Source organism: Perissodus microlepis, chromosome 5, assembly GCF_051167445.1.
Source record: "Perissodus microlepis isolate ML-2025 ecotype Zambia chromosome 5, ASM5116744v1, whole genome shotgun sequence".
NCBI lineage: Eukaryota > Metazoa > Chordata > Actinopteri > Cichliformes > Cichlidae > Perissodus > Perissodus microlepis.
This window is the reverse complement of record NC_140465.1, coordinates 5,029,290-5,101,378: the sequence shown is the minus strand read 5'-3', so window position 1 is coordinate 5,101,378 and position 72,089 is coordinate 5,029,290. Positions and strand designations below refer to the sequence as shown.

The 72,089-nt window shown below is 42.4% G+C and overlaps 1 protein-coding gene, 1 long non-coding RNA gene and 1 other non-coding gene across 5 annotated transcripts; 2 read left to right on the top strand and 1 right to left on the bottom strand.

The window, feature by feature from the left end:
• Nucleotides 1–20,079: 20,079 nt before the first annotated feature.
• blacat1 (BLACAT1 overlapping LEMD1 locus) lies at nucleotides 20,080–49,915 on the bottom strand. 3 transcript variants are annotated; one of them, XM_084927471.1, is made up of 3 exons: nucleotides 49,360–49,856; nucleotides 47,474–47,619; nucleotides 20,080–29,409 (listed from the first exon to the last, which is right to left on the bottom strand). In XM_084927471.1, the coding sequence occupies exon 3, from the start codon at nucleotides 29,376–29,378 to the stop codon at nucleotides 29,244–29,246; it is 135 nt and encodes a 44-aa protein (XP_084783597.1). In that variant the 5' UTR covers nucleotides 29,379–29,409; nucleotides 47,474–47,619; nucleotides 49,360–49,856; the 3' UTR covers nucleotides 20,080–29,243. The 3 variants fall into 3 exon arrangements, 2 of the variants coding, with proteins under 2 accessions (XP_084783597.1, XP_084783598.1); XM_084927472.1 differs by lacking the exons at nucleotides 47,474–47,619; nucleotides 49,360–49,856 and adding an exon at nucleotides 45,602–45,707; XR_014800215.1 differs by lacking the exons at nucleotides 20,080–29,409; nucleotides 47,474–47,619 and adding an exon at nucleotides 48,523–49,174 and having other exon boundaries at nucleotides 49,360–49,915.
• On the top strand, nucleotides 45,837–59,554 carry LOC146386428 (uncharacterized). The gene is made up of 3 exons (XR_014800216.1): nucleotides 45,837–46,203; nucleotides 46,506–46,596; nucleotides 59,008–59,554. It is a non-coding gene; the product is annotated as an uncharacterized LOC146386428 (long non-coding RNA).
• Nucleotides 59,555–71,132: 11,578 nt separating this feature from the next.
• Nucleotides 71,133–71,204, top strand: trnaq-cug (transfer RNA glutamine (anticodon CUG)). The gene has a single exon. It is a non-coding gene; the product is annotated as a tRNA-Gln (tRNA).
• The last annotated feature ends 885 nt before the right edge of the window (nucleotides 71,205–72,089 follow it).

Genomic DNA, 72,089 nt, shown 5'->3' with positions numbered 1-72,089 from the left:
TTGGATTTTACTACACAAGCTGTGAGAATCCAAATTACATTAAAAATGGCAGTTTTTCGCAAAACAGATGTTAAACATCTAGAGTGAGGTTTTAACTAGCAGATTTCTTTAGTTGGATATAAAAGTGCTTCAATATTGGCTTCTTGATGGAAGAAATCATTTTGAGATTTTTAGGTTTTACAATAAGAATGAGGGCATCCATGTTCACAACTCTCAATTTAAAACCAACCAATGCCTCAACATATCTCGACAGAAAAACTCAAATGTTCAATTTTTGGAGGGAATTCTACTTGACCGATGTGAGGACAGGTCACTTTACTGACTGCTCGGCTTCATATAACTGAGGGAGCAAAATTAATATTAATTATATATGAAATACGCACTGACTGTTTAATGTCTTTTTGTCAAAATCGCTAAATCGTGCTCACCCTTGTCTTGAAAAAGCTGCAAATATGACTGATCAGAGTATTTGTCATGTCTCTAAATCATGAAAAGGCAAGACACAGTGACTATCACAACAGACAAAAGTAATGGGATGTCTAAACCCAGCATAAAATATCCAATAATTATGCTGTTTTCTATCATTTTGGTACCATTTTTCACTCTTATATCTTTTTTTCATTTGATCTCTGTTGTGAAATAAATCCAACATAACCTTTGTTTACTTTCGTGCCATAATCATCTTATAAAAAGAACTTCTGTTTTCTTTCCACTGCTGGATATTTCATTTTGAAATATCCGGTGTGTAGATCAGGAATGCTGCCTTACCCTGCACTGGTGGATGCTGCTGTAATCCTCAGGATGCTGAGCAGAGCCCATCATGGGATTTCACGCCTCCTTCCCTCAGCTCCTCATTTCCTCACCTTCTCCTTCACTCACCCCCTCTCTCTATTCACGACTCCCCCGACCTTCCTACCCAGAGTGCTTCTTCCTCCCCATTTCCATTGGAAAGTAGCTGTGATGAGCTTTAGCTTGTTGAGGGTCAGGCTAATCACTAAAACAAGTAAACAAGTGGAAAGGTGAACAGAGAGCAGTGCAATCAATAGTGGGTCCTTGGTTGATTGGTGTGGTCATAATGAGTGCACACACGCACAAACACACGTACACAAGGAGGTGATAGAGGTCAATGTGAACCAGACAATGAGGAGGTGGGATCAGCGTTAAATGGCGGTTGCTTGACACTAACAAACAAACCGGAATCTCTCAAAGTAGGTCTGCACCTCCTGTGACCTCAATTTTTCATTTCCCCAGCCGGCACACACATGCATGAGCACCGACCTGACTGCACACATTTGTTACTCTTGCTGTTTTCCAGACACCCAACTTGAGCACACCTACACGCACGCACAGTTATTAGCAGTTTCTCTCCATTAGGGAATACAGATGCTACTGCAGTGCATTTTGGCTACTTTACTTGATCAGTTAATGGCACTAATTTCCTAGAAAGAGTCACCACCTGGCTTCCATGCCACTCCATCAGCGTCTGATTAAAAGCTGAGCGTCAACACCAGCGCTTTGGTGATCTGCAGCTCTCATGTGTAAAACTCTGAATATTTGAAGAAGCATCTGAAACAGAAGGTTTGCCTCATTGCAGCAGCTTTTTAACACCAGACTCCTGGCAACCATCTACAGTTATGATTGGGGTACAAGTAATGCAGCCCTACATCCAAATGGATGGATGGTTCGATGAAAACAAGTGAGCAAGAAACTCTGAATCATTGTTCTTGGCCATTGATCAGCAACCTGTCATGGGCTAGGTTTAGGATTTGGCCACATGCTAAGTAAATATTGAAGATATTACTTTCAAAATAAAGTGATGCTGCCACCTGCTGCCCTCCATTCAAATGGATGGATGGATGGATGGATGGATGGATCACGTGTTCATTCAAAAGGAAGCATTGGGGTACAAGTGATGCTGCCACCTGCTGCCCTCCATCCAAACCGATGGGTGGATTGATGGATAGATGGCTCACCCGTTCATTCAACAGAAACCTGTCAAGTGTTAGGGATGGGTTTTGGTTTACAGTTTGTTAAATTAAAAACCATACCCCTAACCCTAGATGGGCCATTGAGAGATTCAACAAGTTCAGAGATGTAAAACGGCTGAAAGGACGACTGTGAGAGATTCTTGTCACAGAGCGTTGCAGAGATGGGTGGGGGTGGCTCAGAGCCATAACTTCACCCTTTTTTAAATAAAGCCTCTGGTGTGTCTCACCTGCAGACGAGGCTGCTTTTTCAAGGTCACCTCGCAACAAATCGGAGCATCATCATTACTTTTGTCGGCCCTCTGTCGTTCCCATAGCAACCCTGCTGAGCTGACAGATGAGAGGCGCGGGAGTGGGCCTCCCACATAGTTGGAAAAAGACACACAAACATGCACATGAAGGCATTAAGACAAATGCACATACGCAAGCCCACATGCCTGCATAATTACGTCTGGGGAAACATACGCTGCATTGTTTAAAATAAACCAGGCATCAGAGGCGAGGTGTTGGAGTGAGATTGCCGTACACAAATAGGCCATTACGGCAAAAGTGGAACACAAGGAGTCTCCTATGAAAAACAGAGCGTTCTCTCTCAGCTCCACTCTCTCCACCGCTCTCTCTGTGGGCAGGCCGTGTGCGCCTCGATGCTCGTTATCAGAACAAACAGAGATGAGGGTGGAAGAATGGGGGAAAGAGTGAAAAACGAGCCAAAGTCAACACCAGGCATGAGGGAAACGCCGGGGAGTAGTTTCTATCGGCACCCACCTACTTCCAGAGGGAGCTTTACCATTTTAACGCATGAAAGGCATCGCCACAACACGCCAAACAGTCGGCCTATGAGAAAAAATAATAATTTAACTTGATATCAGATGTACATTACCCTGAGGGGACTAAGAAATACAAAGGAATGAGAGACCATCTGACAGCTGCAATAGGCTTGTAATGAATAAGGCATTGCATCAGAACTGGAAAGAGGGTGAAATCTCCTTCTTGTCAGCTTGCTGCAATACAAGGGATGTATCATTACCAACTCTGTCTTTTTATGTCCTTGGAAGTGTGAATCCACAGTGTAACGAGTGGTGAAACATCCCAATAAATCTAGCAGGCACAGAGCTGAGAGAATCAGCACAATAAAATCCAAATATCAGCTTTGTCCCCAGGCTGAGGGCTTAGGGAGGTTTTGGTGTTTAGAAAAGGCAATCACGATCGGATTTCTGCACACATGTACGTGTATTCAAAAAAGAATGTGTCTTTAAAGAATCAGAGTTTGGGCTTGCAACAAAGCAGAACAATGAATGCCATTTTTAATGCAAAACTGATATTATTTTCAGTTCTGAATGTGACACCATTGCAGAAGCTTCTTAAAGCTGTGTGCAGATTTAAATAGAGCTCTAAAATGCTAGTGTTTAGTAGGTTAGTTTCCTACTTCACCATTTTAGCTTAGTGTTCAATGCCCTGTTAAACAGCACTAGTATAATGAAGCTTCTGACTAAGTTCAATAAGGAAGATCTATAATAACTCCTCAGCCCCCTCAGCTGCTAGTCTGTTCCTTGCAATCACTTCCACTTTCCCACGCTGTCGACCTCAGTGCTGACATCATTGCTCTACTCCAATCATCATCTTGCTTATCTTCTTTGAGCCAATCAGCCTCAATCCTGTGTACTTTAAATCTCACTGGTCTTCTCTCATTCTGCCTTTCAGACTCGCATTCATGCAACCCCCCTCCTCAACATCTCTGCTACACCCTGGTCACTTGGAGCTCCATCCAAGCCTCCATCTTCATCAGCACCAGCACCAGCCTCTAGACTCCCAGGGGTTCCATCCCAAATCCCGTCACTGTTGAGATTCTGTTCTGCCATGATTGGTCATCGGAGTCTAATCACCAAACAGTTCAGCTCTATTCTGTGTGTTAATAAGTTATGTTCAGTTCTTCCAAGAAGTGTCCTGCATCATTATTTATGTCGACTGTATTTGGTTATAGAGGCTTATAAATTTCAAGTTTGGTAATTGTGCTAGATATAAAGTGTTCACCAATTTTATGTATTCTGAAAGCAACATGAGAACAGGAGACAGGAGATCCTGACTCTGATGACACCCTGACTTTGTCTAAGCACCAGGAGTGTCGGCTAAATCGTGTTCAGTTGCTGCTAAAGTATTTTAGTCTGGATCACCAGCTGGCAATGCTGGAATTAAGTGCAACGTTTTCCAATTAATTCTCTGCTTTATGAAGCTCATATTACTCCTCACATTCAAAACTTTGCATCATGCAAATGAGAAAAGCAATCACCAAGTCATTTTATGCTGTGCTAAATCAATTCAATTCAGTTCAATTTTCTTTATATAGCGCCAAATCACAACAGTCGCCTCAATGAGGTGGTATTCTAATAAATATCTATGTAAATATATACAGTATGTGCTATATATGTTAAGATATAACATGAACACAAATACAATCAGTGTGTCTTTGTTTTGTCAAAGAAGAGGGTGTGGAGCAGTGCGCACCAACAGCCTTCAATTTGTGCATTTCAGTCACGTTTTGATTAAATCTCCCTCCATGACTCCAGACAACTTTAGTTTTTGACCTTCAGCTTCACAGATGAAGAACGATTTGCAGCCCAATGTCTTATCCTCGGCTGGAAACGGGCCCCTGCCATGCTGTGATACGGTCACCCATCAAGCTCCCTTATCTCCCAGGGGAAACACCCTCTGTCCTGATGTCTGGATATCTACGTAGCAACACTGTCTGCTCCAAATCCCAAGTGGCTGACAAAGCCTGCGGAGAACTGAGACGGCGGGACTGGAATCAAAATTCTGATAACGGTCAAAGAGCCTCGGGATTTGATAGACACACACAAACACGTACAGTTGATCAGAGGCTGGATAAAAGCAAGTTAATTACGTCAATACAGAAGAGACATGGTTATTTTCGTATTTGTTTACCTGAGTCACCACAACTTCAACTTCAACCCAGCGGATCTATGTCAAAGTGACGATCTGATGTCTGAGGCAGTCACAGTACTGCAAGCTGCCATTGGGTGTCTCTGCTCCACCAGTAACACCATCAGAATGTCAGTGCTGCTGAGGTTTTCTACTCCCCGGTCCTAATACGCCTGAGGAACAGGTGAATGGACTGCAAGTCCAATTTACAACGAGCAGCTCTTGCTTTGATTTATTCTTCTTTTCTCTGTTTGTGTCTAGTCAGGTGCAGAAGTGTAAAAAGCAAAAGATCCCCAGTTTGATCATAGGAGGAGACGTAAATCCCTTGGTGGTCGTGTCAGGAAGGGTATCTGCTGCAAAAAATTTGCCAAATCAAATGGAGCTTCCTGCTGTGGTGACCCCTTGTGACAAAGTAGCATGCTTTCCTATCTTCAAGGCTCCTGATTGGTCCTTAATTCATTTCTCTATAAGCCCCAAACACTTTTGCAACCTACTGTATGTGTTTTTGTACTTCTGCGTTCATCTTACTTGGCTTATCTATTGCTAGGATGATGATATATGTTAGTAGATGTGGTTACTTTAAGTGAAAGATGTTGCATGTCATAGCAAAAGCTACATAGAACTGTTACATGATTGTACGGCAGTTCTTTAAGCATCTTACAGCTAACTGCTCCACTTTCTTTGCCCTACATCAGCGTCTTGGTTCACGCACAGTGCTCTCACGAAAGATGCTCCAGGTTTTATAGAAAAACATCATGCCCTTTGCCAACCAACGACCGCCAACCAAGGTATAGGCAGCTACCGGCTGGGCTGGTACTGGAGGATGTAGCAGCTAAAGTGCCGAATATTTTCTTTAAGGTTAGTGGTGACTGAAACACATCTATGGAGTTCATTGACTACCACACTGCAGGGCTACAAGATGAAGAAAACACAGAAATGTTAATGATCTGCAGTTCCTCTAATGGCCACTTGAGACTGGCCATACATGTGAGTCAGTTCTCTCAGATGCTCATGTCAAAATACCCGAATAAACAGCAGTTATAATCCACTGGATTTAAAAAAAAACGTTTCCGGGCATAAATTTAGCTGACCTGGTTGAGGAGGCAATCATATGCTGCAAGGCTTAATATAGCAACCTGCGTTTGATTCAAACCCAGGGGCCTTTGCTGTGTGTCTTCCATCACTTTCCTGTCTGAAAAATCGTTACTGTCCATCAAATAAAAGTAAAAACTCATTCATGTGCATGCTGGTTTCACAGCCTAGGGGAAACTAAAGCGCGACACAAAAGTGACTCCCCTGCTCCAAGCTTCAGGTTTTCAGTTCCATACAGAATAGTTTATTTCTCTTTAGAGGTAGAAAACATCAGAGTGGGCACAGCCAAACAACAAACAAAAGACTGTAGAAGGGAAACACAACTTACCTTAACTACCCTACCTTACCAAACTTATCCAAGGTTAGAAGTTGGGAATATGGATGTGTAAAATGACAACTGTGCCAACACGGCAGCGACAGCCTCCCCTTTGCTAATTCACCAAACTGAACATCAACGTGTCTAGAGTCCAGAAGACAACGACCCATCTTTCAGTTACTTTTCAGTTCCCAGTGACTTTTTCTTTTGTACTTTTTGACCACCGACCTGTGTGGTCAAAATAAATAACCAGAGTGAGGAAAACTTTTTCCTCACTCTTTGCTTCTGCCCCATTAAAACTGTAAACCATAGGTGTCAAACTCTGGCCCGTGGGCCAAATTTGGCCCGCAGCCTAATTACATTTGGCCCGCGAAGCCATACCAAATTACTATTAGAGCTGGCCTACTGGTATTATACAGCTAATATATATATTGTTTAGTATTAAGCTTTGCTTGTTCCATATTCAGTTTTCCAGCAAAACTTATTTGAGTCCATAAGAAAAGATTCATTCTTATATCTGGAGGAAGATTTTTTTTTTCAATAAATATTAACGTTAGCCCGCAACTTTGTTCCAGTTTTGAATTTTGGCCCACTGTGTATTTGAATTTGACACCCCTGCTGTAAACAGTAAAAAAAAAAAAAAAAAAAACCCCAAAGCCTCTCACTGCACCGTACTTCATGTTTTCACCAGTGTCAGTTATTCAACCACCTGCTACTGTAAATTCCTTCACTATATGGCAGATTCTTTCACATTTGTAAAAGTTCCCAAACCTGCTGTTTTTCTTGTGAGGACAGTCATAAAAAAAGAACAAAGATATCATCTATAAGTGAGCACTGTCAGTTCCACATTTTGTTAAGCAGCAGACATCATCAGGTTTTTTATGGAGGTCCATTAAAGGCAGTTGGTGAATAAAATACCCAAATACTTTGAAGCCAAACACTCCACACGCCAAATGACTGCGCTGTGGGTCCATAACTCCAATGTTTACTTCATTATCCTCTATGCAGTCCTCATTTGTGATTCTCATGTTGCCTTAACGTGATTTAGAGGAAGAATTTTGTAGCACCCCAGTGTGTAAGTTCTGTGTGCAACTTGTGGCAGATTCACGTATATTTGGGTTAAAAATATCTCTGCAGTTCATGAACTCTATTTGTTAGTTATTTCGAAAGTGAGAGAAGACAAATGGAAAAGAGAACAGATTTGGTCATAAGCAGCTCCAGAGATCTCCTAAAGCTTCATAGTTGTCTCTAGTAGCTTGTGTAAAGTTTAGTTTTACTAAAACACGATCCAGTCCTTGATCTTTACTCAGAAATGGACCTGTTGGCTACAGCATTTACTATCAGGATGCGATTTTAAATTTAAGTTTGTGTGTGTGTGTGTGTGTGTGTGTGTGTGTGTTGGGGGGGGGGCGTTGCTGCACCTAGGTCAAATATACCTATTTGGCCTAGCTTACGGTGTCTGACTACTTATACGTGGACTAGCTCTGTGTTCTGTTTAACTGACAAATCACTCAGATTTGTAGGAGGTGATGATACCTGAAGAGCTAACAACATCACTATTCTGTACGATATTTTTTCTGTGGTACATGTTGCATTATGTTATCATGTCATAGTGTTCCATGATTATTAGGAGGTGGTGGCATTAAGACAAATATCTAATAGTGCTCCTACTAATGAATCAGTCACATTAGGACATCAACCTCCTTGTAATTAACAGAAATACGTGGTTGCCCGGTGATAGCACTGAACTTTTTTAGCTGGTAGTGACTGACTGCAAGTAGTTGCAGTGAGCAGCTGATTAGCCAGAGGTTGAGCGTGCAATGCCCTCCACGTCCACCAGTGTTGCAAAAGCACACTGCAATCAGATCAATCTGTGCTGATCAACGCATCTTTTCTTAGACACATCTCTTTATCGCAGGGAATCAACTCATCTTGATGCACAAAAGTCACTTTGACAACAACTGACTGCGAGTGGTTGCAGACCTGGTCCACATCTTTAGAGCAACTATTTTAACCACTGTAAGGTTGCAAGGTTACTGCACACAGACACAAAATCCTTGATCATGCCAGGAACTATCACTGATTTCCCCAGTGTGATGGTAATATAAGGTGTCAGTAAATTACTGGAGAAGGTGAGAAGACTGAAAGTAAAAGAGCAGTTGTCTGAAACAAAGGAACCCCAGTGGGAAAGGCTGATTGATCTACAACATATCTATCTGGTTCATGCATTGATTGGAGGAAGTTACTGCATACACATCTGTGGCCATTATTCTCTTTGGTGACTAATGCCATTTAAGTCATGTAACTTGTAGAGCATCATTTATTTGGTCATTTTGTTTTATTATACCCGAGTGGTCCGAGAGTGCTAAGTGTCACAACATCAGCACTGAAACAGCTGGGCCTGCAAAGTAATAATAATAATAATGGATTGCATTTATATAGCACTTTTCGAGGCCCTCAAAGCGCTTTACAATTCCACTATTCATTCACTCTCACATTCACACACTGGTGGAGGCAGCTACAGTTGTAGCCACAGCTGCCCTGGGGCAGACTGACAGAAGCGAGGCTGCCATATCGCGCCATCGGCCCCTCTGGCCATCACCAGTAGGCGGCAGGTGAAGTGTCTTGCCCAAGGACACAACGACCAGGACAGACAGAGCAGGGGATCGAACCGGCAACCTTCCGGTTACAAGATGAGCTTCCCAATAGGGGTGGGTTTTGATTATCGATTTATCAATTAAAATCGATTCTAGCTTGGATAACGTAAAATCGATTCATTAAAATCCTGAATCGATTAACCCAGAATCTCAAATTAAACCTCACAAAATTTCAACAACCAGCTAAAACAGTAAATAAGAGCAGGTACACGGATTCTGCACAAAGACGTAAACACAAAGCGCGGACCCGCGGATCAGAATCAGTGAGATGTGGCTTTCTCACCCGACAGCACGGACACGGTCGGGGCTTAAAGCCGACAGCTCACTGATTCTGATCCGTCGGCGGGTCCGCGCTTTGTGTTTACGCCCTTTTTGCGCTGATTCTGAAGCTGCAGGTTTTATCTCTCTCCAAACATTATTGACTGAACCAGCAGGAAAAGAAGATCCAAACTACGCTTCACATTTCGCTGCACGTAAACATCGTCATGAGTTCACTCTTAGTTTTGCTGTTTTGCTTCCACCACAATAAAATCACACTTCATGCACAGCTCTCTCTCTCTCTGTCTCTCTCTCTCAGTGTACTTCAAGAACAGTTTCCTTGTTTACAGCGCTGTTGGCCGCCGTGTTTTTCTTTTACTTACTTCCGAAAAGAAAGCCTCATTTCTGTTGTTCAATAGGCTTCTGAACAAATGTAAACTTTTTAAAATTATGCAAAATTGCAAAACGCTTAGTTGTGTCTATAATAAAACCCCTGTAACTTTGCTCTGCTTCGCTTCAGCAGCATCAGGTAATATTCATATGTTGATTAATGACTTCTTTTGTTTTTGATCTACTGCAGAATATTTTTAAGGTTATCTGCTATAAAATCCCAGGCCAGGAAAATCCCCTTCATGTTTTTCTGTGTTTTATCCTCAGCTACTTTGACACAAAGGCATCTGCTGTGGTGCTTACACCTTTGATAAAGTCTCGCAAGTGTCAGCTTTCTTTTTATAGATATAAAAATATGGAAATGTACTGATACGTGATCAGAATTATAATATTTCTGACTGAGGCAAAATTTCCCCGATTCAAATCTAATCAAATCGATTCGATTCGGGACCTTGTGAATCGGAATTGAATCTATTCTAGAAATCAGTGACGATACCCAGCCCCACTTCCCAACCCCCTGAACCATGGTCACCCTATATAAGTATAGAGCATCTATACCAAAGAAGAACACGGGGGAGAATAATTAACCATTTCTTATTGATCATTTTCTCCTCTGTAGTGAGTCATAGTTTCTGACTGACTTGATATGTTTTAAAAGCAATTCTGTAAAATATAAAAGGGATATACTGAGGTTTATACAGGACTTCATACAAAAGTAGAGCAAAATCACAATAAATGATCAAAAAGTAAACTTAATTTAAAAAGCCATTCAATACATTCCAAAAGAGTAATACAACAAAAAGGTACAGAGAGGTAGGCATTCGAGAAAAAGGTCAGAAACACAATGCAGGAAATCCAACTAAGACAGAGATGAGACAGGACTCGATGTACACTGAGATGGAAACAGTGAGGACGAGATAGGCAAGTCATCTCAGAAGGTAACCACAAGAGAGTTAACTAATACTGGAAACTGGAAAACAAACAATGATCCATTACCCTGCTGAACGCAGCCATCAGAAGGTGTGTGTACCAAATGGACCTGGTCAGCAACAATACTCAGGTCGGCCGTGGCATTTAAATGATGCTTAGCTGGAACTAACAAGTGTACCAGCAACAAAAAACCCCACATTATTACACCGACACCACCAGTCTAAAGAGTTGATACAAGTCAGGATGGATCAACACTTTCATGCAACACGTTCTCATCCCAGAACGTAACGTACCGACGCTATGTGACAAATCATTGGTATGTTATGCTTTTGGCTACCCAACCCGTCTGTATGTTACGCCTTTGGAAACATTGGAACCATTTGGAATGGTTAGGGCTGGAATAAACGGCTGGAGTGTGTGTTACCGCCTGGAGCGTCATTCTTTTTTTTCTTTTTTTTGCCTGTCCCATTTGGTTCTTTAGCCGTCAGAATTGTTGTCTGAGGACCAACAAGGGTACCCAATGGATTTACTTTGCCAAATGGATCATCACGGCCTTGCCGTATTGGTCCATTTGATCGACCTTTGTTGTTATTATTTATTTTATTTTATTTTCAGTTGTTACAGATGGGACAGACATGACTGAGAGATAGGAAAGGGAGAAAGAAAGATGAAGGAAAAGAAAAACAGAAGGGAAGAAGGACAGTGAGAAAGGGCACTTAAAAAGAGAAAGAAGAAAAAAAATCTCCTGGATCACCTGTTGAGAGAAAAAGAAGAGAAAACAGGCAAAAAAAACAGAGCAACATACCGAACACAACACCATCACGTTAATCTAGCTAAGTGTAAACAGCAGTAAATACTAAATATTGAATGTTGTTGTGTAGCAATGCAGGACCGACTGCGCACAATGTGCTTGGAAATATCAGCCAATAGAGGTGTAGTTTATGAAGCAGGCATGGAGGAGATCCAGGACCCAGACATCCAGAGGCCCCAGAGTGCGAGACCCCAAGGAGGACCACCGGAGGGGCATCCGTGCCACCCTCCTGGGAAGAGCTGAGGAGAGCCCCAGATGAGGGGTCACCCAGAAGCCACGGAGCAGAAGCCAGAGGGGGCTGCAGTGGCGTGCCCGCCGGCTCTGCCGGCAGCCAGCTGTGCCAGAGTGAACCGAGCCGCAGGCCCAGAGGCTGGAGGCCCGAGGGCCCCCTATGCCTCAGAAGAGGCCTGACCGAGCAACAGGCGCTAGGCCCCGCCAAGTAGTCACCGTGGGTGAGCTGGTACATACCCGAGCGCCCAGCCCCGGACACCAAGAGCCACCAACGCACCCCTGAGGGCATCAGTTACCAGCAGGGAGTGTGGTGAGGGGAGATAGGCCTTTGGAGGGCCTGGGAGTTCCCAGAGAGGTGGAGTCTAAGACCCGACCTGACATATAGACACAGACAAACAGGCACACACAGACACAAACATGCTTTCCCACCCTCATGCACACATATACAAATACTCAGCACTCACCCAACGTAGGGATAGACATACATGGACACTGTACACACAATCACACTCCCCAAACATACTCTATACCCCGGGTCCAGGTACCCTCGCCCACAGAGGGAGAAACGGCACCTAGACCCAGGAGATGTTACCCTTTCCCCCGGGGTGGAGGCAAGCAGACCGCCCCAGGCTCCGCAGCAGCAGGGAGGCCCCGCATCCCAGATCCCAATCGGACGGCCAACACCTCCTTCCAGCCCCGATGGCCAGCAGAGAACAGGGGTGTGTGAAGACCCCAAACCTCCCTCCTCTCGCTCATGTGTAGTGTTGCTGCGTGTTGTTCTAAGGTGCATTTAAAACACGGGAGAGCATGGTGCTGCTGCCAGAGAGCAGCAGGTGTTAGCACGGCCCCTCCCGAGAACCCTTAATGTCTACATGGATTTAAAATTGAGAGGTGGGCACCGGCGCCAGAGGTGGGGTTGAATACACAGACCGTCCACTGGACGCCGTTAACGTGCCCACCCTCAAGGCCCTATATGTATGTGTTATGGAGCGTTATTCTATTGGATTCCTTTCACAATCCGAAGCGTATCATAGGGACACGGAAGGTTATCTTTCGCGTTACTATGAGATGCCTCGGGACATGGCAAATTGTTGCCATGTTACGTGTTGGGAATGAGAATGCTCTGTTTCAGGTTGTTTACAGCAAATTCTGACCGTACCATCTGAATAATGGGTAACACTTTATAATATGACCCATGACTAAGGGCATAATACCCTCTAATTAAATGGAATTTCAATGTTTTTTATTTGAAATTATAATGTAATTATACTTACAAGTACTTAAAGGTAGGTACACCAGAATTACAGGGTAACAAGTCAGGTTTTTACAGGAAACAAAGGAATAATTAAACTCTAAGTACAGTTAAGTATTGTGTAATATTACAGTAATTTTTACAGGAAAACAAAGAATATTTCCATATTTTACATCCTAAAAGTTCTGTACTTTTCAGGGCCTTATTATCAAGTAGCTTAAACTTGACTTTTAACATCTTTATTTAATATTAAATATATTAAATTTAACTTAAGTTAATGCTGTGTTCATGGCTCATGGTGTTGGGCATAATATGTACACCTCTCATGTAAAAAAAAAAAACCCAACCCAAACTGAAATACATAAACATAACGTTAAGCTTTTACCTTCACATACAATAAAAATGATTGTCATAGATGCATTATTCAAATGTGTTTACCTGAATATGTGTGAATTATTTAACATGGTTAAACCTTAGGCAATAAATATAAATATGGGGAGTTACTGCATGCATACAACAGCAAAGCATACAAATAGAGATAATATGTGTGCGACAGACATGTAGACCTACAGACAGAGACGCAGACTGACAGACAAAGAGGGAATAAATTCCCCACCGCTCTTGTAACTCTGACGTTTGCTCTGTTGACAAAGAAAGCTACTTTTTTTGTTGCTCCATTTTCGGGCTTCTGAAATGTCAAAGCATTTGCTGTGGCTGGTGCAGAGCTGCACAGTGTCTTTACTACTGGAGAAAGAGGGGGAGTGTCACTGTAATTGTTCTATGAAGACAACCGTTTCTCTCTCACTTTTCATCCCTGACTTTGCAGAGACTTCGGGTTGCCGAGGAGAGAATTTTCCTCCTCATTAAAAACTCTGTAAGAAGTGTGGAGTGTGGCAGGTGCACGTAAACACACAGATATGGACTCACATGAACACACAAACATAAACCAGGAGCTACACTGAAGGTTCAATCACGCTAACAGAACCTGACAGAGCCATCACAGTCACATACAAGCTCTCTCTCGCTCTCTCTCTCATCGCTGCTTCATCTTCTTCACACCTACGTCCTCACATTTCTTCTACTCCACTCTCTCTTCTTGCTTCTTTCCTGCACTTTTCCTGTTTAGTTTAATTTACTTATTCAGTTTTCTCCATGTTTTTTTTCTTTGAGTAAACTGGACAAAAAAAAAAGAAATTATTGAAAAGTTTTCAGTTTTCATTCAGAAACAAAGAAACTACAGTCATGTTGTTTTGGCTAAATCTCTACAAAGAAACTCATTAGAATAATGTTACTTTATTGTTGTAACATGTAATGCAAATACTTATACAATGCAAGCAGTTATTTTGTTACTTATTTCATGCTTTTCCTTATTTTTTTCTGTCACATACATTCTGTTACAGTAGTGGACACCCACCCATCCACCCATCCATCCATCCATTTTCTGCTGTTTGTCCACTCTGGGTTTAAGGGGCAGCAGTGTAAGGAGAGATGCCCAGGACTCTGCTTCCCTCTTGTAGCTCCTTCTGGACACCAGGACATCCCCAAGTAATCCAGTTGAACATGCCTGAAACACCTCACCTGGTACATGTCCAAGAGGCATCTAGGACAAATGCCTGAGTAACTTCAACGGGCTTCTTCTGATGTGGAAGAACAGCAGCTACTCTGATAGAGTAGAGTTCTTTACCCTAAGGGTGAACCCCAACTCCTTTTCTGGGGAAGCTAATTTCTGCCACTTGTATCTGCAGTGTAATTTTTTTGGTCACTACCCACAGCTTGTGGCGAGGGTAGGAACCCTTTATATTCCTCACTGTAGCCAACGCCTCCCTTCGTTTTTCCTCACAAGAGCCCAAGATTCTTGAACTCCTCCACTTGAGCCAACAACCCATTCCCAACCCGGAGTGGGCATAGCAGCCTTTTGTGCCCAAGAACTCGGGCCTCGTATTTGGAGGTTCTTATTCTCGTCATCTGCAGCTTCACACTCAACTGTAAAATGATGAAGTTGATTGAAGAATGAAATAAAGTAGAGCACATAGATCAAAGGTGGATGTGCAGAATGATACCTGTCCCCTGGACAATATAACAAACATGCACAAGCTAATTGAAAAGAGTTGTTGTAGTAATTTTAGTAATCACCAGCATCATTGAGTCTTATTTCTACTTGTTTTTTTTCTATTAGTGGTGCTGATTGAGTCTGGTGACTCACATGACTGACAAAGAACCAAATCTAAATCTCGTGATGAGATAGTTGCACATGACATGTAAAGAAAACCTTATTCATCCACACACATTAGGCATATGCTGTTTTGCGTGCCTCCCAGAATCTCTGGAAGGTGGTGGAGATAGTGGATAACTTCTTCATTGCGCGTTATCTGGTTGTTTTTCTGAACACAGCAAAATAACACAGAATAATGGAGTTACCCTGCAAGTTCAGGCTTAAATAGAGGGCAGTAATAGAGGCCAGTGCAACAACATTATGGTTATTGCTAAAGTATGTCTGTCATATGGCCATCGTCGTCATCGTCTCTAAGAGCCAACATGCAATTCCTGTGGAAAGCTGTGGACCTGCATGCTGCCGGTGTGGGTAAGGAGAAACATTCCACACTGGAAGAAAGAGGGCTGTTTTTGGCCGGTACAAAGATGTGGCACAAAATACAAACATCACATAAACACAATAAAAATAAGCACTGCAGTTGAACATGCATGTTTGTTTTTTTCTGTGTAGATAATGTGAAAAATTACTTTCTATGGCTTTTCCAACATTGTCAGTTAACCAGCTCTGTAGCATTTTAGGGTTGTGCATATGCTCTGTAACATCAGCGCTACAGAGCATATGCACTCAATATCTAATAAAACATTATCTACAAGTGTTCCTTGTCCTATCTTGTCACTAGTTTTACTAGCAGAGTTACCAGTGCAAACAAGCATGTAATCTTCAGATGTTTTCTGCAGCCAAGCAAGCTGTCTGGCTGGCTGAGAGGAATTGATTTTGTGAGGAAATGTCACTGCAGAGCGTCACTTGAAAGAACTCGGGTCGCATACAAAGTGGAACCGGATGTTCCGCTGACATAGCATATTATTATCACTTACATAGTGTTTGTTAAAGTGCAGCCCCACACCCAGGAGACACAGGAATGGATGTTAACAACAGAGCCACCTCCCCCAAACTGCACAGTATTGACTGTTCTCCCTCGAGTCAACAAAGAACTCATATCCCAGCAATTTAAGTTGCTCTCACAGGCTGTCTTTGATGTTTTTTTCTTCTTGTTTTTGTTTGTAATGTTTTTCTTTCCCTCCCGTTCTCTCTGTGCTGCTGGGTGGGTGGAGGTGGAGAAGTAATGTGATGCAGAGAAGCGACCGGAGCGAGACGGCGCTCCGAGAGAAAGCCCAGGTTCACACCAGGGTGGCTTACACTGCTGCTTTGCTCACACACATGAACACACAAACACCTGCACATGTGCACACACACACACACATGCATATTCACTGATGCACATGCAATACGAGGAGCACACACACACACATTCAGAGCAGTTTACGAGTTGTGCACCTCAATACCAGCTGCGGTACAGCCCATCTGTGAAAAGGTAAATTGAATTTTACAGGCACAAAGCTGACTCCCCTGCGGTCTTTAGAAAAAAAGCCCCACTTTGTGAGTCTAAAGCTTTTCTAAAGCTTTCGTCTCTTCATCGCTTTCTCCTCCCCCCTTCCCCCCTCCCCTTGTATCCTTTTCTCCTCCTTCCTTTCTCTGTGGGGAAAATGAAGGTGTGAGAAACACTGATCAATATGCTCATTAAAGAGTTGTGTCTTTGGGAGGCCTGCGAAGGGTCTGCACACAAAGAGCAAGGAGGCAAATGTGGTGCTGAAAAGTCTTGTATACCACCACAGCGGCATCCAGAAACTGAACAGCATTGCTTTTTCATGATCACAAAGAACGAACAGAGAGTGGAAAACAAACCCTTTTTCTCCCTCGTCTTCGTTTTTCTCAACTTTTCTCTCCTCCTCCTCCTGCTCTCCTCCCGCTGCCTCTTTGCTTACTCTGAGATGTAGTTAAAACACTTTTCTTCTTCCTGGGCAGAGGATTTTCCAATCTGTCCATGTCTCTATTATTAGATACTCCCATACATAGCCTGTGTTTCTGTGTTGAATTAACACAAACAGCTATGCAGCTAGTCACTCTGCCCACACAATTAACCCCCCCACACACACGGAGGTACTGAGAAAATGCAGTTTGATACGTTACATTCTAATTAACTACAGCACTACCACCTCCGCTGTTCTCCCACATGTGTGTGCGTGACTGTGCGCCTGTACATGTCAGGCACAAGGGATAGACACTGACAGGTGGAATGAAATTGCCAGCGTGAGGTATCCATCTGTGCAGGTTCCACCATATGCATTTAAAAAAAACTCTGCAAGGTTTTCATGCCAAATGATAGTGAGAGATTGACACAGTTCCACCTGGCAGCACGGTCTACAATTGAGGTGGGAAAGGTACGAACAGGGGTGGAGAGCTTGTTACAATGTCTCACTCAATGTGAAGAGCTGTTTGGCTGAAATGTCTTCTGAGAACAGAGTAAAAATAGCACGTTTGTTAGAGAGAAGTAGCTCATCCCAAATAGAAACATTTTTTTTTTTTTAAAAAGCCACTTTAAAACAAAAATCGTGCATTGCCGAGGACTTTGAATGAATAGTTGGCTCATTCATATTTGTGCAAGGAGTAAAACCAGACTGCCTTTCTATTTTCTGTCAGTGTGTTTATGTTCGGTGCTACTGCCAGAAAGAAACCAGTTTAGCTTAGCCTAGCATAAACAATGCTAGCCGAGCCTAGTCGCCAAAAAACACCACAAAACTACCACAAAACTGCTTAATAAAAATACATTATTACTGTGCTTTAAGGAGATTTTTCAGGTGTCAATACTTCATTTGAGTATTTATTTTTCTGACAACTTTTTACTATATTTTAACATGAATATATATGTATGTTCTAATCCTTATATTTTTAAAGCACACCTGTCCTATACACAGGGGTTAAAGTAGGCTGGAGTGAACCGGAATGGCATTTTTGTCCCTAAGTTGTGGTTGTGATACTTTAGCATTTAGCTAGTGTCTGAGAAGAGGAGCTAACCTAAAGGGAGTAACGTTTTTTATGTGTCAAGTAATTTAAATGCAACATTTCTAACTGTAAGAAAGACAGATACAATAAGCAAATCCTGATAAAGCAGCGACAGAGTGTGGCAGGAACTAGACCTGAAATTACAAACGAGTTAGCATTTTGCTCTTTGGTTTCTCTCTTCTAAAAATCTCAAAATTGGTGGGTTGAATTGGGTTTTGGTTTTTGGGTTGTTGTTTTTTTTAAGATACCAGGATATCTTTTGGGTTGACTTGCAAAAAATCATCATCCCAAACCATTAAGCCTGGACACCATCCATTAAGTTGTTTTGAATGATTGTTTTTAATGTGTTTCAATGTGATTTTATTGTTTTAGCTTCTAACAAGGGTTTTAGCCTTTAAAACATGAAAGCGTTATTTCTAGCCTGATGTCACTGGTATCTTTCAGAAGAACTGTTGCTTACAAGCCACCATGTGCTCTCATCCAAGTTAAACACATGGAAGGTTTTTGGAATGATGTGTTTGACGGTGCTCTATACAACTGCCATCATCAAAACAAGAAAAAATATATATCTTCAAGATATATTCTTCTGTAGTGTTGCAGAGACTTGGAGAATTAATGTCATGGGTGACTGAAGATGCCCTGGCTGCATGTGATGGTTAAAATCTTTATTACTTACCTTGTGAGCATGCGGTGTCCCTCACTTTCTCAGTCAGATCTGCCACCCTCTGGGACACCACAGTCTAACAGGTGATGTCACAGCGCTCTGTCTTTTACATACAGTTCATGCCAGCATGTACCTTGGTAGACACTGTAGGTGTCGGGGTGCTGAAGAAGTATCATTCACTCCATGCCACAATTAAAAATTGTGTTTTATTAACCATAACCGCAGTCTTCATGTGTTCTTAGTCACTTGGGGCTCAGCAAGCTTAAGAGAAAACAGGAACTCAAAAAACGATTGGCACGGGTCGTGAGAAAGGAGGCTGATGGAAATTCAGGGTTTTGCAGAATTGTGCAATATGGTGATAAGGTTGCATTAGCATAAGACATTTTTGTGGCGTTTAAGGACAAAGGGTTATGTGCAAACTTTCGATGGCTGGCAGTTGATGTCGGATACATTTTGGCTGGCATTAAAAGCGCTACTGAGTTTCATTACTGAAAAAAAGTGAAGAGCATCTACACAGCGCTGTGTTTTTTCACCTTTTCCTCTTTAATCACATGCAAATTTATAACTTTCTGTTTCCTTGAGAAGAGGCTGCAGATACTTAACGTTATTCAAAATTCACCAAAGTCACCCATGTGATTCAGGAAACAAAAAACGACTACGAGTACACGTTAATGTATTTCTCACTTATGGTAAAAACTGCAAACCATTGCTACACCCTTGGGGCGCAAATTTGTTTGCTCAGAGCCGTGAGTACTGAAGCATTACTGCGAGGACTGGGAGGAGAGCTCTGTTCGTGCCTCTGGTTCCCATAGTTGGACCGGCCAGCTCTGGTTGCCTGGGTTACTGTATCCCTTGCGGATGGTCATCTTGCTGTTGCTATGCTAATGAGAGAATATCAAAGCTACAAGCAGCAGCGGCTGCCTGTCGAGTTTACGTGAGAGAGTTTGTGCGTGTGTGTGGTTTATTTACAGTCTGACACCTTAGAGGTCGCTGAGAGGCCAGAGCCTTTAACTTAAAATGTCATACCAATTAAGAATTTGTGAAATTAAGCAGGCAATATCAAACTTTGCATTTTATTCATTAGACATGGAGCTACTCCTATTGGGGTTGCTCTCTCTGGCTCGTCTCTGCTCTCACCTCCCCTACTGACTCTTCCTTTTACTCGCTGCTGTTTCATTATTTACATCCCCATCTCTGGCTCTTTTTTGGCACAGTTTATCAGTTTAATCAGCTTGCGTGGGGATAGCAGGAGGAGGAGGTGGGGGAGGATGTGAAGATGGGAGGTGGGTAATGCATCTTTATTAGGCTCCCAACATCAGCCCAGGAGACGAGTCTCTGCTATCACTGTCAATTAGCAGGGGGAGACGCTCAGAGGGGTGGGGGTGGGGTGGACTGCAAATGGCAGGCTTCTCTTTATTAATATCTGGAAACAAGCACACAGCATTCAGTACAGAAAGAAGCTTCGTCTTTATTAAAACACACTTAGTGCAGCAGTGCAAACCATACAGCAGAATGTCATCAGGCAGTGTAAGGTGCAGTTGCAGAGCTTCAGGTTTCATTTACTGAGAGAATTAAGAAAAAAAAGAGGGGGTGCAGGGATGGCTTGACTTTATTCGGCACAGGGACAGATATTACATTATCATTTCATCATGGCTTCCTGGCAATATGGCTTTTTCAATCAGCGAATACAGACATTATTTATTCATCGATGCATTTTTAAAAAGGCACACAAGATACAGCGTAGCCAATCTCCACAGAGTTGACACAATCAAATATACATGAATATAATATTAGTGTGAGATTGTTGGGTGGGTGGGGGGTGTTAAATGAAACTTTATTCAAATGGAGAACAAGGAGAGGAAATGGGGAAAGGGATTAAAGCGCCGCATTTACCCGTCTACATTTATCTCTGCACTCGGGTTCGATTTGGTCCGGAGCTGCTCCTGCGTGTGTGTCCCTTTCCGTTAGCCTGAGTGAGTCTGCCTGCGTGTGTGTGTGTGTGTGTGTGTGTGTGTGGTCTGGCAGTATATCCTTGCTTTAAGGCAAGTGTCTCTTTAATGAGGCTTTGCTGCAAAAGGAGCTCCCTAGGACTCTTGACGTGTTCTGCATTTCAAACCAGTAGCACACTCTCTCCTCCATCACACACACACACACACCCTTCATCACAGGTTAATGTGTGTGTTGTGCCAAAGCATTGATTGGTGGATTTCCTGAGCAGGGTGAGAGCTCGTCAATGACGGACAACCTTTCTGAAGCTGTGTGCTGCCTCTCAGCTGCTTTTCCCTTGTACTCGTTCGTTCTCTCGGCTTTTTTCCTCCCTCCTCCGTCTCTCGCCGCAGCACTCTCTGACCTCATGTTTATGTATCTCACTATGTCGCGCTCTTCATCAGAGCTGCTCTGTCAAAGGTCCCTTCCCCATCTTTTCTCTCCTCTCTCTGCCTTGCTTGTTTTTTCCGCTGCAAAGGCACTGGGATATGAATAATATAAGAAAGAAGTAGATAGCATTGCTCACCCTCAGACAAACAGGCTGCTCCGCGTGTTGTTAGGAGACAGAGGGCAAAGAAATCTGATGGGGATGAAAGAATTTGTAAGGTGCTACAAACGAATTCCTGTCAAAGAGAACTGAGGCTCCCGCGGGCAAAGAAGCGGCTGACGGACGGATTCTGCGATTGCTCTGGCCGCGTACTGGACTGAAGGCACAGGCTTTGTGTCAGTTTAGACAAACTGTATCGCCAGATTAGTAAACGAATAGGCTCCAACGGGTGGATTTGCAGTCAGGAGCTCAAAGCTAGAGCTTCCCAAGCAAAGAATCAACCGGCTATTCGTCACCGATTTGGAGCTGTGATGAACTCTGGTTTTCCAGTCAGGGCAAGTTTCTCTCGCGCTTGATTGTTTTTCAAGGAGGATGAAGTGTTCAAGAGCAGATCAGCTCATTAGCGGCCATGCTGAATTGCTCTTAATGAATGCTATCAGCCGCTAATGAAAAGTATTGTTCTCGAGCGCAGCTAAATCAAAAGGTGTTTAAAGCGCACGCTCGCTGCTCTCACACGCACTTCATCAACGAGCGTTTGGCGAAGAGGTCCCCGATGGGGACTCAACACCATGGTTACAAGGGCTAACACCCCCCACGAGAAATCAAACTCTCATTTGGACCACAGCCACTGCTCAATACCCGCTCCGGTATCGATCGGCCTCGGTGGGAGTGCTTATGTGCGCGAAGGAGAGAGGGAGTTTGAGAGAGAATGGGAGGCGGGGCGGGATGAAGAGGAAAAAGCAGCGAGGGATTGATTTATCTCCCATTGATGATGGTGATTTGGCATCAGATATGTGGGATGCCTGACCTTATTTACAGCCCCCCCACTTCCTCCGCCTGCCAATTAGAAAAGTTTTCCTCTGTACGCTTGAAAACACAGCTCAATAACACAAAAGTATAAAACAGGGGATGTGTGGAAAATGGCGCGTGTAAGCGAGCAGACAGCCTGAAGCGACTGAATCAGTTGTGGAGACTTATGGAAGAGTCCTTTAAAGGTGATGGTGGGAAAAAGCGACCATCTCGCTGTGCATCTCCTTTAACCTTCAGCCCACTAAAACTGAAGGCCCTGGGGTATTTCCAGCGTCTCAAATAGACATCAATTTGATATTTTGTTGGCAGGGCTGCTGCTGAGGCTGCTCTTTAAAGAAAATTTCTCATTACCCTTACTAAATTCTGACACTTAAAGACCATTAAGCTAAACTGCTCCGAAGCCTAAATTGTGCCAGTGAACCAGGTTATATTCTGCAAAGTGAGCTCCCCAGTGAAGCTCCTGGTGCAGTGAAGTATACAAAATAATCTCACATCTCCAGCGTTAGCAGCAAATGTTCCAATAAACGGAGCCTCCCGTCTCCCGCCACCCTCACCCCCACCCGGTCGAAAAATAAGGCAACTGAAGTGGCAGAGTATCTCGCTAATTTGTGAGGAAGAGTAAATACACCGAAAGCCTCCGCTTGAAGATATTTTTTCATTTCTCCAGTTAGCGGTGAAGGCTGAGGAGATACACAAGGGAGAAGAGTCCAAAGAGTTCATTTTCCTGACGCTTTGATGCTGTATTTGTACTTGCAAAATATAGCAAGCGGACCTTGAGGATTTTACTCCAGCTTACAATCAACAAACTAAAAAAGTTAGTACAAAAAAATTGGGCTGTTGGTTTATGTTTAAGGCAAATCATGCAGCACAAAGGGATAATTATGGGGTTTGTGTAGATGAGCACCAGGGCCGTAGCCAGAAACTCTAATGTCAGGAGTCAAAGCCCTCCCATTTTACCCACCCCGCATTTCTTAAATTATACATCTTTTCTTTTTCGTAATTACTTATCACATCTCTCAATGTATGAACTCAGCTATATTTACTGGGGCTCTTTAGGGACTTTTATCTGCTATTTCTCTTGAGTTGCATGATGGGAATTGTAGGCCTTAACATTTTCTGCTTCTTTTCTTTACTCTGCCTTTTGTCAATTACCCTTGAGCTCAAATTCACATCTATTATCTGTAAATAGTATTCACAAATGTTAACATCTCTGTGTGGTGAAAGCCATATTTCTGTTTTCATGATTTAAAAAAAAAATTTTTTTTTCATTGTTGTGATTTTTGAACGATTCTTTGTGGTGCTAATTTACCCAACACAACATTTTCTCCAAACCATCACTGAATATTTATGGAAATTTTTCAGCAACTGTGAGCAAACTATAACACTGCTGGGAAATGAATGAATTTCTAATTTGAGGATTTGAAAAAACAAGTACATTTGCAAATAGTACATTTTAAAAACAGTGCAGCACATCTATTAATAAGCCACTCAGGAGTTACAGGAACCTGGTGGAAAGTTACATTCTGTCTAATAACAAACAGGTTGTCACCTCAGACTCTTACAGAAGACTACGTTTCACTTATTTTCTGTTCTTAGACGTTTTAAATGCAGACAGCCAAAGGTCAAGATTCACACTTCTCTGAGCACTAGGTTTGAGACAGTTTTTTTTGCTCTTGGCTCTGTATGATGTCACTGAGAGCCGATATATCTGACTGAGGCACCAGGCATAGTCTCCACCTTTCACTTCAAATGTGGCATGCAGCGTCAAAATGTTTGCTAGTACAAAAAATGTTGAAAAAAAAATTGAAAAAGCAAATCCATAAACAGCAGCAGCGAGGACTTTATCCCCAGGATGATGGATCTCGTCCTCTACAGCACCTCCACTACCCTGGCCCATGAGTCAGGCAGTCACTGGCGCCACCCTAACAGAATTTTTCTGTAAAGTCTTACATTTTCAGTTATGCAGTGCAGCCATTTGGGTCTGGCAGCATGCTAAATTGCCAGGTGCAGCTTTAGTAGTGATTTATAAATGCATTTTTACTCAACTTAATTTCATAACTCCTCAGGCATCGACCTCAGCTCTCGAGGGTGTCAGAATTGCTCTTCTATCACGAGGAGCACATGTGTGGTTGGCAACTCAAGGACTGGTTGGGCCTGGTGGAGTTGGGGGGGCTGGTAATGACCAAGGCGCAGACCTGAGGTTGGCACAGCAGGCTGCAATCTAATCAGCACCGCGCCTTATTTTCATGGAGACGTGGGGGAGAATTAGATATTTAATGGCGACAGTTTTATCTTTCAATCACACGCCTGGGTCTGCACCGTGGACACCTTGTTAAGAGGCTAGATGTGCCCAATCAACAGGCGTAGGTGGGCTGTCAGTGTGAGTTTGCGCGCGTGTGTGTGATTGAGTGTGCATGGGTGCTTTTAGCTGGTTACCACTCTCCAATCAGAGGTGTTTGTGTGTCTCACTGTGGCTCATATTGTGTTTGATGCCTGAAGACTGGCACAAATTGGCAATCAGGTGAGGTTGGCATGGACGAGGGCCTCTCCTCACCAGGATCCTGACTCCAATTGGCCCCTTCTCCGCTCTCCCATCCTCTCATCCCTCTCTTCCTCTCTCACCGAAGCCATTTTAACTTGACCCTGACAGGTGCTCCTGACAAAACCCATTACAGTCTCAATTACGCTATATATCTCTCCCTCCTTCTCCTTCCACTGCTTGTTTTTATCCCCCATTTTTCCCGCTCCACTCCTCTGATACTCCAGGGCCGGTGGGAGCTCTAAGCGGCCGGCGTTAGCACTTCCCTCTTGACTATCACCAGTCTATCATCACTGCGCATCTCATTTCTCCTAATTAGCCTTAGTGGGACCATCACTTTTCTCTTCATTAGGAACAACACAACAGATGTGGGTGAGAGAAGCAGAAGCAATGGTGGGACAACAGTGTGATGAATGGTAGGGTGTATGTGCGTGTGTGATGTGTGTGTCTATCTGCATGTGAGGATGTTTGCACAGAGAGATCGGGTCTGCCACCTAAGTGCATGTGCACGCTTACTGCCTATTTTTTATTGAGATTATTCTTTTGGAATTTTGCCTTTTATTTGACAGTGACACATAGGCTGGTGGCCAGAATCAAATTGTGGCATATTGCAGGTATAATGCATTCATCTACAATACCAGGCTACTAGAACACCCATCTGACTGAACAGCTTGCAACTGTGGTGCAACCATGCGAGCTAGCTTCACTGGTTTTCCCTGAATACCACACAACTTTATGTTAGTGCCAGCAATACTGTCATTTTTCTGGGGTCTACAAAGGTCTTCTTTGATTTATACATCACTTGCAAATAGATTTGAGCCATCAGCTCGTGTTGATCCTGACTTGTCTGAACCAGAATAAGAACTTCTACCCTTTTCGAAAAAGTAAAGCACAACGGTCAACCTGTGGTGCAGAAATTGCAGTTCCTATATTGGCCACTTGAGGGTAAGTCAGTAACTACAGACATATTTAGTAATTTCATGGCCAATTTTTGCCATGAAATTAGCACATTTACAGCCTGGGATAGTGAAAAGAATGTTTTGGTCTCTATGAATGATTTAATCTGAGGTTTCAAATACAGAGTCAAATTGGTGATATCCATCTTTTATATAAAGTCTGTGGTTGAGTTTGCTAACCCTGCTATAATAATCATGCTGTACAGCTAACCCCACCATAAACCCCTGTAACATCTGCAACATCATGTCATTTCCTTAAGCTGCTGGAAATGCGGACACATATGTTTGGACTATATCTGCAATTTATATATACAGTATATACGTGACACTGCAACTACTCATGATTTGTAAGTAGTCGCAAACCAACTAAGACAAATCTTGGGTTGTATCCAAATGCCCAACAATGAAAATATCTTTGAAGCGGTCGATTTTTGGTGATTCATGTTTTCAAATGGAACTTAAATAATGTGGTTCAGAAGTCTCATTTTAAATTCACAGGGAACTATCGTTGGGTTACACGGGGTTAGGTAGAGACTAACTCGCTCCCCTTCAGAATAAAGCAGAAGTCCGACATTTTGGAAATGACACTTTCTTGTAAAGACTTCAGTCTGCCCTTTTCCTTTTGCTAACAATTAAACGTGCAGACAGAAGATTAGCCATTTTGACACAGGAGCAAATAAGCCTACTGTGTGAAGCTTCTCCTTTAAGCTGGGGGAACAGAGCTTCTGATGCAATTCAGAAGTAAGTCCCTTTCATTAGAGTTCATTCCCTACTAGTATCATCCACCATTTGAATTTATGTATGACCTCATTATGCAGCAAAGGGCCTTTGAATCGGATGACATATATTAATATTATATCTAACCTAACTGAAGTTCACACTCTTTTTTTGCCACATTTCAAATTTGCCTTTTCTGCCCTGATATTACGTCTTTGTCTTTCCGGTGGTTTACCGTATTTTCTCACCAATTTCTCACCCTTTCTCTGGGCGTCCTTGTTCCCGGCGCCCTCCCCTCTCCATCTCCTGCAGGTGTGCGCATGATGTGTGGGAGCAGAGAGGGGGGGCAGCAAGGTGTTGCAGGAGACGCGTGAGACGTACAGGGAGCAGCAAGTGATGAATCTTCCAGCCGTCTGTAACACTCTCCGCTTCGCCGGCTCTTCCCTCGTTTCTGACCCAAATCTAATGCGACAGGACTCGTTTTCGCCGTCCCCACGCGCTCACCTCCTCCCACAACCCACCCTCCCCCTCGCCGCTCTCGCAGGAGTCATGCACCACCCCTCTATTTTTAGCTGTTTGTCCTTGAGTTACAATCCCCGAAAATTGCCATGATCCATAAAGGGGTTGTGGTGCTTGAGGGAGAACATGCTCGCACACACACACACACCTTTGCCAGTGCCAATTCGCCCTCCAGCCCTACCCCCACCCCATCCTCACTTGCCCCACCACCACATCGTACCACCTCTGTGCATGCGTGTGTGTGTGTGTGAGCAACAAATCGTTACCAATTTAAAGTCTTTCTCCATTACTGGAGCGAATATTCCTCTCATTAAAGAGGTGAAATGGAGGGAGTTAAACGAGTGCAACGCCGACAGATCAGGCTGTTCTTTTCGCTGCCTCCCCCCCACACGCACACACTCTCATGCCCCACCTCAGAAAGTTATCCACTGTAGCCAATTAGCATGACTGCTCTGTCTAGCATTAGCCCCCCCCCTCCGCACACACACGCATCCAGCTCGTGCTCTCATTACCGTCTTTCTCTCTCTTCCTCCGCTATCGTCCCTCCTCTCATTCTCTCTCTTTCTCATTAGGGCTGCGTCGTAACACAGTGAATCATAATAGGTGCTCTACACTGTGAAATGGCTTTAGCTTTGTCTCATTTCGCCGCTTGTAGCAGGAGAATGAGTAAACAGACAATCTATTCCATGCAGGCGTAGACACACACCAACAGACACAATCAGGGCCGTCCATTAATCTGTCGTAAAGCAGCTTTTTGCCCGCCTGAAGGAATCCCTGATATTCGCAGACAGAGAAAGAGAGAGGGGTGGGGGCTAATCTATGGGAGCTGCCATGCAAGGCCATGTACTATCCACCGATAATAAACAGATGAATCCGAGCAAGGAGAGAGTTTCGGGACACGACGAGTGAACGATGGAGCAGAGGGAGAGATAGCAGGAGGACTTCGGGCGAATGAGGTGGAAGGCCCGAAGGTAGATTGGAGAGGGGAGAGAGGATGGCAGCGAAGAAGTTGGGGAGGGGGGCGAAACAGCGTGCAGCAAGGGGTGGAGACGGCGGCACTGAGGCGTATTCTAAGCCCTGAATGTAAATATGCGTGAGGGGATTATCACAGAGTGCCAGGCGGCGCTTTTGGGGCTTTGTTTCCGTGACACCATGACGTTGGCTTTGTTTCCCTGACAGCAGACGTGTGTGTGTGTGTGTGTGTGTGTGTGTGTCTGTGTGTGTGTGTGTGTGTATGTGTGCCATCGCATGTGTGTTTGTGTGTGACATCCAGGCATCTGTTTCCTGCTGGAAAAGGTTAATTACATCTCCACTGCCTGACTGGACGTGCCATGCATAATCACACATGCTAATGAGACCTGTGTGTGTGTGTGTGTGTGTCTCTTTTGTCTTTGTGTCTCCATGTGCATTCTGGAAAGGCTGTACTGTAGTGGCTGAGCAGATATCTTAACCACTTGTTTCAGCTTTGAAAAGCTATTGTTGCAGACAAGAAGAAGCACAGACACACACACACACAACACTCGCAGAGTCCTACACTCAAACAGGTGACAGCTGGAAGAGCACCGCAATGGCATTTACGGATAGACACTCCTCTCCCAATGGGGGACATTAATTGATGGGTCTGCATCCATGTGTGCGTGTGTTTGTAATTACTCGTCTGCCTGTTAATGAGACAGAGATGCTACGCCGTATGCGGAAGGACTTCTCCCAAACTTCGCTGCTCACTCTGACCCCTGACTCCTATCTTCACACTCCAGCTAAGCTGCTGATTGGACAGCTGCTTGGCTTTAGATGGAGCCCAGCGCAGCGTGAAAAGCCGAGATGGGCTCCGGCCCTCCATGGGTGACTCTGGAAATTACTGCACACTTTCTCACTCAGCTGAAGTTTTCACTAAGTTGATCTGACATAAGCAGGTAGGTGAGGAGGTGCAGAGCTCCGTCGAGCTTTGGCTCTAATTCAGCCCCCGCGGAGGAGCGGTGAGGAGTGCGACTCAGAAAAATAATGGATTTCTAGAGTCCATCACCTCTTCGCACCTTGTACGGAACGGCAGCTATGGCAAGAAATTAATCAAACAGATACGATTTTTTTTTCTCTTTTTTTGGAATCACATCAGCAAAAGCAAAGTTCTCAGTCAGCTGCCAAGGGAGAAATGAGAGTGCTGCAGGGATGTGTAATGGGCATGAGCGAGGAGTTCGCAGGCTTTTATTTTCAACTTGAAGAGCGTGGCTCAAGACAGCCTTGTGCTTGTTGAGTTTAGCCAGGTTAAAAAGTACAAAAGAAGAAGTGTTAGTCACGATACTCTGGGAAAAATACAGTACCTGATTCAAAAGCACCTTTTCTTTCTTTTTTTTTAACTTTAAATAAAAGCCTGTGCTCGTTGAACCCCCTTTACCATCTCTGTTATAATGTCTCCAGGCACCATATCAGACAGTGGAGTCTGTACTGAGCAGTGATAACCCAGGCCACACATTTCAGTCCATTAGGGATAAATCCCACAGAAAAGGTGAAGACAGCTGGGCTGACAGCAATGCTGTCACACCTGTGTCTCCTGATCCCTCCATTGCTCTACCTCTTCACACTCCTCATCCTCCACTTGATCACTTTTCTTCTTCCTCCGTCTGCGGCAGAAGCCATTAAGGCCACAGAAGCAGGCGCAGGTGAAGGGCATGTCCTATCTGATGCACCGCATCTACGTGAACCTGTGAATGGACACAGAGGGAAGAGGGGGAGAGAGAGAAGAATAGGTAAAGCATTAAAACAGTGCTCTTTCATCTAGTGCTCATGATAAGGACTTTTGCTTGGAACACACATGGATATCTGCAATAGAAGAAGAAGCTTCCCTTTCATGCACGTTTCAGGCAAAGCCAGTTTTCTGGATGGAACTTAGCAAAGATTAAGATAGTGGCCATTTCTTTATGTGCAGTGGACTCTTTAAGCAGAGGTACCATCTAAAACAATAAATGCTACAGTGATTAGCATCCTTTTTATGCTTGGAACACAAATGGGGAGAGCCTCCCCAACTAAATTAAATTTCACTGTAATCAACATGAATCTAAAGGCTCTGCACAGACCTGTAAGCTCTTAACCCTCAGAGGTCAAAGTTATCATCGGAAACAATCCCAACTCTATCTTTGAACCTGACCCTAATCAAAAAGCATTTTCACTCGCTGGGCCCACATCCTCATTTTAGGTTTGACAGCATTTTAGTAGATAAAGGTGAATGGCTTGGACGTGAATTGAGCTGCGGTTTGGGGAAGGCCTCGAAGGGGGCTGGCGGCGGCTCCCAGACCCGGCAGATCCCCATGTACTAAATAGAAGTGAAGAAGTTAAAGAACTGAAAGGTGGAGGGAGGGTGGGACACGTAAATGAGAAGGAACAGCTTGTAGAAGCATAATTTCCTTCGGGATTAATAAAGTATTCTGATTCTGATTCTGAACTGGGGAACATATATAGATGAGAACCGGAAGGAGCGTGTTTGGAGGCATGGTCCCATTCCCGAAATTCAGATACTTTATCTCCAATTAAAAAACATGAGTTTTACAGTTCTTAGTTCTCTGCCTGTTAACTTTTGGAAGAAAGTTAACAGTCTCACAAGAAAGATGAGACTGACTAATAAACCAGGAACTAGATGATTCTAGTCTCATCTTGTATAAGACTAGAATAAGATGCTAGTCTTATTCTGCTAATAAGACTAGCATCTTATTAGCAGAATAAAATGCAAAAAAACCCAAAAAACCTGGCAACTCATTACCCTCATACAACTGAGTGAAAAGGAAGGCGATCTCAGTCTGGTCTTCTGTTTTGAGGAGACGGTGTGTTGCCATTAATAAAGAAACCGTTGGGAAGATGATGCTGGTCAGTGTCATGAGTCTGAAGTCGGCTGAGTTAGAATGATTTTTTTTTTCTTTTGACAAGCAAACACTTGGAAGAACTTTTTTTTTTTTTTTTTAAATGACATGATGGCAAACAGTAAGGATTAGGGTTAGTGTCAGGTTCATAACTGATGATAACTTAGATCAGGGCAAAGAATGGGCATTTGAGAGGTCACGCTCACATGGAGAACATGTGTTACATCGGCCTGTATTTACTGTTTAACTCCCACAGAAATACTGTTTTCATACTGTGTGCATTCACACTGGAATAGAAAAGTAGAAGATTGTTGTTGATGTTCTCCCTGTCCTTGAACTGGGACCAGGAACAGCTGATCGAAACTCCTGCCAAGCACTGCATCTTCACCAAAGGCCATCACTTACTCAGTAATTATGGCTGTTGCATCAAATTTGCTGCAGCTGTACTTGACAATTTCTGAACCATGTTCATTAAAGTTGTTTTCACTGACTCACTGTTCAGGTTAGTTATTTCAACCAAAATTTGCAGTTTTGATCATATTATATGTTTTTACACCTTCGTCGAAGCCAGTAATAAACACAGGGATAATTATTGTCATTTAAAGTTCTTCTAGGTATCTTTTATGCATAGAAACTTGGGTTATTTTTTCAAATTGGGTTATTTTTTTGTATGTATGTGTTTATTGATCTATTTGGCAGCTCTTGCTGACTACATTTGGTGTTTTTTTTTTCTGGTGGAAGTCTAGAACTTCATCTTTTTTCATTAAGGCTGCCAAAAATCAATCAGCAATAGCTAGGCTACTGTGGGGGCAAGGTGCCCAACCCTAGAGTATTTTAAAACACAGCAAGTCTATGTCCCAATAAGCAGGTGCGTTGGTTCATAAACACTGATGTTAGTTTCAAAACCACCTGATACAAACTGACACATATCGTTGCGGATGGACTACTGATTTGTTGAGGGTGCACGCCGCCTCTTAGCGAGTGTCAGCTGGTGTAAGCTTTAGGCCCGAACGTTCAAATAAGGGTTTCACAAGATAATGTACACTTTAACACTTTCAGTGTTTGTAATGTGCCATTTATGTCTTTATACACTACTCTGTATTTATCATTAGTTATTATGGAACGTATATGTATGTTCTGACTCGGTTTTCCTCCCCTCAACCCCAACTGGTTGTGGCAGATGGGCGTCCCTCCCTATGCCTGGTTACTTCCTGTTATATGGGAGTTTTTCCTTCCCACTGTCGCCAAGGTGCTTGTTCATAGAGGGTCTTCTGATTGTTGGGGTTTTCTTTGTATTATTGTAGGTTCTTTACCTTACAATATAAAGCACCTTGAGTTGACCGTAGAATATCAAAGTGATCATTTATGTTTGTGTTAATTTTTTGTAGTCACATTTTTGTTGAGGTTACATTTAAAACCTGTAGTATTTGTCAATGTTTGTGTGTGGAAAATCTGTCTTTAAAAAACAACAAAAAAAACGCAGTGTAAAAAAAATTTAAGACGGCATCAAGAGATGATGAGATGGTCCCAATGTTTCCAAATAAGATGAGGAAGAAACAGATGCCTAACCCATCCCATTCTTGAGACAAGGGAGCAACAGGGAGAGTTTCATGGATTGATCCAGGAGATGAAGCTGTATCACGAGCACTTTCATACATATTTCAGGATATCAGTGGGGCAGGTTGAACTCTTGTTGGCAGAGTTCGGACCCCATCTGAGGAGGCAGGGAAATAATATCAGAGAGCTGACTGACCTGGAGCAGCTCTAGCTGTGTGTCTAAGGTAATATTTGATCTAAAAGATATTTAACCATTTCCATATCATTTTATATTCACGACTGGTTTATTTTAAGCTACGAGTGGTCTGACTGGTCAGATCTGTTTATTTGGATCCAAACAAAAATCGAGCTTGGTTCGAAAAAAATAAATGTCGTAAATTTGTCCAGCGAAATGGCCGCTGTGTACCAGCCATGACTCTGATATTATGGCTGAAAGACGAGAAATTAACAAAAATCACCCTCTTTTTCTAAGCATACAAGAGCCTTTTTTTCTTGTCAAGGGGTAGGGTTGGGGTTAGGGGTCGGCACTGGCTGTAGTCTGCGAACACTCACTCTACAAAACGAAAGAGACTGATGGAAGTTCCTGTGTGACCAAAACTAAATGATCTTACCTGCAAAAACACTGATTAACTTCTTAATCTTTTGAGATTTATCGTCACTTATATGGTAAAGGTGTACAGATGTGCAAGTGATGTTATTTCACGTGGTTGTCTCCACATATTTGCAGTACCTTATACTTGTTTTATGCTGCTGCTGTATATTTGCATAGGTATTTGCCTACAGAGAGAGATTTTCAGTCTACACAAACGTGCTCTCATGCATGGAATTCATCAGGAATGAGATCAAAACCAGAGTTTGAAAAGCACAGACAGCGGTTGGAGTCGAATTCAGTTTTTTGAATGTTAGGACTTTGCTCTTCTCCACGGCTGGCTGAGCGACCAACAGCAGCACATGCAACAGTAGCCCAGAGACCGGTCTAACACATACTTAGGACATTGCCTCCATCTGGTAACAGACGCTCCCTGCAGGTAAACGGTCCAAAGCTCCCTACGATCTGCCAACACACCGCCAACGGAGAACCATGTTCAGCCCATTAAGCAAGAAAAAACTCCATGTAGATAAAGTTACAGGGGTTCAGTCAGTAGGTCATTACACACACACACACACACACACACACACACACACACACACACACACACACACAGTCTATTGAGCGCTGTCACTCAGCAAGGAGAAAAACTCATTTTACTGCTACACTTCTCATATTTTTCAACATTTTTCCATGTCTGCGCTTCAGTTACTCTCTCCCTGCGCAACTCTGTCTCCATCTCTGGCTCCCTCTCACGCAAACAGATGGACAGACAGACGCACACACACACATACACACGCACGTCTTAAGGCTCACTAAACTCCAAGCGTTAACATTTTTCGCCAGTGTTCGAGCAGCCAATCACAAATGAGCTCTGAGATTAGGAGACGCGAGGTGAAACTAAGAGCTTCATTAAATACCAACCTGAGTCAGCAGCACCAGCAGGCCTGGCTGGGGAGTGTGTGTGTGTGTGTGTGTGTGTGCGCTGTGCAAGAGGGAGTGAGTGGGTGACAAAAACACAAGCACAGATGAAACATGAAGTGTCTGCATTCACGCGTGTGCTTGAGTGTGTGTGTGGTTTAAGGATTGATTCAACCTGTCTCATATGGGGGCAATTAGCTGAGCTGGGCTCTGGGCTGCCTGAGAGCAGAGACAAAAACGCCTCGGGCCATATGCAGTGTGTGTGTGTGTGTGTGCGCGCATGCATTTGTGTGTACTATATACTATTAAACCTCCATGAGCTCTTCTTTTATCCCTTTACTGCCATCCCATATATCCATCTAATCCTTGTCTGCAGATCTCCCACTCTGTACCCAATGGCTTTAGACCCTATGTGACATGCCAGAGAAAATCACATAGGAATAGAAAGCCATAAAACACAGCAGCGAGCCATCACGCTGGTAGCAAGAGTAAACTTTTCTTTCCACACAATGATGCACGCGCAGTGTGTGTGTGTCTGTGTGTGCAGCTCTCTCACTACATGCCTTTAACACCCTCAGCTTGTCTGACAGCTTACAAGGCCCTGCAGAGGATTTACAACAGTGCTGAGACACCCATCTCCACTGCGTATCCTTCTTGTCTCCCATGTATCCTCCAATCCCCCACTCCTGGCCTTCTCCACTCACTCTCCCCTGTTTTCCTTTCGCTTCTTCTTCTTCTCCCACTCATCCGGCTCGCCGTCTCTCTCTATCTCCAGCCACGCTGCCAGCCATCGGAGTCACCGTCTTGTTTGGCGATGCGTAATTTCCAGAGGTTCTTTCACAGACAAGTGTAGAGATGAGATAGATGAAAATACAGCCTGCAGACCCTCTGAATTATTAACTGGCTGAAAATGGATGAGTCAACGTTAACAGAGAGCAAGGGAGAGGGAGGGTGGCATAAAAAAATAGCCCACGTGCGTCCACAAATATGCACATAAAGTACAGCATGGCACTGTGCATGAACCAGCCGTCGTGGGAAACAAACAAGGGTTAGAGCGTAAGCTTTTGTTAGTGAAAAAAGTAGATCGGCGATGAATTTGAATTATTTAACGCTCTGATAAAAGTTTCACTCGTAAATTATTGATTACAAGGCAGTAATATGCCCAAGTATCCCTACAACTAAATAGTTCGTTGGCTTAGTCAGCTCTAACTAGAAGTAACTTTTGAAGTTAACAGAGATATTTAGTGTTGCTTGTAAAGACTGACCAGGAACAATACCAGATGCTGGGAGAACAAGTCAGGGTCTGGCTTACAGCAGATGATGAGAAGGTTAGCAAGAAGGTTTCATATATTAGTATTTTTTGGATGTCATGAGGTGTCCCAGGCGCTGAAATGTTTGTCTTCTGCAATTTATTTATTAATCTTCACTCTGAAAATATATTATTCTTTGTTTCTCACAATCTGATTCAGGCGAATGTTTTAAATTCAGATTTAATAGTCGTCCTATATGGTAAATAGACTGCTTCTTATATAGTGCTTTTCTACTCTACTTGAGCACTTACAGCACTTCAAACAAACCGCCTCATTCATTCATTCATACAAGAACCTTTTTCTATGCCTAACTGCTTTCTGTGTAACATTAACACTTGGATGTGAGAGCAACTTGGGGTTCAGTATCATCTTGCTCAAGGACACATTGGCATGCAGATTGGAGCAGCCAGGGGTCGAACCACCAGGTCGTCTGATAATTGATCTAATTCAGCGGTCCCCAACCCCCGGGCGACCGGTACCGGTCCGTGAGTCGTTTGGTACCAGGCCGCGAGAGTTGAGGCTCGAGTGTGAAATTTATGGTTTTCAGGGTTTTTATCGTTAACTCGGTTTCCCTGGGTCTTTTCCCGTGTTGTAGTTGTGCGTCTTATTTTGAAAGAAATATTTACGCGTTACCATAGTGACCAGAGAGCATTAAGGGGCAGAGAGGAGGATGTTACTCTCAATGTTGTTGCCGCATTTCAGGCGGATGCTGCTAATAAAGTTACACGATGTGTTACACAGCGAAAATATTGTCTGACATTAAATCGGCTTGTGGTGCAAAAAAGGTTGGGGGGCCGCTGATCTAACTGGTATGTGACCTGCTCTACCGCCAGCATCACGAGCTGTGGCACAAACGTCACGAGCACAGCCTTTATAGCGGAAACTCTCTCTCACCTTCAGTTCTGCTTACAGCTCGGTCTGTCTTTGAGCAGCTTTGGTAAGTTGACTGTTATTTTTTTATGAATTCTTCCAGATTATCCAACTCAACTGCATAATTTCTCTATACATGACTTTTAGTGTGTGCAACCATTTTTTATGGCGCTGTTTCCGACTAGTGCCTGTTCCCACAGTTTTTATGGTACCTGCTGTATGGCAGAAATACAGCTGAAGCCGGTCTATTGAGCCAGGCCTTGGCTGCAGTTCAGTCAGGGGATGCAGAAGAAGGTACTTATGAGATGGGCCTCACTGAATAGGAATGAATGAGGATACCTGAATACATAATAGAATAATTATTTACACCTGCCTTGAGATAAAAGGACAAAAATGGATTGCATTAAATCTTTGGAACCCTTCAGAGTTTCAGAGGTATCAGTTTTTGTGATGTACGTTTTTTTATGCTAAGCCATGCTAACTTGCTGTTAGCTGTAGTCTTGTATATGTGAAAAAGTAGCTAATGTGCCAAAAAAAGTGCTTGGAAAAGATCAGTGTCAGATTATTTCTCTGATATTTACTACTGCGATCAGCAGAATAGTATATACTCATTCAGCTAATAACCTCAATCACATCTAAAATATGTGGTACCTTGTTTGGTGAACAAAGAGCTACTTTTCAGACTGAAGGGGAATCCCCTCTTTTTTCAGCAGCCTGCTGTATCAACAGGCATGGGAATAGGAAAGTCAGAGGGCTGCAAAGACGTGCCGGAAAGATAAGAAGAAATGAGAGATAAAGGTATCAGGGCTTGAAAATGGAGCAAAAGGGTCACTCAGAAAGAGTTTGAAACAGGTGGGATTAATGTCAAAGTCATCCATCCTTGTTTTAATCCGTTTTTTTTTCCCACCGTCATTCCCTGTGAAAACTCGCACCGCTTCCTTGTGTGCGCTGTTTGTAGATATTTACGCGTGTGTCCGTTTGTCTGTGTGCGTAAGCTGATTTGTGTCTTATCGAGATCCTCTGTGGAAACAGACAATGTGGTTTATTTGTTATCTTCTTGTTTGGACAATGAGATAAGGCGATCAGTGTTTGCAAGCGCGTACGCAGACGTGTGGGAGTGTTGGCGTGGACGTGTGTGTGCATTTGTGTGCGTAAAACACAGATAAGCCGAGTGTTGTGCCACAGTTTGAGTGACGGAATCCTAATGCTGATCCCAATGGTCAACAGCCCAGAGACATAACACAGAAAACTTATTAGACCTTTATCCATTATTTATATCGGGCCTGCCTTCGGACACATACACACATACATACAAAGCAGGAACCTTGTGTGTGAGCGTGATTCGTGCTGACACGTGCCTGACTTCTTCTCATGGAAAATAAGTAGCCACCGAGAAACCTCCCATCCAGAACATTTCCCATCAAGCGCCTTACCTGCTCTCACTGGTGAGACAACCAGAAGTTCTACTCGGCAATGGCCAAAAAAACCCTGAATTCCACAGCACTTGTTTCATGGAAAGTTTTACACATTATTAACCTCTTGGGGTTCACCGGGTCACAGGCAACCCATCTAAGGTTAAGTGTAATTAGATCAATGTCCTTATCCCCTTTTCATAAAAACCAAATAGCTATAATAGAAAAAACTGTGATGCCAAACTGAATGCGCGAGACTTCATTTAAAAGGAAACATCTTCTTGTTTCTGAATATTTGCCCAAAACAAACCCTGAATGAGTCGCGGTTGCACAACTAGGAAGAAACACAATATAGCTCCCAAAAGTCACGAGTTCCTCTTTTACAGCTCAAGAGATAACACAAAATTAGAGAAATACCTGAAGATTTTTTATGTATACTTACAATTATGCACTTTTCCAGGTCACCGTGAAGCCACAGAAGAACCAATTCCTGCCATTTTGTGCGACTGACTCCAAAATACAGAGCGCCTCCTGCTCTCTTTTCCATCTGAATTCACGTATTCGGTTCTGGTACCTGCACAAAGCTTTTACCTGTACCTGCAGCCCTGCCCCCTTCTCTGTTTCCCAACCCTCTTTCTCTTGTTCTCACACAAAATGTCCTCTGTCCAGTTTTTGTTAAAAAAAAAAAAAAAAAGAAAAACCCACTGACCCCTCCCCGCATCCCCCCTCCCAGATAAGTGAAAGAAAGAGTCAAGGTAATGGTTTTCTCTGTAGTTTCAACATAAAGACACCAAAGCTGAGGGCTGAGCGATAAAGGGTGGCATATGTATGTAGACAGATTAAAACCTGGAAAGCAGCTACTTTGAAAATGGAGGAATGCCCTTTCGGGCTTAGGTATTTAAATTGCATGTGTGTGTCCGCAGGTACATTATGGTGTGTATGAAGTGTCAGTGTGTCTCATGGCTAACTGTGTCCCAGGATCAGTGAACAAAGAGCCTATTGACTTCTAAACACAGAGGAGCTCTCTTTCTTCTCCACAGGCCACTGCTTTGTGTTTCTCCCTCAATCCCTCCACACACACATCTTTGCCTCCTGATACAGACCAAAACCCATCCTACTGCTTCACCTGCTCCTCCACCTATCCATCATTTCTACAGGATAAGTTTACACTTCTGAATTGAGAATCATAAAATATCTGTTTTTACAAGTCACACGGAATAACCTCTGCAAACTATGCCGACAGTTCGAGGGTGGACTCGCTGACACACTGTATGTTCATACAGTAGTAACTTTTCTAGCTACGAGGCCTAAAGTGTGTCTTGCTTCATCGTCTATTTTGACAAACAGGGGACTACGATTTTAAAAATGAGAACCATGATGCAGCGATTCCCAGAGTGTGGGCCGGGGCCCCTTGGTGGCCCTTGAAGCTACTGCACATGGGCCACAGTAACAACAGAAATTCACTTACATATTTATATTAGTGCTGTTAGCGTTAATCTCGTTAAAATGATGTTAACACCATGATTGCATTAATGTGGCAAATCTCTGTTAGCGAGTTATCGCGGATCGCCCCGTGCGTGGGGCTGTACCGCATCAACGCATTAGCGCGGTTAGCTCGTTAACGCATTAGTGACGTCCAGCCCCACACACGAGGCGAGCCGTGATAACTTGCTAACAGAGATTTGCTGCGTTAATGCGATTATGGTGTTAAGGTTATTTTAACGAGATTAATGCTAACAGCACTAATTTATATAAATGTATTTATTCATTAAAAAGTGAATAAAAGCTAATAATTTTTTGCTTTTGTATTGAAGTTTGTGTCCCAGTGGCAGGTGGGTCACAGACTGGCCTTGACACTTTGCAATATGACTGTGTAGCATTAGCGATTAATGTTTTTAAAAATAAAATCTTCAAGGAAACACATCACTTTCTCTTGTATTTTGATTACAGTGAAGCTCGGGTGGGCCCCGTGGGACTTTTAAGTGGGCCACAGCACTCTTGACTTTGGGAATTGCTGCCATAATGCATTCGGTAACCTGGTAAGACTTGAAACTACCAACCAAGACAATAAACTCAGGAAAGTGTTTACTGAGGTCATGGAGCAAGGCAGCTCAAGATCTGTTTTCGACACAACAGGTTTAGTTCCTTTTCAACCATCTTGTTGGACACAAGAAAGAAAGCAGGTTTAAGGAACTTCTACATTGGAAGTGCCTTAAGTCTATGTTTGAATCAAGAGATCAAAAACGATCCAAAAACAGTAAAACACGCCAACGTTTCATACTAACCAGGTTATATATTCTGGCCCGTAAAGGATCACTTACTTCAACCTGCCGTCTTTTCCATTATTGCGGCTACCTTCGCGCTACGTCAACTTTGCACTGCACCACCATTGTAGAGGTCTGGGGAAATGACGAGTTTCAAAAATACTTTGCAAACAGTACATCATGGTGGTTAGCCCAAAAAATGTTTTATACATGAGTCATTTTAAACATTTGTTTTAAAGTGTGATGAAAAGGAAATAGCTAACACCTATTTGGGGACATCTGACTCAACTATCCTATCTGATAAAGGATAGGGTGATTTTTATTGAAACTAAAAAGGTAAAATGTAATGCCAGATTACTTTGAGGATAATTGCAAGTGATTTCAGTCTGTCAGTTTGCCATGATTCTAGAAAGCAGGCTTCTCAAATGGAAGAGGTGGCTAGAGGTAGAGGCTGACCGACATTAGGGTCTTATCTAGACGCGACGTACCCGGGGAAACTGGTGTTGTTCCTGTGCTCATTGTTTTGGTGTTCAAGAAGGGAATTTGTTTCTCCCAGGAGTGGGACCTGCTGATGGTAAACAGAGAAAGTCTCCATGTGTCCGTGCGTGGGAGTTATCCCATCTGCAGAACTACAACACATGAATTTGTGGTTCTAATAAACACTGTTATTCAGGCGATAGCGTGTTAGCTCCCCAAAACAACTGGAGAGACCAAGAGAACAACTGAGCTTAAGAAAATCAAACAAAACAAAGAAGACGTTTTTTGGGTATATTTATACAGTTTTCACGCTGCTTTGTTCAACTCCTCGATTCCCAGAAAGTGGAGAGTACATATTTAGCATGACCCATGGAGCAACAAAACATTAATAGAAAATACGCCTACTGTCAAAGCTAAGTGTGGTCGGACATGTCCTGTTGTTCTTGTAAGAGATGGTGTCAAAACAGCACTCACCAACAGCACAATCATTTACCTGGAAAATTTAGAGCTTAGCGTCCCCAGTGCTGGTGCTTCTGTGCTATCACTTGCCTTCTGTAGAAGTCTCTGTTGCCTTTTTCTTGGAGCGACACCGGAACTACAGAGAGCAACCGAGGTGCTCCCAGACCACTCAAGGTAGGATAATTATAACCTCCAGGTTCCCAGTGGAGAATAAGGCTTAACAAGGCCCGCGCAGAGAGCAGAGAGATTACGAGGTCTCGGTAGCACTACAACTGTCTGGCCGACCACAGGGCTCCTCGGTAAAGTTATGAACATGGTGAATAATAATGCCGTGAGCATTGGCAGGAGCTTTAGATGAGCTGTGAACTGTGAGAGAGAGAGCAAGAGGCAGAGAGAGCAACAGGGACAGAGAGAGACTGTTTGTGTGCGCTGCAGTCAAGAGATTTCTCGCCTCAGCTGGTTGGACAGATTACCTGAAACTGAGAGCAAGGAGAAAGATAGCGAGTGAGAGAGAAAGCAAGAAAAAAAGAGGACAGAAAGGTCACAGTGATCTCAGGATAAGGAAAATGAATGGAGAGAAATGAAAGAGGGCGCTTTTATTTTGCCAGGCCAAAACTGTGTTAAAACTGTCTTTTCAGTACTCACAGTTCATATATATTGGTTAAAACCTTAATTCACCATTTATCCAAAAAGGTATCTCTTCTTAGAGCAATGACCTGAAAGGAAACAGAGGACAAAATCCAGTCCTCTCTTTAGTTTTCTATAGAGCAAAAAATGCTAAACTTAAGGTCTTAGCAAATTAGCTTATGACGTTAGCTTACAGCAGAGTAACTAAAATATGTAGTTTTGTTCAAAAAATTATTAAGATGTGTGGCCTGACCTGAGAAAATGCAATTTTTACTCCATACTCAACAGTGGCGTTTTTGCAGTCTTTCTATTGATCTCAGACATCGAATGTGTTTGCTCATATTTGTAGCACGTAGCAAGCTAATCTTGTACGCACCAAACCTGTTTGCCTGTATTTGGATGTCTCGTTTTAACCTTTCAATAGTGATAATATTACTAAAGTTCCCAGAGCCCAGGCAACAACTGCAAAACACTAATTTTCTCATTTCATAATACTTCTAAGGGCTAATTGTGTAGCTGTTAACCCTGCACATTTGAACATTTCCTGTATTTTTCTTCTTCTTCTTCTTGTACTTTTATATTATTCCATCAGTTTGTATTGGTTAAAATAATTTTGATCCTTATTTCCACTGATTTTTGTAGAATAGGCCAAACAGATATAAATACTCACACTAAGCTGGCAAAATGTGCTTCACATTAACACTCACACACGTTTTTGGTGCACTTGATTTTCCATTGAAACACCTGCTCTGCGCTGCACTTTATGCTCAGAGGTGTGCTAGGAAAAGCATTGCACCATACCCAGCAAGCACAGGAGGAACGATGCCGTGGACCAGAAACTCTAAATAAACAGAATGTATTGTGCTTTAAGAAGAAAAGAAAGGAGTGCATCTTTAATGCTTGAGAAATCAGAGAATAGTAAAGCAGCGGTGAAGGGAAAAAGGAGAACTACCCTGAGTCAGAAACAGACAGAGAGAGGGCACCCTGTCCTAGATAACCGCCTGTAAGCTGCTCATAATGCAGACATGGCAAGGCGAGCGCGGGAGAGGAGATGAGAGGAGAGCGGAGAGATGGGCAGAGGAAAAAAAGAACGAGGGACAGAAAGTCAGGCCAGAGAAAGGATTAGTGATCAAAGAAAGCTAGCGGCCATCCTGAAAGCCCTTTATACATGTACGCACACACACACACACACACACACACACACACACACACACACACACACTCATAGAGAGAGGGAGAGAATAAGTGAGATTAGAGGGTTTTTTCCATGGGGTTTATCATTTACCTTCCTCCATCCCAGCAGCACATTAGCTGTGAGAATGAGCACGTTATGCATAAATCCATTTGTATTAGCCCCAGAGTAAATGTTAGGAGGGCAAACATATACATGCACATGCACGCTCATAGATCACGGTGCTCTAATGAAAATATATGTGAGTCTGACTTTCTCTCTAACTAGTTAGGCTTTCCCCTGGAGCTTGAAGACACAATATGACATCAGCTTCTCCCTCCAGCAGAAATTCAGAGGTGCAAACAAGACTTTTGAAACGCTTTTAAATTCCTTCTCAATCGCTGTCTCCTTCACTGCACCGAGTCACCATGAAGAGATAAACAACCGGCCGCAGATACCAATTAGGCCGTCAAATTACAGTGCAACAATCTTCAGCAACGCTCAACTTTCCCAGAGCAGTGCTGGTGGGGAGAGGGAGGGTTGGGGGAGACAGTAACAGAGGAAGGAAGGGGACGTTTGAGCAGTAAAAAGCAGGAGGAGAAGAAAACTTTGCTCACATCTAATCAGGGAATCCTCCTTCTCACTTTCACCATGCAGCACACACACACATAAATACACACATCCCTCCTGTCAGAGGCTTGACCTCCACTAGCTGATCTCGTTTCTCGGTATTCCATCGCCCTCCCACCGGCTGACCTGATTGGCTAATGACGGCTCATTTATCTTGATGCAGCACCTGCAGTGCCTACAAGGTGTGTGTGTGTGCGCGCGTGCAAAAAACGACATGTTTCCAAGCGCATCCCCACCACGATAGCTCTATCTACACCTGTACTGCTCCTGCTGCAACAGCTTGCACACATTGGTTCATCTCTGGGGAATGCTAGAGAGGAGAGGCTGGAGTCTGATGGGAGGAGGCGAAGAGTAAGAGGAGGGAGACTATGATAAAGGAGGAAATGAGGGCAGAAAAGAGCAAGAGCAGGAACAAGGAAGGAGATGAGGAAAGCAGCGCAATAATAGTGGGTGGCAGATGAACTGGAGGAAAGGAAGATGCCGGAGAATTACATCAGGGTGGGGGAAAGAGAAAGGAACAGACAGTGAAAAAAAAGATGGAGGAGGGGGTTCGAATGAAGGGAAGAGGGATTGATGCATGTTTTATTCACTCACTGCTAACGCTTCTTTAATTACCGCAGCTGAAATCGCTGGCCGGGTGTGATCACTGCATGTGTGTGTGTGGAGTCCTCTATTATGTGTAATAATCAGCAACCATTAATTATCTGGTGTAAGTAAGGCAAAGGGAAAACCAGTGCAATCCTGTTGATGCTATACAATCCACAAATTAGCCAGTTAAATCTGTATGTAAGCATAATTACTTTTGCTTTCTTAACCTCCTAGGACCTGGCGTCCACATATGTGGACATCACATTTTGGGTTGTCTAGACCAAAATGCTATTTTTGCTCTATAAGGGCCTGATATCTACTTAAGAAGACATTATAGTGCCACTGATCTATCAAAATTTAAAATGAATGTCCTCATATGTGGATCTCATTTTTCTCAGAAACAAAAATCAGGTTAAAAAAATATCTGGTAACTCTTTGTTTTTACATTCATCAGGTCCCAATCAGCCCAAATAGCAAAGAGAAATTAAAAATGCATGCCATGAAAGAGTTCAGAAGGTTAAGTCATTCCTCTTTATATCTGCAGCGTGACTCCTGCAGGTTAGATTTTTAACAAGCATCTGTGTAATAGTGGGGTGAACATCCAGACAGGTCACCTGTCTATCACAAGGAAGTTTTGTGCTAACCACTGCACCTTTGTGTCAACATCATTCAAACCAAATGAGCTGAAAAAAAAAATGACTGTTTATGTGAATGAACTGCATGGCCGGTAACATTAATAGTGTTGTGTGTGAACATATTTGCTAAGAAATAAGTTGGCTCAAACAATCTGGTTAACCTTTGGGGTTCCTCTGACTACTTCAACAGTTTTTGTCCAGTCTGTTCTTTCCAGTGTCTGAACTCTTTGCCGCTAGCCTGCTTTCAGACAATAATAGCCAAATGGGAAGCACAGGACAACCCTCTGCTGAGCAAACTTTTCAGCGTACAAAATACAAATATGAAACCACTACAGCTACAACTGTTTTAGCTAAAAACAGCTCAAACTGGAGCATTAGCCTCACATTTGTACCAGTTTGTTAATCAGGGAAATAAACTGCAGCACTCACTGTATGAGTGATAATGTTGGAGTTTATACAACTGAAGATGAAGCAGCGGAGGGAGCGGGTAACTCGCTGTTGTTCTGGGTTTCAGACCCAGAACGACATCACAGTGAACAGTCCAAAGAATTTATATCCCAAAGAGAATCAAGAACAAAATAAAAGTAATCATTCTGGTCGACTGAAACCACCTAAGCAAGCTCCTACTGAAAGATGCGACAAATTAGCATATGTGGCCGTGTTGTTTATTTTTAATTCAATTTAATTCAATTTTATTTATACAGCTCCAAATCACAACAACAGTCGCCTCAAGGTGCTTTATATTGTAAGGTAGACCCTACAATAATACATACAGAGAAAAACCTAAGAATCATATGAGCCCCTATGAGCAAGCACTTTGGTGACAGTGGGAAGGAAAAACTCCCTTTTAACAGGAAGAAACCTCCAGCAGAACCAGGCTCAGGTTTACTTAACTTTACTTAAAAGTTCATTAAGTAAAGAACTAACCTTTAATCTAATATCTCACTATATGAACTTAAAATGACTTCTACTTAGATGTAGCTGCTACTGGTTAAAGTAGCGGTTTGCCAACATCTCTACTGTTTGGGGTTTTTTTTAATCAAGTAGAAGAGATATTACTGGAAACAGCACACTTTAGATTCTGAAGTGATCGGTCGTTGCTCTTGGTTCCAACTAATTATGGTCCAAACATACGTTACGAGTGCAGTTCCAGGTCGCTGCGTCCAGATTAAAGACAACAGAGAGAGTCTGGAAACAGGACGCCTCAACAGTTGTTGGTAAGAGATGAAGCACAGAGTCACCTGAGGGTTTTTGTTTTCAATGTCACCTTGTCTTATTAGTGCAGAAAGTCAGTAAGACAACAACAGCAGAAGGCTTGTTTGTCTGCACATTTTGAAAACTTTGGTCTGTGATCATGAATAAAACTCTTTTTTTTCATACCATTTCACATCCAGGAACTCACCCACTGATTCACCTTCCTTTCATAAGTTTGACATTTCTGGAGCAACCACACAGCTTATTTTTATTTATTCCTTTTTTATTTTATATAATTTGATTACGACAATTGCCTTGCATGTTGCGCCTTACTCATACCTCTCTCCTCTTTCCTGTCTCCTCCTCCTCCTCCTCTCCTTCCTGACTGCAGAGAGAGGAGGGCTTGCATGTATTATGTCTTCTTTTGTTCTTTGCTGTCGGCTCATTGTCAAAAAAGAGAAAGAGGAGAGAGTGAAGAGGAAGAGGGCGGTTAGCGAGGGAGACTGCGGGCGAGGAGAAGTAGGAGACAGTAGGTAGATATCGGAAGCTTAACACACACACACACAGACACACACACACACTCCTGCGACCTGCCACCTCCCCTTTTCCCCACATCTCTCTTTGTGTGTTCTTATCTTTTATTTTCTCTCTCAAACCAGGTGCAGCTTATCCAGCCTTCAGCACATCTTATCCCCCCCCCCCCCCCATTCTGCCTTATCTCACACACCGTCATCACAAACACACAACCTGACACATGAACACACACACACCCTCTCCTTCAACCTGCTCCCCCTGCCGTCCTCCTCTTTTCCATATCTCTGTCTTTTCCTCCTTCTCTCTCTCTCCTGCGCCGCTGGAGGCAGCCAGCAGGCCGTGACCTATCCTATCACCGCTCTGGAATCAGGCCCGACTCACACAGACACGGCATTGCAGACAGACAGGTAGGCGGACAGACAGGCAGCTAGAAACTCATCAACTCCAGATCTGTATCTTAACTCCAGTTTTAATCCGCCCGCAGCCAGCTACTGTAGCAGCCAAGAGGCGGAACGGGAAAATCCATACAGCTTAAAACTGTCCAAAATCTTTTTAAAGTCAAGTTTCTGTGAAGCAAATGAACCGTTTTTTAAAATCTGCTTTTTATTAATGTTATTGCTTCAAAATAAAACTGAAAAAGAAAAATAAAGGAAGTCTGATTATCAGCATCTTTGAAACTAAGAAGCTCTTTTTGTCTCCCCGTGTTCAGCACTGAGGCTGATGTGGAAGAACAGCGCGGGGTTTGGCGAGGGAAAGCCTTCAGAGTTGCTCTTCTCACGCTGTCGCAGTATATTTCACTGGTAAAACTCACAGCAAATCTTTGAACTTTCTTTTTTTCTTCTTCTTCTTTTGGAGTGCAAGTGTTGTAGCTGCTGGCTGTAGCAGAGGGAGAGAGGGGGGAGGGGGGGTGGCGTAGCTGCCTGAGCCGAGCTCTAGTCCTGATTTAGAATTAGATCTATTTCTGTTCACCCTCCAACCCCGCCGGGAAATATTTAAATCTGCCGTGGAATGTGTGTGTGTGTGTGTGTGTGTGACAGAGGGAGTGACAGAGGAGATTATTTCAACATATAAACTGGTTGTGTGAGAATATGCATTGAGCGCACAGCTTTGGCGGTGCGGTTGCCTACGAGCTGGTATGCCAATTAAGACGCCCAACTCAAATGAGACGGACTGAGAAAAGAGAGAGACACAGAGGAAGAGACGGAGCGATGTGAAAGTGTGAAAAAAGAAAAGAGAAAGAAAGAAGCACAGAGGAGAGGCTATCTGCAGGCTCCTTGTGATCTAGCAGGGAGCAGAACTCAAGCCGTGGTCAGTAATTCATAAGCAGAGCACGTACAGACTGAGCCGAGCTCACCCTCTGGCAGCGCACACGCTCGGATACACACACACACACACACACACACACACACACACACACACACACGCTCATAACACTCACAGTCACACCAGCAGCCTGGGACACAATCTCAGCTCCATATCCAACCCTGCTGCCATCCAAATGTCACCGGCAGAACCTCTGACCCCTGTTAACGCAAACACTCACTCACACACACAAACACAAATAGTTCAAATAATATGACATACACACACTTTACAAACTTCAATACACACAAAAACTGTGTTTTAAAAGAAAAAAGGTGAGTTTGTGAGATACGGAGACGGCGCACAAACACTCACCTCAGAGTGAAAGCTGGTGCTGGGCTGCGCTGCTGCGTAGAAAGACCGGCCGCACACACACCCCCGTCCTCATGCACGCACGTGTACGCAACACTCTCAGTGGCGAGGTGTGTGCGCGTTTGAGAGGACAATGAGCTTGGATGGAGCTGAGCAGCAGCAGGAGGAGGAGGAGAAAAGGGAGGCGGGAGATGTGTGGTTGGGCGGGAAGGTAAAGAGGAGAGAGAGTGAGAGAGAGAGAGAGAGAGAGAAAGTGAATAATGAAATACAACACAATTAAAAAAAGAAGAAGAAATGTGAAAAAGGTCGTCCCGAAGCAAAGTCCCTCTCGTTCCATCTGTGGCTTTGCGAGTGTGTAAAATGTGTTAAGGTAACTAACTCTGTGTGTGTGTGTGTGTGTGTGTGTGTGTGTGTGTGTGTGTGTGTGTGTGTGTGTGTGTGTGTGAGAGAGAGAGAGAGTGAGTGTAACGGCTGAGAGGTCTCCTATCCATCCCTGGAGACTTGGCGCCCTGCCTCAGAGCAGAGAGTGTGCTGAAAAGAGCTTCACATCTCTTCTAAGTGTTGATGTGTGTGTGTGTGTGTGTGTGTGTGTGTGTGCGTGCGTGCGTGTGTCCTCCACTCAGCCAGCTAGCCTGTAACTTCGCCAGCATCACAACACCTCTCATGTCTTCTTGTCTCAGAAGCCTCCTCTTCATCTTCTTCATCTCTGTCTCTCTCTCCCTCTCTGCAGGGAAATACCTCTGCCACTAACTCTTCAAAGGTCTCTCAGCCGCTCGAGCTCACTCTCTCTCTCTCTCTCTCTCTCTCTTAGTTTCTGCACTGTAAAAAAAATGCTTTTGATAAAATACTATTACAATAAATACTTTTTCCCCAAAGAAATGAGCTCACATCCATAACTTGAAGAGAAGAAATATATGTATGTGTGTGTATATATATATATATATATATATATATATATATATATATATATATATATGTATGTATGTGTATACATACACATACATACGTATGTATATATATATATATATATATATATATCTGTTTTCCTTATCCCAAAAAAACCTCAGCAGAGGATCCCCCCCCCCCCCAAAGAAAAAAAGAAAAAGCACAGAGTCATTTAGGCACATTACTTAGTCTATACTTGGCTTTGAGAGCACATTCAGAAGTTGGTAAATTCTTCAAAAAAAAAAAGAAAGAAACGATGAAAACTAGTCTTTTTAAAAAACGATAAAAAACGAGGGAGATCTTTGCAGCTCATATTCAAACTCTCTCTCTCTCACACACACACACACACACACACACACACACACACACACACACACACACACACACACACACACACACACAGCCTGAGCTGCAGGTGTATGTGTGTGTGAGTAATCGTGTTTTCATGTGTGTGTGTCTGTGTGTGAAGTGCCGTGCAGCCTCAATCCTCTGGCTCAGCCACAGAGAAGCCAATCTCCACATCCAATTATTTGCTTCTCAAAGGCAGACAGATGGAGAGAGCGAGGGAAAAAAACAGTGAGTGAGGTAGAGAGAGGCAGAGCTGGAGTTGTGGAGAGTGCAAGAGAGAGAGATGGGCTCTTTGAGGGTCTGCACGGGGGGGATTAATTAGAATGAAAAAGAAATGAGGGGTATAGAAAGTCTCGTCTTTGCCTGAGTCCGGAGAATAGTTTCACAATTAGCCAAAGTCCCAAACAGAGCCTGTGGACACAACTCAGCAGAGAGAAGGGAATAAAGAGAGAGAGGGAGAGAGGGAGAGAGATCAAAACCCAAAATGAAAAACGCCAAAAGGGACAGAAGAGCTGAAGTTGTTAGAGAAATGATTGGCAAAAGCATGTCATACATGGGTTGTTTTTTTTTGTTCTTTTCATTTCGTGTTGCCGTACCCTCCTGAGGCGAGCGCTGGCCGTCCCGTCTTCTCAGTCCTGTTATTCTTCTTCTTCTCCTTCTTTTTCTTCTCCCTCCTTCTGCCCTCCGCTGTCCGGGATATTCCATCAAAGAAGAGTGTGGCTCATAGCGGATGGAGGCATCGCTGTGCTCCGAGCACACTCCAGTCTTCACCGTCTTCTCCCTTTGACTCTTTTCACCGTTTTCTCCTTTCGCTCTCGTGTGCCGGAGCATTTTTCTTCCTTCCCGGCAGTGGTGACACACAGCGTGGGGGGGAGTTGAGAACAGTTGGGGGGGTGGAGAGCAAGACTAAGAGAGAACTAAAAAAAATAATAATAATAAAGACAAACTGAGGTTTAGAGGGTGGGAAAGAGCAAGTGTAGGTAGATGGAACAGTGAGCGGAGAATGACGAGAAGAGGCAGGTGGAATGGGTAGTGACACATCGCGGAGGTGTGCGTCTGCATGTGTGTGTGTCAGAGCATGGGGGCCGTCCTTCTAGCCAACACACTGCCAACGAGGAGGAGGAGGTGGTGGAGGAGGAGGAATAGCTGGATGGCTAGATAGATAGGTGGATGGAGGGATGGATAGAGGGAGTGATTCAGCAAGCATGCCACCTCCTCTCCTCCTCCTCTCCACACACACACACACACACACACACACACACACACACACACACACACACACACACACACACACACACAGTTAGTTCATTATCATTCACTGGATTTCACCATGACACACATGGCTAACCTACTCACGGAGACAGAGCCGAGCCCTGAACTGAATCCTAATGGATGGGAGGGAGGATGGGGGGGGGGTATCAGGCAAGCAGGTGTCCCCTTCACATCTATTGTTTCCAGTCAATGCTCTTGTCAGTGCGTGTGTGTGTCTATGTACGTACAACTACAAGCACTTTTTCTTGTCGAGAAGTAGCCGAAACAACGCACATGTGCATCTGTTTCAGCTAAGAGCTCCACGTCTATTTCGGGTTTCAAACTGCCGTCAGCCAAAACTTTTCAAGTTGAGATGAAGCAAAAAGTGTGACCAGAACTCTCTGTTTCCACCAAGAATTTCCCCTTACAGGATGTTAAGCGTCTCTGTGTTTGACAGCTCGCATCAGTTTTTCTCATATATCTAACAGGGTAGTTTTGTGAGGCTGAAATGACACAATTCAACGTGGAGTACATTATCTTGTCATACTGGATTCTTGCACTTTGGAAAGCAGTGACAAAACCATTTTGGGGAAATGTTGCACATGCTACATGTATTGTGATGATAAATTTAGAAATTGCCTAAATGTTCCAAACTAATAATTTCCACACAAGAGCGAGAGGTGAATAAAAAAGCAAAAGTGCAAAAACTGCCGCTCCTCTAATAGACATCCAACTTTACAGCATTAGCACGCAATCTTAATTAAACCATCACCAGTACTTGTTTATGATCTGCTAAAACAACTACTGATGATAATTAGTTACTTGCTCATTATCATCACTAAACTTCACCTCTCCACCAAGTTTGGTGCAATTTGAAGCATGCTAATAAAAACTGTCTCACCAAGAACATGGCTCGATGTGTGATACAAATTACGCAGTGGAACTCTATAATTTTATGAGTCTGTTAGTTAGCACTATTTAGCTTACATGTATTTTATGACTTCAGCTCGCTAATCAAACTACATAATAACATAATTTAATTAAAAAAACAAAAAAACATCACAGCTGCCAAAGCTTGCTGCATCCATGTGGTATATGTTATCCATTGCTTTAACATGCCCGAATTGCAGCATTTAATCACTTAAGTTGAAAGTAAATACTTACATACCATAAACCAGCAGCATGTACAGAAAATTAGCGGATGTAACCCCCCTTCATGTCTCTGCACTCTATAGAACTGTAAGCAATGCTTTAGCAAAACAAACAACAGAATACTATAAAAATACTTGACTACACATGCCATACACTACATATGCATACTTCTATACATACTTCAGAACTGTATTACTGGCAAACATTATATAAGATAATGAAATGAAAGTACTTGTCCTGCAGAAAAACGTTCCACATTGGTGTTATATGGTTTACTGTGTTACTGTATTCCTACAGTATTACTAGCATTACTATTGCTGAGCATTGAGCTTGTTTTAAATAATTCATATTCTGTTCAGTGCACAGTAATGCATCGCATTGTGCTCATCGCTTGAGCACTGTGTGACATAGCTGTCGATATCTATAGTGGGAAAAAAACTGAATGAAAAACGAAGGTGGTGTATTAGCAAGTTAATCTGAAATTCTACATAAAGTAATGAAATGCTGGGGGAACCTGCACCTATTCACCTGGTGGTGTTTTATTAAGCCAAACAGAGCATTAGTTCCTCTCGCCATCATCATAGTTTTCATTATAATGTTCTGAATGATTGATTCAAACTTTCTTACATGCTGGATATGTTGACCAAAGTGGTTAGTAAGAGAAAGCTCATCTTTTATCATGATAATAGAGTTTTCATCTACTTGCCAATTCCAGCTCTGTTTTGTCACTAAACACAGCTCAGATCAGTAGATGCAAAGCCAGCAGCAGTTGGCCCTGCATGCTAATCATCAGACCAGAGGTTTATCTCCAGTGCACAAGCCCAAACAAAGAACTGTAAGCTGCTGGCTCTCAGCTTGAGAAATTCCAGCCATCGTCAACCAGCCATGGACACTTTCATGAGAACGCCTACTCCATACTCTTACCACGCAGAAATAATTCTGTTTCTAGTAACAATAACCATCTGTGGTCACAAGATGGCAGTAATGCATGGATGCAAACAGCCATGAGAGAAATTTAATGACAGAATGCTATGTGTAGTGAAACAAGATTGTTTAATTTGGTATGCTTTAATTAATGTCTGCTTTTGATTTCACTAGACAAGCACTGCTTGCCTTGCATGCCCTGAAAGAACGCCACTGCCATAAACTAGTGGAGTGCGGATCAATACTAAATATAAATATAATACAAAATATCAATTACTCCGGTACCAGATATTTATGTTTTAGAATCGATTCTCATAAAAATATATATTTTGGTACTTTGTGGTAAATTTGTACTTTATGAGTAACAGGAACACAGTAGCTGTATTACAGGGATTGTCTAAATGATTAGTAAGGACTACTTCTTCTTCCGCCTGTCATAGTGATCTGCGAAATACAGCTATATAAATGTGTCACAGGTCACTTGTGCTCACTCACTCAGTTGATGAGTGGAGTCATGTGTGGAGCTATTTCAGCTCCACTAACAGCCGAGACGCGGTTTGTGACAAATGTAGCAAGACTGCAAACCTTGTCAAACAGAAACAAAAGTAAATTATAACACAGAATATGATGATGAGTTTATGATGAGGCAAACTGAAGAGGAGGAGAGGGACAGGTGCTGCTGGGGCGAGACAAACATAGCTCGCGGAGTGCTTTGGTGCTGCAGGCAGGCACTATCCAGGTACAAATGAAATGTGGAGCTGTTGGCTACGTGTAGCACTGGTGCTGAATTTTGAAAAGTGACTTATGTCTAGGTTTTTGTGTCTGTGCTTAAATGACGGGAATTCTTTGCATCTTTAAAAAGACAAAGTCTCATTTGTTGAAATTGTAGTGCATACTAATACAAAGTATCACTATCAGATCAGTATTGCCAATACCTGCCTGAATGTTACTTGGTATTATACATCACTACTGTTCCATAAACCATACTGAACTGAAGTAATCTGGGAAAGTACAGGAAATGATCGAATTTCGTCATAATATCATGTCTAATCTCTCTCTTTAAAATGCTAAAATGGTTAGTCTGTAAAAAGACAAACTTGTTGTTCAGTTGTCTAAACCGAATCCCTAGAAATCGAGCTGTCCTGTAACAGGTCTCACCTGATTATAAAACTACTTGATGTAACAACTGCAATAATTAATGCAATAATTTTGTCGAACCTCTTCACTCTAAGCTTTACAATCCATGCCTTGGCTGTTTGATTTAAAATCCGCTGTGTTTGTGTGCAGAGGCCAAATTAAGAAACAAAGAAGAAAGCAGATTATAAACAGAGCCAGCGGGAACAAAGAGAAACATGGACAAACCAGCAAGTTTAATTATGAATGAGGGTTTCTGTGTAACTGCACCGTGACATTGCTAAAGGTCAGAATAAGCTAAAAATGGTGTTCAGTTGTTGAACACCGGGAAAGAGGACTAATACTGTTTTCACACCACCAAACTGTGGTTGGTACAACTCTTCACTTATTTATGTTTGAAGCTCATGTTACATCGCTGTGAACAGTCAATTTACTGCATGGCTCTACTTTAATGACATTACATAGCTAGCAGGCAAGCACTAAATGAGTGGAATTAATTAATGTAGGTGTTAAATGTACACTAAAAGCATTTGTTAAGCGCCTATTAAATGTTGTAAGAATGATTAAGCTGCCATTAGTGACCACTTTGTGCCCAACAGCTCCAATGTCAGCCGACAGAAGCCGTGCTTTAGTTAACAGAAGAGCACGTTGGCCCAGTGCTGAAGATGTAGTCTACAGGTTTATAGGGAGTTGAAGTGTAGGGCAAGTCGTATTACGCGGGCTGTAGCAAAAGCCTATATGCCTAACCTTGAATTTACTGTTTATCAAGTAAGCTTGCTGTGTTTTTCATGTGGAGCCACACCAAATCCTGTGTGTTTGTGGTTTAATAGTCTCAGAGGGAGGCAGCTGCTGGGAACAACAAAGAAAAATGGAGTTCCTATTGAAGGTAGGCATTTTAACTTTGGTGATAAAAATTCTTTACTCTGCAGTAATCAGTAGGGGGGAAATTTGAATACAGGAGGGAATTCATCCCCAGTGCTGTCAATGGACAGCTCTACTGAAACGTTCAGTAGAAAGAACCTGAACTGCATTTTGTTCTAGCCGGCACGTTCTCATACCACATCAAGATATGATGCTGTTTTATCATATGCTGCCTTCACCTCTTCGTTTATTGACCAGCTGCAGCTATACTGGCCATCCAGAAATAATGGTCCTATTTTAGAGACAAAAAAAAAGTCTGCCTTAGGAGGCTGGATGGGATGTAATGGCAAATCTGGTCTTTAAGTGATGACGTATGAACCCTGCTTCTGGGTCCAAACTACTCTGCGTTTATTAAGGCTGTTGTGTTTTTAACATGTTTTAATGCTTTGTATTTTGTTCTTTTTAATCTCAACAAGCCCCTAAAAAAATCAGTGATCACTGTCAGCCTCTCTCGGTTTTTATTACCACTATTCATTTCATAGCTCAGTTTTTAAAACCTTAGGATGTAACTACAGCCCAGCCCATGCAGCAGTATATTAATGACTAACCTCGTATTGTGGATGGATTATCTCAGTTGTTCTCCTTTCATCAAGTGGAAAAAAGTTAGCGTTCATCCTCTAGCTTCACTGTGCTAATGTGTTTATATTATGCTAACATAGCTGTGTCACTAGCTAACACGTAGCACATCATTATATACAAGCTAGCCAAACTTCAGTAACCCTACAAACGTCAATGCTGTTTAGTTTTCTGTCTTCATTTATTTATGAAGTGATAGCAGAGCTGAATGTTTTAATTTTTTCAGAAATCCCTCAGTCAGAACATGATATATTATGTTTAGGTGGAAACTAGTGAGTTAACTTCCTGCTAACTTCTAACTACGTTAAATTTAATAAATTCTGTTTTCATGGATTCCTGGATGTTAAACTTAATTGTTACACCTGGTAAAGCAGCAACACTGATCGTTTTATTAAAGATGAAACAGTTTAGATAGTTTCTAGTGATGCCGCAGTGTTCGTTTGACTTTGGGACCTGAAGTGGAGTTTGGACCCAGAAATGACTAATGACGTCAGACTTAAAGACCGGATAGACACAGGTTTGTCGTGGTCTGTCTTCTTGACATCTTTGTGTTTTGCACCTACTTTTGTTTGGTTAGGTTAAGTGACTGAAAACTATTTGGTACTGAGCAGTAAAGGGTTGGTACTGACAAATCCATCTCACTGACGCCTTAATGTAGTGGGTTAGGATGCAGGCAACAAGCAAAAATGAACCAGACCAGAGACAAAACCCCACCGACTGGCACACGGCGACTGAGACTGGACTGGTTCCAGCATGCAGCACAGTGAAAACACAGAAACACAATCTTAAATCATCTTGACAGATTTGTGTCTCTCTTCTTTGTCCACGTCTGGCAAATGAAAATGAAGTAGAAAAGTAACTGTTTCTACATGCATCATTTCAAGAAGATGCATGCTATGCAGACGCACAAGTGTAGGTGATCTAGATGATCTAGAAATGGCAGCAGTGCTGAATCACACATGCTCTACAACATGACCTTGGATAAGCCAAAGTTAAGTCACGGAAAAATTTGTTTTTGTGTTTCCAAGAATACAAAACGGTGGTGCGGTGATTAGCACTGTTGCCTCACAGCACAAAGGTCCTGAGTTTGATTCCACCACCTGGCTTGTTTGCATGCTCTCCCCATAATTGTGTGGGTTCTCTCCGGGTACTCCGGCTCCCTCCCACAGTCCAAAGACATGCAGTTAGTGGGGTTAGGTTAAGTGGTAATTCTAAATTGCCCATAGACATTACATAGGTGCAAATGTGGGCGCCAATGGTCGTTTGTCTATGTGACTGGCGGCCTGTCCAGGGTGTACCCTGCCTCTCGCCCTATGATGGCTGGGATAGACTCCAGCCCCCTGCGACCCTGACAAGGATAAGTGGAATAGAATGGGTGGATAGTAAATGGACCCAGTTTATAAAAGCTCTACCACTTTAAATTAATAGCCAACAAGTAAAGTTGCTTCTACTGAGTGAAATACCCAAAGCATAAATGTTGTGATTGCAATAACAAACACTGTTCTGAACAAATTGCAAATGAAGCTACCACTTTAAAATAATGTCTTTGATTAATAATGATAATCAGTGATGATAATGATAATTCACTTGTTTTAATTTTGTTAGTGGCATGATTAATCACATTCAGTTTTATCAGCGAGTCATTACTGGACCCATTGCCATGGAATCTATTCCTTTGTTGATCACACCAGGGATTAATGAGTCGGGAAAAGACTAGTTAAAGATCCCAGATTCCTTTGTGAAGGCTTAATGGACTGGACACCTGCTTCATACAGGCTGACCCATGTTTTGAAGTCTGTCCATTGGAAAAAATGTTAAAGGAAACAAAAATAGGTTCCCTTTCTCCCTCAGCATCTGTGCTAGAGCTACGATTTTCTTATTAAACTGTCAGAAAGTGTGCAATGTATACACAATATATGTATTTTGCTTTTTTTGTTTTTACCATTTATCAGAGAAAAAAGTAGAAGACAAAACATTGCACTGAAATATTCCCTGTATATTTTTCAGAGCTTTTAGTCCATTAATGAGTGATAAGCTTGAATATGTTAAGCCACAGCCGTAGGTGTAGTCTTACATTAAAGGCTAAAGCTGAAATATCTCAACTCAGGACTAGCACACAAAAGGCTTTATATGAGCCATCTGAAAAAACAGCAACAAAAAAACCTGTTTGCACTTGTGTTCGTGGTAAGAGGTGCAATTTCATAACAAATACAAAAGTAAAACCACAGCTGCGCCACTCCAAGCAACTCAGCGCAAGCAGGATTGTTTTGAAGCCTCGAAATTACCGAACAGGTGCAAGAGTAAATAATCAGACTCCAACCAACAAATATGGCAGTAGTTCTAGTGCCACACTCTCTTTACCCAAGAGGAAAAAGCACCGTGGCATATAGGAAGGGATTTAATTTGTTTGTGGGAGCAGTGGCTGTGTTTAGAATGAATATGAGATGTGCTTGGTGAGTGACAGTATCCAGTATTAACAGAAACCCAAAGACCAAAAAACCATCAAAACATTCCTGACCCCATCATACGTACACCTAATCATATACAAGACTAACTGAAAAATCACAGGGAAATGCATATGTGGACATATAAATGGTATATGGACTGGTTTTTAAATCGTGTGTACTATGAATTACTGGTTCAAAGCTTCCTTTGTCTTGCGACCCCTCAGCCAATAAGATCCTCCAGTAGTTACAAAAATACTGACTGAATGATTCTGAAGTGATTTCTTTGCAATATTTGAAATGCACTTTGCATTTGTACATCTGCACTTGGAAAGGAAAAGCTCAACATTGGAACCTCTCATCCATTCCTTTCACCCGACTTATTTACTTGATTACTTTTGCCTAAATATTTCTGCCAGTTTCAAACACATCCACTGAAACTGACCAAGGCAGAGCAGCAGACAGGTGATTAGATATTTACTGAAGATTAGTGTCAAGTCCATTTCTAATCCCATTCAGCTGTTTGTTTTCAGAACCCCTTTAAACCCATTTAAAATTGCTCTTAGTTGCTTAAAGCAGAATATGGAGTCTTTGTAAGCCATTCATCTGTTAGATGCAGTCCATAGTAGAGTCAGGTAACTGTTCTGAGGCATGTCTATCTAAGGTGTGTAATACAGCTTTTGCCTTTTTTCAGTATTTACAATAATTATTTACAATAAGGTAGAGACCATACAATAATTTACTATAATTAATATACATTAACAGAAATATATAGAAACAAACTGTTTGGACAAGTAACCAGTGCAAATCTGTAACTCTCAATTTTTAAAGGAATAATCAGAAAAGTTTTAATAGAATAAAATACATCCATCTTTCTTTTCAGCGTGAGAGCTACAATAACTGCCTTTAAACATAATAGAATCGTGTCCAACAAGCTAACCTTCTGAATGGCACATTCTCTTCTAACATTTATTGTTACAGGTGTTAGAGTGTGAAAGTGTTAACATTTAATGATTATAAAAGTATTCCCAGTATGCCTTCAACCATTTTACATGAAAATGCTAATTACTACCATTGTTGGAGCAGTGCACTGTGCTCTGTTCCCACTGAACAGAATACAGATCATAATTTAGCAGCTCTAAAGACTGAAGCTAAAACCCTGCACTGTGTGAAGAGAGGCATGGGTGACAGTAGAGACAGACATCGAGTTCATCCTCTTTGGAGCATGAATCTGGTTTTACGCCATTATATTATGTAATTATTTTCACCCTCTGTCTGTTATAGGAATCGTCCACTGATGCTCTCACTGTTGGGATGGGAGAAAAGTGTGGCATGAATACCTGCCTTATTTAATATCCTAAAGCGTTGCTGTAGAAAATCATCTCATATTTGTCTCCACAGAGGCTGATCAACACTGCATCACATTCTGTGATCAAAGAACAATATGTGTCCAGTGTTTTTAAACTTGGACTCACTCTCTGTGAAATGCTGCCCTGGAAGCTTCTCTTTCTTCTTTTCTTAATAAGGCGTGGTGGGTGGCTTACTTTGTTCTCACGCTGGGTTCAAGTCTATGGGATGCCATTTTCAGTTAGTCATTTATTACGTAGGCTTTATCAACCCCCCCTGAGATTATAGCAGTTAGTAGGAGCTTCACAAATATGCCTCAGTTTTTCATGTAATACATTTCTGAAGCTTTTAGTTTTTTAGCAGATCATAGTGGAAGGCCTTTGAAAAGCACTTTTAATAAGTTTATCGCCTGTTTACTGAAACATGACACAAGAAGCAAGGCTAGCTTTTTTTCTTCTTTATAATCATCTTCTCTGCTCTCTATTTGTCTTACAGTTATCTTCTCTGCGTCCTCTCCTGACACGTCGAGCTGATATTCCCCACCAGGGTCGTTTGAGTCTGAACTCATCTGACCTAACAGAATCTGCAGCCCAGCTAAGGAAACAAGTCAGTCGCCTGCCTTAACTGCTGTCATCTTTCCTTATCTCGTGACACCTCAGTGACACCCAGAGTGGCACTCGGAGTCGCCTCCACCAACATCCACCTTTCAATCACACTTTCAATTGCAATTGCCTAATTCTGTGCTGGGATTTCAGTCCACGGCGAGAATATGAGATTTGTCAAGCACGAGCCCGGGGGAGAACCTGCATCGCATAACGCGTAGACATGCGCCATTTCCTCAGCATGTGAACTGCAATTCATTTTATAAATGTCAGATGAAGCCTGGCAAGCCATCCACCCACACACATACACACACACACACACACACACACAAATAGCATGATGGGTAATATTCTTATTAGAGATCATTTTGATTGGCTTCCGCTGCCCTTTTCATTGTGTGAGCGACAGTGAAGGGAGAGATGATGAAGTGTGTGCCTAATGTCTGTGTGTGTGCACTATGCATATATATATATATATATATGTGTGTGCATGTGTGTGTGTGTGTGTGTGTGTGTGTGTGCGCGTGTCCGTGTGTCGGATGTTGAGGGTTTGAGGGTTTATGTAAGCAGAGATTAAAAATGCAATAAACCTGCCACATGGAGAATGCTGCTGTCATGTCGTCAAAACCTGAGTTTTCTGTCATTCGTATCTACCTATTTCACACACACACACACACACACACACACACACACACACACACACACACACACACTTTTGATAAGAAAGGGGAGAGGATTACAGCTGGATATTGAGCATCTTAAGCCATCCTGACTCTCATGTCATTCTGCACCAGTGTGTGTGTGTGTGTGTGTGTGTCTGTGTGTCTGTGTGTGTGTGTGTGTGTGTCTGTGTGAGACAGACGAAGTAGAGTCACAGGGGCTCTTGAACAGGCAGCTTGCTTTCCCATTTCTTGCAGTGCCATAGCTTATTTCACGGCTCTTCGTCTGCTGTTTATATGAGAGCGTGTATGAGAGGCCTCCCAGTAAGAGTCATTTACCATGCTTTTGGTACCTGATTGTGTGTCTGTGTCTATATGTGTATGTCTGTGTGCATGCATGTGTTTGCACCATGGCCGAGGCCCTGATGGGTCCCTAGACACAGAGGATGAGTTAGCCTCTGCCCTGGTTTCCATGGCAGCTGCTAGCTTTATTAGACTCTCGCTTCAGCCCCCACAAACACACACCCACTTTCTCTCACACACACACACACACTTCATTGTACACTGACGGGGCTACACGGCCTCCCCGCCCTGAGGTGCTCACATTTTGGAGCAGTTAAGAAACTTGTCAGGAATGAGAGATGGGCGATGTGTGGCTAAATGAAGCGCAATGGAGAAAACGTCACGCGATTTCACACTTGAGTAGCCTCCGGCACTGCTGCTGCCCCACACACACACACACACATACATACGCACACGCCCTCACACAAACACAGAGGCAGGGTGAGATGAGCCTGAAATGAGAGCCATAGTGAACATCAATACAGGCCCCCATATCTACGCTTGGCAAGAACCATTTGAGATCAATATTCTCCAAACCAAACCAGTGTCACATTCTGTATGCTGCAAGCCAGACAGCATTAGAGCCGGTCCGCCCAGCATCAATCAGCTGCGAGCGCAGCTCCGTCCAACCACTTACGTGGCTCATAACATGCTCCATAGAGGCTGTAACCATGATGACACGCACACCACACTGACATTCAGATCTGATATAGTGGTAAATACTGCAGTTATGCGGTTCATCCTAAGCCATTACTGCAACAGATATAAGCAAATGCCTTTAATGCTCCTCCTGACTTTGGCCGCCTTACCTCAGAGGTGCTGCTAGACCCGCGGTCCCCATATTTTTGCAGTACATAACTGATAAGTGCACAACAAGTTATCAGTGAACTGTTGGTTTACTATATTGAACATTAGTTTGTATGCACTCATAGACAGGCGAGTTTTATACCACATAAAATCCTTTAAAAATGTTTTAATGTTGCATTGTCAGGTGGTGGGGAAGAATGACAGCATAAGACATCAATTACCCTCACCAGTTTGCATCTTCCACAGTGAAACCTATAGCTAACAACCACTGCAGATGGCCAGTGACCACATGGAGCGAAAATCAGCTCTGAAATGCCCTCTATCTAACCTCTGCTGATATCTCAGCCTCCTTTCATCTAAATGCAGTTACTTCTGCCTCCAAAAGAACAACAGAGCCAAAGTTGAGGTGCCAGTGCCTAAATCCATCTTTTACATACAGACAATGCAGATGGCCCCCAAATAAACGGTAAATGTAGTTTTTCTTATATAGCGCTTTTCTACTCAAGGACAGCCAAGTTTAAACCACCAACTTTCTGATTAGTGAATGACCTGCTCTAACTCCTGAACCACAGGCAACCTAAAACAGGTCCAGATGGTAGGGATGGACTGTCAAAATTGCTTTCATTTGACAATACAATTAAAAGAGGTCAAATTACATATTTTGCACAGATCTTAACAAAGTAGACATTAATTACATTCTCCTTTTTTGTACTCCAAGAAATTAGCTCCCTCAGTTCCCCAAATAAACTCTGTGCTATGTGCTGCAGATATTGTAAATGTAATTTTTGCATTTACAGTAGGATTAGTAAATGGTGATATGTGGGACCAGGCAATGGCAAATAACTTCCATTAACTTTAGTTTAGTCAAAGCTTACTTGCTGTGTGGAGAGCTGTCCTTTGTATGAGCATGTTGATAGATTGGAGATTTTATTATCCTAATCCACAGGGGAGTGACTTCAGAGTTCTTATAGCCAGTTGTTAGCACTGCAAATTAGTATAAATGTGCTTCCACATCTGTAGCTTGGGTCATTAATAATTAATTTGGCTTCCACAACACTGTAACAAAATTAATGCAAATGTGTTTTATGTTGTAAACATTAAAACAGGAGCAAATTTCTTTGATTACGTGCAAAAGATGAACTCAACCACATACTGTATGAACATTTCTCTGCATAGATATGGACTCATAAGTAGCTTGTTTATTGTCATCATATTCTAATTTTGACACCATGACACTGCAGATTAAAAGTACTTATGCCTCAATGACCAAGGCCTAGAGCCCAGTCAGTGACCTATCTGAAAAAATGTACATTTATAGCTTATGTTGTGTGAATGGGGGTTTATAGATTCCCCAGCGACTGCCAGCAATCACTTGCAACTGTTTGGTGAATATACATTTGTTTGCAACATGGATTCTGACTTGTCTCTAGGCCTGTGTGAAGCTTTAGTCTGCATATGTACTCACACCATGAGAATGTTTCTTTTAGTTTTGCCACCATAAATAATACGACAGTCAGCCTGGAATTGGCTGGATACACTATATTGCCAAAAGTATTCACTCATCCATCAAAATCATTGAATTCTGGTATTCTAATCACATCCGTGCCCACAGCTCTATAAAATCAAGCAGCTAGTCATGCAGACTACTTCTACAAACATGTGTGAAAGAACTGGTCGCTCTCAGGAGCTCAGTGAATTCCAGCGTGGTACTGCAATAGGATGCCACCCGTGCAACTGTTGTTACATTTCCTCACTACTAAATATTCCACAAAGATTCTTCTGTTAGTGGCATTATTACAAAGTTGAAGTGAATGGGCGTGACAGCAACTCTGCCACAAAGTGGCGTAAAATTTCATACACACCCACTGTGAAGTGACAGATCAGGCTTCTCTGTCTGGCAATCTGACAGACAAGTCTGGGTTTGGTAGTTGCCAGGAGAACGGTACTTGTCTGAACGCACTGTGCCAAGTTTAAAGTTTGGTGGATGTAGGGATTATGGTGTGTGGTTGTTTTTCAGAAGTTGGTCTTGGCCTCTTAGTTCAAATGAAAAGAACTCTTAATGCTCCAGCATACTAAGACATTTTGGACAATTTCATGTTGCAAACATGGACGAGCGAGTTTGGCGTGGAAGAACTTGACTGACCTGCACAGAGTCCTGACATCAACTTGACAAAGCAGCCTTGGGATGAATTACAGCGAAGACTACAACCCACGCCTTCTCATCCATCATCACTGTCTGACCTCACAGATACTCTTCTGGAAGAATGAAAATTCCAATAAACACACTTCCAAACCTTGTGGAGCCTCCTCAGAGTTGAAGCTGTTATAGCTCCAAAGGGTGAGCTGAGATCATATTAAACCCTATGGATTAAGAATGGGATGTTACTCAAGTTCATATATGTGTGAAGGTAGATGGGTGAATACTTTTGGCAGTATAGTGTATATAGTCAATACCAGGATTTGATTTACAGCTTCACACCAGTTCAAAGGTACCAGGTGAATGTTAACAAAGAAAGCAAATAATAACTTGTTGGTCTTGCAAAGCAAAGTTATTGAAAATAAACAATCACCGATATTTGTGGTTCTTGTACAAGAATTCTTTCTGTGTGAGCAGTCTGCCTTGGAATTATGTTTGTATTGAGTGTCTCTGCAAGACATGATTTACATCCAGCGGTCCAAGAAGCAGTTTACGGTTCGTGCAGTGTGGTGAAGTAATGGTGTAATAATCCGCTCTGGTGTTGACCTTGTTATAACAAACTATAACTGTATTTTATGCATACCGCAGTTATAATGCACAGATATTTGTGTCTTAAGAACAGACTTTCGAGTTTTAGCTGATCTCCAGAGTCTTTTTCGTCTGTCAGTTACAGATTAATTAGATCTAAAATCTCTTTTTCTAAATTCTAAATTTGCACATAGACTTAAAATTTAACTAGATGTTCCCACCTATTATTGAAACTGCCTTTATTTTCTTTTATTACTTTTTGCCCTCTCTTCCAATCCCCTCAAAATTAAGTCTGCAAAAATTATACCATAGGAATGTTTTCCCACTTGGAAATTGCAGCTGTCACTTGGCATTAGCAGTACTTCATTTCTTCTCAGCAAGCGATGTAATTGCAAAACACCTATGCAACCATATAATTATTTTTGATTCTTTGTATGTGATGGCCATTTCTCATGTTTTATTCATATTTCTATCCACTTAAACAGTTCTTAAGGTCAAGTATCCTCCATGATTGCAGAAACCTGGGCACAGGGCTTTTTTTCCTCATGCCTGTAATTTGTGCGTCTAATGAAATGTAATTTGGCACACTCAAAATTTCACACAAAAACTGTCAAATTGAATATGTGCACTGTTTGAGCTTCATAATGAAGACTGACTGACAGCCCAGTGAGGAAGATTACTTCTCTAAGTCAATTTGATGTCACAATATCTTCTGTGCTGGGTGATATCTTTGCACAGGGCTCAAGTGTTTGAATGCTGCTAAATATTGTTCCAATCCTGTCATTCTGTCTGTCAAAACTACCAGCTTCCTTTTACTATGTCAGCAATGAGATTAAACAGAATTTTTACATATAATGCATACATATATATTTTACATAGCCATAGTGATGCCACTCATTGGTTTTGGCAATTTGACTGGTACCATGTTGGTTTTGTTTGGAGCCAGAAGTTATATCTGGATTTGCTAGCAAGTTTAGTTAGCAAGCTTTCTAGCATTAGCTCATCCATATTTGGACGAGAGAACATAGTGCTAAGTTATCAGCTAATGCTATAATATAACCTATAACTATGCCAATGTACCTGTGCAGCGCTTGTGATAAGTGTTGAATCCAACAACCTCAACTGGCCAGCGTAAAGTGGAAAGGACACTTGTGGCCTCAAGTTTTGCTTCTTTTGGTACTAGCAGACATCAGCTTTAATCTACTGTATCAGAGCTGTGCTAAGTTAGAGCTGATGCAAAGCCAACATAATTTACATTATGTTTACAATGGCATACCAGCAAATAAACACAAAAGCATGTTGTGATTCAAATTATGATTTATTTTTGTAAAAGATGCATAGTAAACTAATAGGATGTTCATTTTTTAAGCTAGTTATTGAATACAGTGTTAGATGGTTATGATGTCAAGCATTGATTCTGTATTGGTTTAGTATTATGCATGCTTTGGACTAACTTCTGTAAAGTACTTTTAAAGTACTTTTTTGTTATTGACAGCTCAAAGTTGTATCTGTCCCCACACCTACAGTCACCATTCATGTGGGAGGAAACCAGAGCAACTCACCAGAAACAAGGAAAATAAAGATAAAACCTTAAAATTGAATAATAATAATAATATTTTAAATAATATCTATATAGCTAGTAAACAAATTGTCTCCTGATATTGCTCCTCAAAATTTAGACCAGACAATGCAAATATATATATTTTTGACCCTTGAAAAAGATATGCAGTTATCCTGAGATCCAAAATTAGCCTTTGCTGATCAACTTGTTTATATTTTAGTTACAGGGATAGAACATTTGCAGTATCTGTTTCTGAGAGTATAGCTGACCTGTAGTTACCACAAGCTGTTCAATTAAAAAAAAAAAGAAATCTAAAAGTAAGCACACTGCACGTTATGCTTATCACATGTTGTCAGATTATGATTGTAAATGTCTTTGTTAGCTAAAAAGTACCTGGTATGAGCAAATGATCCGTACCATCAGTAACAATGGTGAGTCAGTTTAATCAGCCCAACTGTAGAGATTCATTGCTAACCATTGCTTTAGATATTTACTTGCCACATCTTTCTTTGGGATGTTATTGAATTTAGTGTATGCTTATTCACCCAGGTGAAATCTATATTAGAATAATCAAATTAGACCTGTGTAATGCAATAGCACAAACAGATACAGCACACCTCTGTTACTTAATCAACCATATCTTGCATTGTAGTGGAAAAACACTTAAAATGTGTCAGTGTGGCTCAAGTGCTAGCAGCTATTCACAACATAGCTTGGGGCAACCAGCGTCCCTACTGTGGAAAAACCCAGTGAGCATTTTCTTTCTAATAGTTTTACTGCTACTAATACCTCCTCTAGATTATGGAAATGGTCAACTCTGCCTCCCTACAACTTTGTGTAGTTCTCAAAAGTGAAAATCAAGTTGACAAATCACTGCTTTGACTTCCAAAAGACAAAAGGCTTTTTTGTTTTTGGCCTGTGATCAGAACTTTTGCAGCATTCCTTTATAAAGGTACTGCACATGAATGCAATGCATATGTTTTGTCGGGAAACATATGCATTGCAAACTGTTTCCCAACGAGTTCCACTGAGTCCAGACCTCTAGCTGTTTTTCCCTCCACTAATTATTTCAGTCTCTACCACTTCTGGTTATCACATCTGTTGCACAATCTTCTTGACCAATTGCTGCAATAGTTTCAAGTACAGCTGTCTACAAAGTTACATGAAGGAATTTGGTCTGAACATTTTGTTTTACTAGTTTACCTAAAACTCCTGTCTGTACTTTTTGCTTTGAGGACGTTGTAAGGCATGTCTGATCCCACCACGACACGCAAGCCTCACCATCTGGCGTGGACACATTTCGGCAGCAGCCTGAGAAGACGCCAAATTAGATTTTGTTTGGAGTAAACTGCTGTTCGTGCTGCTACAAGCTTCCATTTTCTCTCTGTTGGGATATAGCTAATCACCTGTGATTACTAAGCACGCCGCAGGCTAAAGGCGTGTGTATGTGTGACACAAGTATGGATTATATAACTTGTCTCAATTTACTGTGATATTAGGTAGACCTGAGCATTAAAGGGGGTTATATTCAGCTGTGTCTTATTAAAGGTGGATAAACTGAGTGCAGGTGGGTGTACCTTGCACTCCATCTCTGTTTAATATGTTTACTGTGTATCGACACTCAGCGGATAATGTCCTGTTCAGCATTAGCAATGCTTTAACTGTCTGTTATAAAGAAAGCAAGGTATCTTTATAATCATCAGTCACGCTGTGCAAACTTTATCCACCTGCATTTTGTTGCTCATACCTCCATCTCCATCTTTCCACTCTCCATCAGCCATTGGGAGTCTCATCTGAGAGAGGAGAACAGAGACGGAAAAAATAAGAGTGGGGATGCAAGGACGCGTGGCGCAGAGAATACTAAGCACCTATGGGTGTTTAACACAAAGCCCTGTACAGACACCCGTGTGCATACACACACAGAGGTGTATATAGGCACACATTTCTCACTTAAGCATGCACACGTATACACAAACACACTCTGCTGGGTATTATCAGCCCCCTTGGTGCAGGTTGAATAGAATGTATTTGTACCTCGGGCTTAAACAGTGAGGATTATGGGGGATAGGAGGGGAATGCTAAAGCCGGGAGGGAGGCTGACGACCTTGGTATGGACTTGGAAGGCAGGAGGAGGGGTTGGTTGTGGTTGGCGTATCATTCAAAACTGCGGTAAACACGAGGGCTGAAAACAATGATGGTCTTGTGTGATGTGTGCGTCCATTTAAGTAGAAATCACAGCATTAGGGCTGTGAAGAGTTTCATTAGCCCAGTGCGAAGCAACATGTTGGTGAAGAACGAGCTTGCGCTTGTCTGATATTTCCATCAATAACGCATTCATGCTTTTGTTTTCACTACGTTTTGTGTTTGCGTGTTTACATGAGCATGTCCGTTCCCATTTTGCACGTGTTTTTGTGTGCCCAATTGTGTGGAAATGGGGGATGCATCATATACTTGTTACAAGTGGCAGGACAGAATGCATAATTCATTTTCATTTGGACTGCTGTAATAGGGTGAGTTTGTGTCTGTGTAGCGGCCGCAGGGAATGTGCTTTTTCTTTCACTAAGTGTGTGTGTGTTTGAGAGAGAGAGAGATTTGGCACATCTGTGTAATAACCTGGGATTGGATGTGTCAGGTCATTTCTACAAGTGTTAAAGAAAGCAAGGAGGAGAGACAGGCAATCTGATGAGTAGAGCTGCATCTCAGCTCATCAGTGTGGGGAAAAAAAAGGGGGGGAATATAGGAAAATTGGAAAGAGATGGGTGTGGAGAGGTAACATGGGTGAACAAACATCCCGTGGACAGGGGCGGGGATGGAGAGATGGACGATGGAGGAACGAGCTGAAAAGAGGCAGAAGGAGGAGAGAAAAGTAATGTAGGAGCGATGGAGATAAATCAATAGGAGAATGGTGAGGAAAATAACAGAGAGGAACGAGTGAAGAGCTAGGTGAGGGTGGAGATGAGCGAGAGTAAAGGAACGGGGGGATGGAGAGATGGTTGATAGAGAAAGGGTTGCGGTTAGAAAAGCTGCAAAAAGGAGAAAGAAAACAGGAATATAATATTTATGTAAATGTGTATTAGCAGTGTTTCAAGATACAAGATACACGCATACATCTGCAGCCTGTGCTTAAAGTCAGCTGGCCTTTGCTGTGCTCATGTGTATGGCCTCTCACCACATTTTTACTAGAACTAAGTTAAACTGTTTACCCATCCATCTTCGACAACTTATCCACTTATCCAGGTCCAGGCTGCAGGGGTTGCCTACTATTGTCTAAGTGATTTCAGTTCATTACATTACAATATAATACATTTATTTAGCACCAATTCACCACAGCAGTTGTCTCAAAGACCTTTTAATTGTAAGCTAAGGTCCTACAAGCCCCAATCATCTATGAGAAAACATGTGGTGGCTGTGGGAAGGAAGAACTCACTTTAAACAGGAAAAGACCTCCCACAGAACCAGAATCAGAGAGGAGCAGCCGTCTGCTGTGACGTACAAGGGCAGGATTACAAAGACAGAAACGCATAGAAAAAAGTGATTGTATGAATGGGTGAATGAGGCATGTTGTATAAAGTGCTTTAAGTGCTACAGGACAGTAGATAAGTGCTATATAAGTCCAGTCCGTATAATCCAGGCAGCTGATATAGCAACACAAATAAGGGATGGTTTTGGGTCACCTGATCTAGTCCTAACTAGATCAGGTGATCTAGTTAGGACTAGCTTTTGGATACTAAACCGTATCCAAAAGCACCAGCCCTTCTCCATTTACCAGATCACCAGCAAGGATGTAGGGTTCGAGCTGTGTTTTTGTATGGCCACATGCTAAACAGAAGATGCTACATTTCAAAGAAAGTCTCATACATTTGGCTGTTTTTGACAGTTTTTCAATTGAAAGCTTATAAACACGGGTATTCCAACCTGGGAAAAGGAAAGGGGTGGACTTTAGGGGAAAAATTCTAACAGATGGGTTGCCAGTGGCACGGTGGTTGTTTGTCATGTTTCGGCTGTGTACAGGCAGGAGAAGGACCCAAACGCAAAACTCACCACGCAGGAATAAAACTCAAAACACTGGGTCATAAGACCCAGGATCGTGACATTGTTAAGAGGTTAAGCCCAGTCTTAAAAGTAGATAGGGTGTCTGTCACATGACCCAAACTGGCAGCTGGTTCCACAAAACAGTGGCCTGACAGTTGAAAGTAAGGCTGCACTGTGAGAGCAAAAAGGTCTATTAATATAATATATAGTGCTGTCTTTGGTGGGAAACACAGGTATTTGCCAAAAAAGCTGAGAGTATAATCCTTCCTGCATATTCTGGGTCTGCCCTGGGGTCTTTTTCTAGTAAGACTTGTCCAGAACACCTTTCCTCAGAGGCATGTCGGCGGCATCGTGGCCACATGCCCAGACCACTTTTCATTAAGGAGCTTCTCATCCTAAAGGCAGCATCTGGACAACCTTCAGAGAAAGCTTATTCCTACAATCTCAGAAAGCTGATGCGGTTCATCTGGACATTACGTTTTCAGTAGGAGAAAGGTTTGAAATAGGTGAAACTTTTCTCCCACTGAAAAAACTTTGGCCAGATGAGCAGACAAAGCTTTCTGCGATTTCTGGGATTGAGCATGCAATAAGACCTTATTTTACAACCATATTCGTTCTGCCAAAACCAGCAGTTTGAGGCCATAGAGGGTAAGTTAAGTTGTTCACCAAACAAACCGAACTGAAAAATAACGGATCTATCATATACTTAATAAATCAAAGCATGTTTTGCCCCCTGAATAAAAGGTCTACATTTTGGTGTTAGAAATGAATAGTGTGGAAAAAAAAAAACAACAGTCTCAAAAGAAACCTTTGTTTTTCTCTAAAAGTACTGTACTTCTAATAGAAAAAGGTCCAGGTAAAGTCACCCATGATAAAACAAACAAACAAAAAGCAACCATAAAGCTATTGACAAATCACAGGCTGTAAAAGCTGATTGAACCACACTGCATTTGAAAAACTAGTGGCTGTGCATTCATGCTAGGTAGGAGGTCCACGTAAAAATAAAGTTGAAGTGCTGCTGACAAAAATCTGAAAAGCTCTCTTTGCCATTTTGCATGCACTTTTTAGATGGTATCGAACTCCAGCTCAGCAGTCTATCACTCCCCCGTCTACTTTCAAGTTGTGCACAGTGTCAGGCTTCAGTCTTGATCATGTGGGAAAAATAACATCTGAGTTTAGTTTAGTTTTAGTTAGCTTTTATACAGCTCTGAACAAAAAACTGATAAACTTACACTTAAGGACAACTCTGCCAAATGCCTACTTTATTAGGTTATTAATCACCAGAATTATCTATTTTCAGAATTATCTATTTTAAAGAATATTTGTTCTCAATATATAGATGGGATTATGTAGAGGTGGAGTTGTGCTAGTCAAAGTGCAGTCAGTTCATATTCTTAATGACAATCGAGGATCTTAATCTTTAAAATTCAATTCAATTCCACTTATTTATACATCACAACAACAGTCCCCTCAAGGTGCTTTACATTGTAAGGTAGACCCTACAATAATACATACAGAGGAAAAACGCAACAATCATATAAGCAAGCACTTGGGCGACAGTGAGAAGGAAAAACTCCCTTTGAACAGGAAGAAACCTCCGGCAGAACCAGGCTCAGGGAGGGGCGGGGCCATCTGCTGCGACCCGTTGGGGAGAGAGAAGAAAGACAGGAAACAAATAGGAAGGGGATAAGAAGCATGAAAGTCAATAGATCTATAAGAGCAAATCTGAGCAAGACCGTGGACTTTCTTTTTTCTCAAGTCCACGTTTTGTTTTTTTTTTCTAAAACTTAATGCCAAATAAGAAGATGAGCTATCGTGGATGCTTGGTTTACAAACGTAGTCAATAAAATAGCGATACACGATTGTATCCCTACGCCAAGACTGAAAGCGGTGGTTCCATGGTGTAATGGTTAGCACTCTGGACTCTGAATCCAGCAATCTGAGTTCAAATCTCGGTGGAACCTGTATTTTGGACAGGGTAGCTCCCCACTGCTTCTTTGAGTGAACTGGTTAAATGCAGAGGACTACAACGTTTCCCATGTGTGAGATTATAAGGGTTGAAAAATAAAGTTGAAACTAAAAATTTTCTCTCAACCAGAATCCTGAAAGTTGTGAGAAGGCCCCAACTCTGGTAAAAAAAAAAGAAAAAAAGAATTAACTTTTGAGTATTTTTTCAAAAAACAAAAAAAACAAAAGAGATGATTTCCTTGACAGTAGATGGAATCATCATAAATAATTTATGACCATTTTAAATCTTTTGCCAAACTCACAGGTACTCCTTTTTTTCCTGGATGTCTTAGCGACTCCTTTAGATCTCAGCAGAATGACACCATGAAAGCAAAGAGAACACAACCGCAGATGTCAGAGGTTCATATAACAAAAGTTCCACCCGTCGTTTCTACTCATTAGTGCCTAACCTGGAAACTGAGAGTCTATTTTTATCCGTTTGATGATGTGATGAACTTTTTCCCTACGACTGAACTTGTTGAAATTGTTCAACAAGTATTTCACTTTTTTATTGGGCACTGCTTTAAACACCTTAGCACCCAACAGGTTACTGGGAAAAACCCTATAACTTAGCTATAGGGTCAGGTTTTACCTGGATACTAAAAAGCATATTTTCAATAAGCAGAAGATAATAACTCTTTTTTACTATGAGATATCAATTTGGGTGTGTCAATTAATTAAAGGGGTAGATGTAAAAATGAACCTAGACCTAGGCCTAAACCAGTTAACTGGACACCTGATGGATGTCAACACGGCCAAACCAAACCTGACGCAGAGACAAGGAGGAGTTGGGGAATGTAGAAGGATAAAATGAGAAATAAAAACTATGACAGAGTCAAGTT

Coding starts and splice junctions, on each gene's coding strand:
- blacat1 (XM_084927471.1), bottom strand. CDS start 29,378: ATGCCCTTCACCTGCGCCTGCTTCTGTGGCCTTAATGGCTTCTGCCGC.